Here is a 72,089-nt window from a genome sequence, read left to right on the forward strand (position 1 = left end):
GTCCTCCCGAGCTTCATTTTCCCTTCTAGTTCGCTTCTTTCTGTTAGCCTGGTATGTCGTCTAGTGTAGACAGTCTCATAGATGAGCCCGAGGTAGGTACCTTGGCTCGGGATGTCCCCTCTGCTACCCAGCCATCCAAAGTACGGGTGGCTTCGGGTCATCTGGTGTCTACCTCCCACCGAGGTCGGGAACCAGATCAGTTTGGGCCTTCCATAATGACCTCAAAGAGGCTTCAGAACCTCATACAGAGGTTCCGCCTCCCTAGCGAGTACTCATATAGTCTTCCCACCGACAACTTCCCATGGGAGCACGGTCCCAACGAGATCGTGATCTTTAGGGAGCAACTGATAGCCAGGCTCAGACTTCCACTTCACCCTTTAATTGTTGAGGTGTTGGTACACTTTAACATTACCCTGGACCAACTCCACCCGAACTCCATACGAAATGTGGTGGAGTCCATTTCTCTTTGTTTTGACCATTCCCTTTCCATAGATTTAGATGTTCTTAATACGATCTTGGCTATAAAGAAGAGCGCTTCGGGCGCTCTCCCCGGGCATAGGCGGTCTTACTACCTGTCCCCCCGCTCGGGTTTTAAACTCATGCACAAGCTCCCGAGCAAAGTCCCAGCTTGGAAGCGGGACTACTTCGTAGTATGGAGCAGCACGGGGTGGCCCTTCCCCACCGATTGGAGGATAGCCGTTCAAGACTTTGGTGTCATCCTGGACGGGAAGACCAAGAAGAAGCTCCAGTCACTGGCTAAGCTTGGGTTGCATTATAAAGACTTCACTTCTAAGGAGAAGCTCGTCAGAGCGGGCTTGAGTCCGGGTAGGTCCCATGGAGGCAGAAAAGATAGACAACCAGAAGCTCTTCCACCAGATGAAGAGGAAGAAGTGCGTGGCAAAGAAGGTGCGTGTTGGGTCCCCGCAAGCTTCAACTGAACCTTGACTTCTGCAGACTTCTGCTTCGGGGCCCAAGGTGGCAGCCATGCCCGTCATTGACTTGGAAGAGGGGGCTGTGCCTAAGGGGCCCGAGGTGATGGCGGAACCTGCCATTAAGCCCATCGAGCCCGTTGTCAAGCCCACCCGACTTGACAGAGAAAGCGTTGCCGAAGCTAACGTCGCTGCTGCCGGGGCTCATCCTGTCGACGCTGCCGCCGAGACCTCCGAGAGTTCCACTCACGATGTGGAGATGACGACTTCCAGCTCGGAGGATCAGGGGAGCCAAACCGTCCTGAACCCCCAATGCAACCTGAAGAAGAGTGAGCTGGCTGCATACTCGGGGGAGGTCCGTGAGTGGGCCGAACTCACTCCTAGTCAGCTTGGCGCCCGAACTGCCACTCATACTATGGTGGTGAGTCCCCCTTCTTTTTTTTTTTTTGGTCTCCCTCTTACCCGGTTCTCCTTTTTGCAGGTGAACTTCGCCATTCGCGCCTTGACCCTCCAATCAGAGCGACATCTGAGGCGGGCTCTGAAGGCTGAGGAATCATCTCGTGCAGCCCATACTGAGTTGAGGGCAGCTCGTTGTCAGGTTCACTTCTTGGAGAGCGACGCCTCGACTCAAAAGAGTTTCATCGAGGTGTTAATGTTAGAGAAGGGAGAGCTGGCTCGAGATAAAGATAAGTTGAGGGCCGAAGTGAACGGTCTCAAGGTCGGTCAGGAGGCCTTAGGGCTCGAGGTGAGCAGCCTCAAGGCTGAGCAGGATGCTCTGAGGCTCGAGGTACAAGGCCTCAAGGAAGCGAAGGAGAAACTGGAGCACAAAGTGGGGTACCTCCAGGAGGATATAAGGGAGAAGATTGCAATCTTCGAAGGTGCTCTTGAGGAGGCCAAGACCCAGGCCGTCATTGACTATGTCAACTCTTCGAGATTCGACGATGTGATGACGGATGCCTATCGTAAGGGCTTCAAGCTCAGCCGGTGGCTGATCAGGCACCTCTACCACGAGCTGGACACGAGTGCCATTACTACTTCGTGGATTACTGATGACATCATGCGTCAATCAAAAGACGACCACGATTCCGAGGATGAAGGTCCCGAAGATGGAGCAGAGGATGCCGGTCCAGACACTGTCTCCAAGGGGGTCCCCGATAGAAGCGGCGAGCCCCCGAAGTAATTTGCCCTTTATATTTGTAACTTAATCTTTTCCCTTTCTGAACTATGAATGTACTATCCTGAGCCTTTGAGCTCGGGTAAAAACTCTTGTACCTGAACTCTCTTTTTAATGAAATATAGTTTCTTTCAAGTATCTCTGAGTGGAAAAATACTTCTAAGTGTGAGTGGACTCCAAGCTGGTCAATTTAATGTATAGGTTACCCGAGCTGTCAAGCCACCGAGCTGGCGTTAAGGGTAACTGAGTGAAGTTGTGTTACTTCGGGTCGCGCGGGTTACCCCGGACTATCGGGTTACCGAGCTGAGTAAGAACAGCAAGGGTATAGGCACCGTAGGGTTTATACCCGAGCTGTCTCTCCCTTAAGGGTTAGAGATAACCAGGTTTTTGTTAGTTTGCCATGCCGAAGTGGCAGCTGGGGCTTTCTTGTGACCCTTAGGCTTAAGAAGGGACCCGTAGTCTGCTCTTGTGGCAACTGGGGTCTTCTTGTGGCCCTTAGGCTCTGGGAGCGACTCGTAGTCCACTCTTCTTACCCTTACTTTCGCCCGTGCCGAAGAGACGGTTGGGTCTTATGTGCCGAGGTCATGTTAGCTCGGTATTCTGGCCCTTAGGCTTAAGGAGTGGCTCGTGGCCTACTCAATTCTTACAGATAATATTGTCTTAGGTTGACAATATTCCATGCCCAAGGTATTTGTTTACCTTTGAGGGTCTCGAGTTCGTATGTTCCTTCCCCGAGCACTCGTTTCACTCGGTAAGGACCTTCCCAGTTGGACCCGAGCTTGCCAGCGCCGGGCTCAGGCACCATAACTTTACGAAGGGCCAGGTCGCCAACGTGGAGGTTTCGCCTCTTGACCCTGGCGTTATAGTACCTATCTACTCTCTGCTGGTAGGCTGCGGTCCTAATGTATGCGAGGTCCCTTACTTTGTCGAGTAGGTCGAGGTTGGTACGTAGCTCATCTTCGTTTGTTTGATCACTGTATGTTTCTAGGCACAACGTAGGTACTTCGATCTCTGTGAAGATCACTGCTTTGGTGCCATAGGTGAGATTGAAGGGTGTTTCTCCAATGGCGGTCTTCTCCGCGGTCCGGTAGGCCCATAGGACACTGGGTAGTTCATCTGCCCATAATCCTTTAGCTTGGTCCAGCCATGCCTTTAGTCCGCGGAGGATGGCTCTATTCGTGACTTCTGCCTGACCGTTTGCTTGAGGGTGCGCAACTGAAGTAAAATTCTATTAGATCCCCATGTCTCGACACCAATCTTGAAATTTGATGTCCTCGAACTGGTTGTCGTTGTCGGAGATCAACACCCGAGGTAATCCAAAGCGGCACACGATGTTCTTCCAAAAGAAGTTTTGGACATTTCATGTTGTGATCGTCACGAGGGGCTCGGCTTCTACCCACTTGGTAAAATAGTCCACTGCCACTACTAAGAACTTTCTTCCACCCATTGCTGGCGGGAATGGCCCGAGTAGATCGATGCCCCACTGCGCAAAGGGCCACGGGCTGGTGAGATACTTGAGGTCGGCAGCGGGTTGGTGGTGAATATTGGCATGTCTTTGGCATTTGTCACATTTTCTGACGAGCTCAATAGCGTCTGCCTTCATTGCTGACCAATAATACCCTTGTTGGAGTGCCTTTTGGGCGAGGGCCCTACCCCCCAAGTGCCCACCTAATAAACCCTCATGGGTGTCGCGGAGTACGAGCTTGGCTTCGGTAGGTCACAAGCAACGTAAGTAGGGGAGTGTGTAAGATCTCCGGTATAGTTGTTCGTCTATCTTGACATATTTGGTTGCCTGGCACTGCACCCTTCTAGCTGCATTGCGGTCTGTAGGGAGGGTCCCGTGTAGCAAGAAGCTCGTGAGCGGGTCAATCCAACTCAGCTCTGCTTGAACGACGGGAGCAACCTCCTCTGCCCCCCTGAGAATGCTAGGCCGAGACAGGTCCTCTATGTACACGGTTCTCATGGTGATGTCGCTGGTGCTGGCTAACATGGACAAGGCGTCGGTCTCGTTGTTCTCTGACCTAGGGATTTGTCTGACAAAGTGTGACTGGAAGTTGAGCAGGGCCTCTCTAACTTTGGCTAAGTAGGCAATCATGGTTGGCTCGCGAGCTTCGTACTCGCCGGACCTGGTTGACCACAAGCTGGGAGTCGCTGCAGATAACAACGTGCTTGGCTTTTACTTCTCTGGCTAGAGCTAGTCCAGCTATCAACACCTCGTACTCCGCTTCATTGTTAGATGCCCCGAACTCGAAGCGTAGCGCGTACTCTAGTTTCGTGCTAGTTGGGCCGTGCAGAACTATTCCGGCTCCGCTGCCCTGCTGGTTTGAGGAGCCATCTACGTGAAGGTTCCAGGGCTCCTCATCCCAGCTCGGGCTTGGCCGAACTAGGAGAGATGCCACACTAGTTACTACCTCATGGGGCTCGGACTCAATTGGCCTGCGAGCTTCGGGCTCACCTGAATGTGCATTCGGCGATGAAATCTACTAAGGCTTGGGCCTTAATGGCAGTTCGCGGCTTATATTGGAGATCGTACTCGATGAGCTCAACGGCCCACTTCATCAACCGACCAGAGACCTCAGGCTTAAGTAAGACTTGCCTCAGAGGTTTGTCAGTGAGAATGATAACAGTGTGAGCCTGGAAGTACGGGCGGAGCTTCCAATCTGCAATTACCAGTGCGTACGCTAGCTTTTCTATCTCCGGGTATCTCGTCTCTGCTCCCTGCAATACTTTACTAACATGATAGATGGGTCGTTGCACTCGATCTACTTCTTTTATTAGTACCGAACTGACGACTTCGTCGCTCGCCGAGAGGTACAGTTCTAAAGCGTCGCCCTCCTCGGGCCGGGTTAAGATTGGCACGCTAGCGAGGTATTTCTTGAGCTCGTCAAACGCGAGCTGACAGTCTTGGGTCCACTTGAACCCTTTGCTCTTGATTGCCTTAAAGAATGGCAGACAACGGTCCGCCGATTTGGACATAAAGCGGCTCAGGGCGGCTATGCGGCCATTCAACCTCTGAACCTCCTTCAACTTACAGGGTGGTCTCATGTCTAAGATGGCCTTAACCTTATCCGGGTTGGCTTCAATGACGCGCCGGTTAACGATGTATCCCAGGAATTTACCCGAAGTCACACCGAACACACACTTGTTTGGATTCAATCTCATGTTAAACTTACGCAAAATTTCAAAAATAGAATGCAAGTTTTGTATTAATTCATGTGAGAATTGAGTTTTGACGACCATGTCGTCTACATAGCATTCTACTTTTCTGTCGATTAACGATGCAAACAATTTATTTACAAGCCTTTGAAAGGTTGCCCCTGCGTTTTTCAACCCGAAGGGCATAACCTTGTAACAGTATAGGCCGAACTCCATGATGAAGGCAGTATTTTCTTTGTCCGCCGGGTCCATCTTGATCTGGTTATAGCCCGAATAGGCATCCAAGAAACTTAGCAACTCATGCCCTGAGGTCGCATCCACCAAACGATCGATTCTTGGGAGCGGGAAGTAGTCTTTCGGGCAAGCCCGATTCAGGTCGGTGTAGTCGACGCACATGCGCCACTTGCCGTTGGCCTTCTTTACCAGGACGGGGTTGGCTACCCAGCTCGGGTAGTGGACTTCTCTTATGAAGTCCGCTGCGAGGAGCTTCTCGACTTCCTCGTCAACCGCTTTCCACCGTTCTGGGGCTAGGTTGCGTTTCTTTTGTCTAACGGGCCTAACTACAATATCAATGTTCAGCTTGTGAGTTATGAGTTCAAGGTCTATACCTGACATTTCTGCCACGGACCATGCAAAAATATCTAAATTTTGAAGTAAAAAGCTTACCAATTCGGATCGTAGGGGCTCCTGGATGGAAGCGCCGATCTGAAGCGTCCGAGTTGGGTCTACTATTGAGGTCGGGACCGTGACTGTTTCTTCCATGGGCGCGGCTCGCTCTTCGCCTTGCTCCTTGGGTCATTCCAGTTTGAGGTCATCGGCCACCTTGGTTTTCCCCTTTAGGGCGGAAACGTAGCACTTGCAGGACTTGAGCTGGTCGCCCCACGCTACTCCCACACCGAAGTCTGTCGGAACTTCATAGCCAAGTGGTAAGTGGAGACCACCGCCCGTAGGACATGGGTGATCGGTCGACCTATTATGGCATTGTAGGGAGAGGGGGTCGCTACCACCAGAAAGTTGTGTTCGAATCTGACCACACAAGGCCATGTGTCGATCTCTACAGGTACCGTTATTTTCCCAAGGGGGCGGACTTCCTCTCCGTTGAAGCCCATTAAAGGGGTGTCAGTAGGCCTCAGATCGCTTCTCTGCAACTGAAGCTGGCCAAACGCAACTTTGAAGAGAATGTCGGCTGAGCTACCCGAGTCCACGAGTACGCGACTGACCTCGAAGTCGTTGATTCTTAGCTTTATTACGAGTGCGTCATCATGGTGGTAGTGGACCCCTCGCGCATCGTCTTCTGTGAAGAAAATTGGATCTCCCATCTTCGGCCGCTTTGGGGGGTTCTGCTCTTCCCGGGTGGCTTCACGAACTGACGTTCGAGCTGCTGCTAAGGTGCAACCCGCAATGATCGAACCTCCCAATATCATGTGGATGGTCCCCTGAACTGGCCTCTCCTCTGGAGGCTACCTTTGCGGTTGTTCGGTCGGCCTGCTACTAGACTCAGGAGCATCTTTACCGTGCTCCCCTTGCCGACCTATTCTATTACTATTGTTATTATTATTATTTTGTACAAAGTTTCCTAAATATCGGCGACGGATGAGCTCCTCTATCTCGTCGGAGAGGTTTTTACAACTCTCGATACTGTGGCCGTGGTCTTTGTGAAAACTGCAATACAAACTCTAATTTCTTTCATTGGGATTCCCCCTCAGACGGATTGGCCACTTCACGTATGGGGCGTCCTTGATCGCCATCAGGATTTCGGGCCGCTTCACATTTAGTGGGGTGTAATCAGCTCGGTCTGGTGCAGGAGCTCGGAACAATTGACCCGGCTTTGCACCCTGAACTGTTTCCTTTTTTCTTCGGGTGTCTCCTTGACTAGAAGGCTCTCCTTCTCTCTTTCTTTTTTCGGGTGCGCCCTCGCCCTTCTGGTTGATCTCCTCTTCAGTGGCTATGAACTTCTCTGCAAGCTTTAGAAACCCGGTTATGGTCGCGGGTTGGTTGACGACCATGTGCCACTTGAACTCTTTGTGCATCACGCCCTTCTTGGCTGTAGCAAGGCGTACAGTGGGGTCCAGGCGCAGTATCTGCATACAAGCATCGTTGAACCACTTGATATAGCTCCGGATAGACTCTCCCTCTCTTTGTGCTACGTTGAAGATGCTTTCTTCAGTTCACGGGCACCGTTTGCTGGTGACAAAGTGGGACGTGAAGGCTTGTGCGAACTGCGCCCAACTTCTTAGTGACTTGGGTGCCAAGTTCCGGTACCACGTGCGGGCCGCTCCCCTAAAAGTAGTGGAGAAGGCCACAAACATGCACTACTCACTGGCTCGCGCCAGGTGCATCTGTGACTGAAAGGCATCTACATGATCATTCGGGTCGAACGACCCGTCATGCTTATCAAGAGGGGGGAGCTTGAAATCCTTGGGCATCGGGACTGCCAAGAGTTCGGAAGACAGGGGGGACGGAACCGAGAGGAGGGGAGCTTTGGCTTCGGCCGAGCCTACCTCTTTTTTGCCCATGAGCTCAGGAAAATCGCGGGTGACAGATCGATGAGCTCGGCGACGGCGTCTCTGCTTCTTGATGGGCTCGGCGTTCGTGTTGCTCACCTCCGCGCTGTCAAGAATGGTTTGCATAGGGAGTAGCCCGGTCTGCTGGTGGTGGCTATGGACAGAGGGGTCCTGCTTGGAGTCTCTTGCTAGGATCTCGAACTGGTTTTCAAGGATCGGGGTTCCAAACTTCGACTGTCACGGTGACGTAGACCTGCTGAGCCGGGGTCCTCCCGACCTGTCCGCCCACGGCGAGATCAGGGTAGCCAGTCTCTCCCGTCTGCCGTGGGGGGAGGCCTAATTTTTTGGGAGATTTTGGGGGGCCTCTCCTCGGCCGGAGTGCTCGCTCTGGCGGCGAGATTTGGCTTGCTGCGAGGCTGGGCGCTGAGGCGGGAGCTGAGGCTGCTGAAGCTGAGGTTGGGGCAGCTGGGGGAACTACTACTGATACTGATACTGGGAGACCTGGTGCAATACGTGTTGTTGATAGAGTTGAAGCTGTTGGAATTGTTGCATTTGAGCCTGCATGGCCCTCATGCACTGCATCAGGTCCTCCAGCTGGTTCGGGCTGGCCGCTGGGGGCACGGCCGAAGGTTCGATGAACGTCGTTCCGACTGTAGCAGGGAGTGGGGCGATGACAGGTGCCATTGTGAGAGGCACATTCAAGATGGGGGATTCCGTTCGTTGAGAGGGGGACGGTGAAGTGTCCGATACAGACAGTAGGAAGCTGGGGTTGTTCCCTGGAGTTATCCATTTTCGTGCTTCATCCGACGTTGCTAGAGGAAGCCATGAGCATTGGATTGTTTCAAGGAAGAAGAAGGAACTAAAAGAGTTTAGAGAGAAAGGCTTTTTGAAGCGTTTCCCACAAACGGTGCCAAATGATGTAGAACAATCCGGTCACTCCTAGCTGGCGCTCGCGTGGCTCCTGAGATGTACCTGAAACGAGAGGAAGGAGGAAGAACACCCGGGGGTTTCCCGACGGGAACACATCGATGCTTAAGTTAGTGTTGTGTGCAAGAAGCTGAAAGAGAATGAACACTAAGAGTGCAGGTTGCGCTAGTTATTCAAGATACCTTGTTCCTTGAGGATAAGTTCCTTATATCTGAATTTCGTTGCTCCCGGCCCTCTGACTTCTGACAGGGCAGGTATAACCACCATTGTCAGTCTGCCACAGCCGTTCCAGGAAGGGCTGAGGTGGCACGCACGGGGCCGTCGTGCAGGGTACGTGTCTGTCAGGTGTGGGATGCCTTTCTAAAGGTGGCAGGCGCGGCAAGGGGACATGCCTGCAATTCGTAGGTTTGTCGGGTACGGCGGTCGAGCAGAAAGCCCTCCTATGGTATACCGAGCTGTTCTCCTGCGAATTGCCCTGAGCTGGGCCGTCCCTTGAGTGATGGGCTGCCTGCAGCCAGTTATGCCGAGCTAGCCGACCCGAGGTCTTTGTGCCTCGGGGCGTCCGAAGAAGAATCGGTGCGTTCTTGCTTGGGAGTGGCCCGAGGTCCATTGGGAGGAGCTTGGGCCTCAAAAGGGGTCAGGGTGCCCCGAACTCAGGACCCCCCGGAGTGCCTTAACCCCGGGCAGGAGGTGCGGGCGAGGTGGCTTTCGGCGAGTAGTTTACCTGCCGAGTTGCTGTGCTGAACTCGGTGGGACTTCCCCACCGAGTTGTGCTCACATTCGTTGTGCTGTCTTGCTGAGTCACTGTTTGAGCTAGGTCACGCCTATGTGTACCTAAGCTACGAGGTCGGGCCAAAGTAGAAAAAAAATGCAGTTCTTGTTTCTTTTCTAGTTCTATATATGTGTAAAATGCAAGAAACATTGCTATGCTATCGATGAATGAATAAAGTTTATTTGAGATCTTTCAGATTATATAATTTGTAGTGACTGTGATTCCACGCCCTCGAGGGATTCTGGATACCTCGAAGTTATCCTCTCAAGAAGTTATTACAGACATAGACAGTCCTAACTTGTTATCAAAAAATGTACCATAAACAATCTCTAAGGACTTGACTAGGTGATTTTTCCTTTAATTTTCATTAGAACACAGAATTTTTGCATTTTAGCCATTTTTGTCCTTTTGTGGAAAACCATCTCTGATCCTCTCATGTTTTCCCCACATTTAATTTCATCCCAAAAGTCTGCTTATTGTATTCCTTACTATATTTCCCCACATTTTAGCCTTTTTTTTCAAAAAAAAAGTCTTCTCCTTGTTCTAAAGCTTCTGTCCTTAATTTATTCCACGCATACTCCTACCCCAATTAAATAAACTTGGTTGCCCTCTAAGGTTATCCATTTTAATACTACCTATGAAATTCCATTAAAAAGTTCCAACAGCAGACCTATTTTTCCAATTTAAAACTTTTCACAATGTTGGGCCAATTCAGCAATTCTTGTGTTTAAAACCTTGAGACATTTTCCAGAGTAACCAATCTCTGTTTTTAGTCATAAAACCACCTCCAAACCCTCCTAAACTCATCCCTTGGTTGTTCAAGTCCTATATATAAGAGAAAGTTACACAACATAAAATTGTAGCAGAGTAGGTAATCCTTAATTAATTGGTATTGGAACTATCAGTCTAAAATCATCAATTCGTATCAAGTATGTCTTCTTTAAGTTTCCAAATTAGACCACCTCTCATCAAGAACCAACACCTGAACTGCATATTTAAATTTGATGCAATGTGATTAAAAGTCATTTATGCGTGCATTTTCCAAAATTTTTGAAATAAGAGACAATGCAGCTAAATGAATTCGGTTTAATAGAGAACATCCTCAGATACTAACCATGGGCATAGTAGCATTTGGAAGGATTTCTCCTTCCATTTTAACTTCCAAATTTCTACAGAAAAGAAAGTAATCATTGTTCTTTTTGTTTTCTTTTTCCTCAATGCATTTTAACAATTAAATTTATGTTGCATACAATTATTAGTTTAGAACAATAAGAAATTTATGCTTTGATTACTAAATAAAACACTATATCTGAATGTAGACAATCAGATAAGATTGGAACATTTCCAAAACTATTATGATATTAAAAAAAAACTGGATTGTTTGCTATTATAGATTTTAACTGTTGGTTTGGTTTTCAAATAACCAGCCAGCATTTCAAGGCATTCATATTTCAAATTCAAGAGTAGGGTAAAGTTCCTATTTTTTCAATCATGTGTTTTCCAAAATTGCGCAAATGAGACATGACACCTCCAAGTATTTTTTTAGAGAGAACTTACTTGGACACTGATGGCAACTTCTCCACATGAGTGAGTGAAGTTATATGACTTGACGAATTCTGAATGGGTATTTTCAGGTTTCTGTAGAAACCAGAAAAGTAATGTCAACTTAGAACAATACTTAAGATTTGCAAATTTCCAAAAGAATCACTGTATTAGAAAGGTTGGAGTGTTTCCAGTTACTGCTCCTCAACCTTGGCAATTGGCATCAATGTACAATATAATCAATATTTCAGGGAATTTCAAATTCAATAAGGGTAAAAGATTTTCATTTTACAACAAAAAATCATACCTCAAAAACAGAAATGACTTACCAATATCAAGATGGAATATTTGGTTGGTCCTCAAGTCTTAGTGAAGCTAAAGTATTTGATATATTCTGAACAGATTCAACCTTTTTGGCATCCATGACCCTAGTCGTATTTGGATCGATTTCCCAACTCATGGGTACTACCAAATTTCTGTAGCAACCAGAAAAGTAATAAATAGTCCTTTCTTCATTTTTTGAATGTATATTGTATAGATGGACTTTCAGATTTTTTTTAACTGTTATTATGTAGATCAGATAAAAAATGAAAAAACAACAACACTGTGTAAATGCAGACTAAGAGAGAAACCAACATTCTTTTTTCTTTCATTCCCTTTCAGTTCAGTTGTCATAATTTCTTCGTTTCTAGTTTATTCTTTCTTACAGGGAAAGTTGGCAGCACAATCCACCACTAGACTACATAGACCTCAACGATTAGCAATCAAAACAATCCAATATATGCCACTAGATAGAAGAGAGGTCAGATGGTTTCAGATTCACAAAATATCCTTGATCCTTGGACAAAAATCAACCTGTTCAGATATACTCAACCAGAGCTATAATCTTATGATATTAGGAACACTGCTCAATAAAAATACTCAACCAGAGAATAATCTTATAATAGTAAATTGACATATCAGATCCGCAAGTCTATAAGTGTGGAAGTAAGGTCTGAGAGTGAAATAAGCTTAAGCTACAAGGATATATTTTCTACTGTCAAGTATACGAAATATTTTAAAAACCAGACCATAAAATAGCTCTCAGGAAGCTAAACAATTATCGTTTCAATTGTGAGGTAGATAAGGTAGCCTACTACGATTCCTTCAAACGCCAAGAAGGCGAGAAAGATTTCTTGGCCAATGTGACCAGGCTCGAGTTAGCAGGGATGTGGGATGAGATTATTGAGATGCTAAAGACGTATGAACTGCCCGATGACTTTGAGATTAAGCCAGATTGGGTTGAGCTGAGGACAACGTTTCGATGCCTTGTGGAGCCTCTGGAAACCAATGAACACGATACATCTCTTCATTGCTTCTTTTCTGTGAAACCATTTACAGAATTACAGTTATAGAGAGGAGAGACACTCACTGATACGAGATCATATGATGGGAATTCTAGTGCAACCACTTGCTATTCTACTCATCTCCCTCTTCCCTGTCTTCCCTCCCAAAACTTGTGCAAAATTTGTGATTGAACCATGTAAGTCCTCTGACTCCTGTACCTCTCTACTCTCCTATCTCCTCCCTTGGGACTTCAAGCTCTCAGAGATTACATCTAGGTTCCAAGTAAATGTACTCGACATCTTAGGCTCAAACTCGCTTGACCCAGCAATGTCATTCCTTGAGAATCGAATCCTCTCCAAAAACTCTCTCATCAGAATACCCATTTCGTGCTCCTGTGTGGATGGCATCCGTCATTTCGTATTGACATCTTATACGGTTCGAGCTGCAGACACAATCGAGTCTATATCGATTGGTTATGGTGGGCTGGCCAGTGCAGAGCAGATCAGGAGCATTAATGGGATTGATGGCCTTGTAATTCCATTGTCAGAGCCTTGTAATTCCATTGTCGTGCACATGCTTCAATAACACTAGTAATGGCATTATGCAGTTTACTTGTCGTGTTTAGTGCACGCAGGGGAGAGCTTAAGCAGGATCAGAGCGATGTATGGTACGGCTGTAGTAGAGTTGGTGGCCATTAATGGCCTGTCACAAGCGACAGTTGATCCAAGACACATTGTAGCAGTTCCGATTCGAGGTTAGTTTAATTAACCACTTGAATTTTTCATCCTACTTCTCCTCTACATCTCACAATTGGTAGTATTGTTCATTGTTTGAGTTTTCGCATCATTAAGCCTTGTAAATTGTCTGAGGAATTTGTTTTTCCATCTAACCCAAAACAATGTGTTGAGTTATTGAGTTGTAGCTCTTCGGAACTTCGGATGGTCATTCCACCTAGATTTCCAACTAGAAACCTAACTGATAGTTGGCTAGATGCCTAGAAATTCTAGATTTCCAACTAGAATGTTGGTGGCTACTATTGTTGTAGGACTCGTGGATGGCAAAGGAAGGATTAGCAGCGGCGACGAGGTTTTCAGGTAGGGACGTGATTCCGGCTCCGACTCCGCAAGTGTTGCAGGGGAGGCGGCTCTGACTCTAGGTCCGCAAGTGCTGCAGGAGGAGAGTCTCCAGCTCTGCTAACTACAAGTCCTTCCGTCCTTTTTTTCTCTCTATGGAAGTAGAAGAAGTCGATGATGACTATGAGGAAAAGATCGAAGACAAAGAAGACGGAGAAGAGAAGAAAAGGGAATATGAGAAATGGATTTCCTCTATCCTTTCATTTGGGAGAGAGAAAGAATGAGAGATAACAGTGAGGGAGGGGAAAAGGTTAAATAGATTTTAAGAGAAAAAGGGCAAAAAAAAAAGAAAATAGAAAAAGTTTAGTGAGGTATTTTGGTAATTTAACGCATTCCATCATCACTTAACGGTCAAGAGGGATTTTGTCTCATGGTCATAGTACGGGGGGGTCTTTGTCACAAACCCCATAGTACGGGAGGGTCTTTGTAATTTATCCTAAAAAATAAGTATTTATTTCATATTCAGCGTTTAGTAGTTTTTTTTTTCAATAAGCACTTAAATAAGCATTCCATCATTTTTTTTTTCAAATTTTATGAAAGCACTTTTGTGAAAGCATTTTAATAAAAGCATTTTTATCGAAGTATTTTTATAAAAGCACTTTAATAAATGTACTTTTAGGGAAGCACTTTTATAAAAGTACTTTTACGAAAGCACTTTTATGAAAGTACTTTTATAAAAACACTTTTTGTAAATACTTTTATGAAAGCACTTTTATGGAAGTATAAAAATACTTTTACGAAAGTACTTTTATAAAATTCAACTAGGGATAATTTTATAAATAGTATTTTAAAATTCAACTAGGGATAACTTTGGAAAAAAAAACTGAATAAGTGCTTATACTTAGAAAACTGGAAATTTGGGCTTAAAAAATAAGCTCTTATTTTTAAAATAAGCACTTATTTCGAGCTTACTTCCCAAACACCAATAAATGCTTAATGATGTGGTCCCGGTCTAAATAAGCACTCCAAATCTTGGCCTTAGTACCCACTTGAGAGCCTAGATGGATAAGAAAATGCATGGCTTTTACCATTACGTCTAAAGAAAATACAAAGGTTTAATGCTCTTTGTCCATTGATGCGTTGTAACAATTTTGGCTCTTTAGTCCCATCTCTGTCCCTTCCCTGAAATTTAAGAGTGATTGATCTATAATGTTGGAAACTTGAAATCTTTGGAGATTCAATATGCTTGACTGGTTCCGTTTTATCCTATAATCGTCTTTTGGCCAAAAATCATTGATTTGGTCAGCAAACCCCTAATTCAAGTGATTGAACCGTTTGAACTGTTTAGCAAATTTTAACTTTTTTTTTTGTCAAAATGAACCATCTATTTGATTGAATGATAACCGGACCCTGAACTGTTCGTTGTCCGGTTCGATTTTAAAAACCTCTGTAACGATCTCTATAACTCAATTTTGTCTTACACAATTAGCAGCATGTGGACCGGTACATGGGCTCAAGAAACCATAATGTTTAGGTGCTATACAATTGCCAAATTTTCAAGTTAAATTAGTTGATTCATCTAGTTTCTTTAGCTTCAACTTTGTAATTAAAGCAGTATATAAGGTGAGAAAGAGAGATAAAAGAAGGCCGAGGCCAAAAAAAGTATGAGGCATCAGACTCTATATCTATATTAACTTATATATGAATCTGTAAAAGAAACTAAAATGACCAAAATACCCCTGATTGTACCATAAAGGCCCAAAATAGGCTGGCTCCACTAACTCCACTGGACATGGGGTGCATGTGAAATGTGCTGTGGGACACTGTGGGGCGCAGATGTGAACTCCTGCTATGTTCCCCCATACGCCACCATTCCAGAGTGATGCCGAACCACAATGCTACTGCTGCAAAATTCTGCACACAAATGTCTGATGGTGGTTTTGAGTTTTGACGACACAACTTCTGGTACCCCCTTCTCTCGATCTCTCACATAATACAACAGCGAAGAAAAGAGGAACTTTCATTGCTACCATCGTGCACTCCTGATGAACTTGTTTCATTGAACTGGGTGGAGGTTGATTGGTCTACAGACCTGCACAGGTGGTTTGTTCAAACAATACAACAGTTAAAAGAATATTCCTGGTAAGGCATGACTTGTCCTATCCTTATGTACTTACTAGGTTAAAAGTTGGTGATGTTGATACTCACTACATTGTGTTTGTGTTGGAGGACCAACTTGTCGATTGGTGTCTGTTATGTCTTTGTTTTCTGTTTGTTGTTTTTTCTTTATTTATTCTTCATGTTTTAGTTCTTCTTTCCAATCACGGATTCTACTTTTACTTTAGTTGTCTCCTACTCCCTTTACTATGAGTAAAAGAGTCGTAGGTTTGAGAAAGTTATATCATCTCTAATCAAAATATGTTGGCACCTAGTGTGATGCTTTCAATTAATCATTTCTTGGAATTCAAACAATTGATACAAGTTTCCCGTAACAAGTTGCACCTAAGGCTGCAACTTGGGTTGGGTCGGGTTGATGCTTGGATTAGGGTTAGGGTTGAAATTTATGAACCCGACTTTAGGGTTGGGTTAGAGTTGACCCCTCAGACAACCCGACCCAACCGGAATCCGACTCTATACTACATATTATATATAAATAATATATGTTATATATATCATATCATACATTGATTTGTTTATATGCATGATAGTTATATAGTCCCTACTACATACTGTTATTTATTTCTTTTAAGATAATCAATTCACTTAATCCTAATTAGAAATACCAAAACCTCAATAAAATTTTTTATGTTTTTTGAATATTTTATTCTTTATCTCCTCTTTGTTGTTTGCCACCCATAGCTTATTGCCCATAAAAGATCTTTTATAAGCTATAACTCATAATAAACTATAATCATTTCAAACACTATTTTTTGAATTTTGTACTTAAAGAACCAATAAAAACATCAACAAATAAATACTAATAAAACATAGGATTAATATATTTAGTGAAAGTTGAGTTAAGATCTAAGATTAAGAAGTTCTACGAGATTTTAAGAGATGGGAAGAAGGTTGGGTTGGGCCCAACCCGAAGTTGACTTCAGGTTAGGTTCGGTTGGCTTAGGGTTGAAGGAATTTAGTTAGGGTTAGGGTTAGGGTTGGGTAGGTCGGGTTGGGGTTTGGAACTTAGGGTTGGGCTAGGGTTGGCCTCAACCCGACCTAATCCGGCCCAACTTGCAGCCCTAGTTGCACCCATGAGACTCTCCCAAACTATAGTCTCCAAAAGATCGAACAGTTTCAATAAAGACTTTAGGTTAGAAGAGCACATAAGCATAGAACTCTCCCCTGTTTTGAACTGCTAATCTCTGACTTCAACTGATAGGCACAAATAACACTTAGTGTCTTAGATTATGTCTTTGCTAAATTGTCCCAAATCTCCTTTGTAGTTCTCATTGATAAGAAATTTTGAATAAGATGAGGTTCCTTGGAATTAACCAACCAGGACATCACTGTTAGGTTTTCCTGCATCCATCTACCATATTTGGGATCTTCAGAATTTTTCTCTACCTCAAAACCTGTAAGGTACCCATCCTTCATGCCCTCCAGTACACATTTGGACCGATGGAAAAGCATTCCAACTTTACAGTGGTCACCTGATTACTAAAGGTATTGCCAAGACCTCCAGAACTACCCAGGGATCTACACCCTGCTTGGGATCAGCTCCAAAATGAATGCACAATCCTTTTTTTAGGATTAAAGGTATAAAATTAGATAAGGCAATCCTGAGAGAATTTTTCACAAAGTAACTCCAACAGATGTAAGAGATGATCCTCCTTAGGACCAGTAAAATTGGAGAACAAGTGGGTTCTCACTCCAGAGGCCCTAGATCTTCTTCTTCCAAAGGTTGCCATCCATTCTGGAACATGAATATCAATCCAGAAACCTTGCGAGCCAAAGCTAATCCTCCTCTAGATTGCCGCAAAAATTTGTCCTAGTTTTCTTTATGTTTTTTGGGAAAATTTCAAGGATCCTACTTGATTATCAGCTAACCTTCTTGATCATCTTGTGATGCTACTCCTCCAGATTGCCACAAACAATTTTTCTACTTTTTTTAAAGGCTTTTGGCAAAATTTCAGCATCGTACTTGATTATCATCTAAGCTTCTTGATCATCAATTAGACCTCCAAAAGTCTCCTAACCAGTCAATTGACAGCCCAATGATCAGTTGTTTCATCATATTCCATGAACCATTATCATCCTAAGACTACATGGATTTTTCACCTAAGATGTTGAGTACACCTAGATCTTGTAGCTTTTTTTATTTATTTATTTTTTCATACACAGATGTTGTAGCTTTAATACCAAATAGATTGATTTTGTAATATTTTTAGTTTAAAATTATAGTAGTATAAAATAGAGAAGAGAAGAAGCAAAAGTGGAAAAAGAAGAAAAAGCAGAAGAATATGAGAAGCAAAAAAAGTATGAGGAGCAATCAACTTGGTATGAATTTCAAAAAAGTATGAGGAGTAATTAACTTGATATGATGAATGGATAAAGTTTATTTGATATCTTACAGATTAAATAATTTATAGTGAGTGTGATTCCATGCCCCAGAGTGATTCTAGGTACTTCATTGGGTGATTCCATGTTTTTTTTTTTCTCTTCTTTCTCCCTCAAATTTCTTTCTAAGTCTTTCAAGAAGGTTAGTACAGACATCAACAGTCCTAAGTTGTTATCAAAAAATGTACCTTAAACAATCTCTATAAGGACAGATCTAGGTGATTTTTCCTTTAATTTTCATTAGAACACAGAATTTTTGCATTTTAGCCATTTTTGTCTTTTTGTGAAAAACCATCTCTTGTCCTCTCATATTTCCCCATATTTAATTTCATCCCAAAAGTCTACGCATCATATTCCTTACTTTCCAAGTCTTCTCCTTGTTCTAAAATTTTTGTCCTTTTATTCCACACATACTCCAACCCCAAATAAATTAGGTTTCCCTCAACATGGTTTTTATGGGTGGTTTAACAAAATATATGCCAATTACAAAATCTGCTTTTTTATTAGGTACACTTTCTCTTTGTGGTATTCCACCTCTTGCTTGTTTTTGGTCAAAAGATGAAATTCTTAATGATAGTTGGTTGTATTCACAGATTTTCGCGATAATAGCTTGTTCCACAGCAGGATTAACTGCATTTTATATGTTTCGGATATATTTACTTACCTTTGAAGGGCATTTAAATGTTCATTTTCAAAATTACAGTGGCTCCATTTTAATACTACCTATGAAATTCCATTAAAAAGTTCCAACAGTAGACCTACTTTTTCCAATTTGAAACTTTTCACAATGTTGGGACAAATCTACAATTCTTGTGATTAAAACCTTGAAACCTTTTCCCAACATAACCAATCTCTATTTTTAGTCATAAAACCACCTCTAACACTCCTAAACTCATCCCTTGGTTGTTCAAGTCCTATATATAAGAGGAAGTTATACTACATAAATTTGTAGCAGAGTAGGCAATCCTTAATTGGTATTGGAACTATCAATCATACATCACCGATTTGTATCATAGTGGTCAATCCTATATCAAGTGTGTGTTCTTTCAGTTTCCAAATTAGATCACCTCTCATAAAGAGTCAACAGTTGAAATGCATATTTAAATTTGATGCAATATGATTAAAAGTTGTTTATGTGTGCATTTTCCAAAATTTTCAAAATAAAAAATAATACCTTCAAATTTAAGGGCTTCAAAGAGAACTTACTCAGATTCTAGTCGTGATGAATTCAGTTTATCCCCAAGAGACGATGCAGCTAAATGACTTGACAGACTCTGGACAGGTACAGTCTTCTTTACATCCACGGGCCTAGTAGAATTTGAATGAATTTCTCCATCCATGGGAACTGCCAAATTTCTATAGAAAAGAAAGTAATCAATTGTCTTTTTTCTCTTTTTCCTCGCTGCATTTTAACAATTTATGTTTCATATAATTATTAGTTTAGAACAATAAGAAATTTATGTTTTGATTACTAAATAAAACACTATTATCTGAATACAGACAATCAGATAAGATTGGAACATTTCCAAAACTATTATGATATTAAAAAAACTGGATTGTTGCTATTACTGATTTTAACTGTTGGTTTGATTTTCATATAACCAGCATTTCAAGGCATTCATATTTCAAATTCAAGAATAGGGTAAAGTTCCTATTTTTTCAATCATTTGTTTTCCAAAATTGTGCAAATGAGACATGACACCTCCAAGTATTTTTTCAGAGAGAACTTACTTGGACACTGATGGCACCACATTCAACTTCTCCAAATGAGTGAGTGAAGTTATATGACTTGACAAATTCTGAACTGGTACTTTCGGGTTTCTGTAGATACCAGAAAAGTAATCAATAATATCAACATAGAACAATACTTAAGATTTGCAAATTTCCAAAAGAATCACTGTATTAGAAAGGTTGGAGTGTTTCCGGTTACTGCTCCTCAACCTTGGCATCAATGTACAACATAATCAATATTTCCGGGAATTTCAAATTCAGCAAGGGTAAAAGATTTACCTTCATGAATTCGTTTTCCAAAATTCTACAACAAGAAATCATACCTCAAAATCTAGAAATAACTTACCTAGATGAAGGTGGAATATTTGGTTGCTCCTCAAGTCTAAGTGAAGCTAAAGTATTCGATACATTCTGAACAGGTTCAACCTTTTGGGCATCCATGAGCCTAGTAGTATTTGGATGGATTTCCCAACTCAGTGGTACTACCAAATTTCTGTAGCAATCAGAAAAGTAATAAATAATCTTTTTCTTCATTTTTTGAATGTATATTGTATAGATGGACTTTCAGATTTTTTAACTGCTATAATGTATATCAAATAAGTCATTGTTTTCTCCAAAGGATAACTCCATGTTTCATTGCAAAAAAAAAAGAAAAAAAGAAAAACACGATGTAAATGCAGACTAACAGATTAACCAACATTCTTTTTTCTTTCATTCCCTTTCAGTTCATTTGTCATAATTTCATTGTTTCTATTCTATTATTTCTTTCAGAGATAGTTAGCAGTACAATCTACCACTAGACTACATAGACCTCAATGGTTAGCAATCAAAACAATCCAATATATTCCACTAGATAGAAGAGATGTCAGACGATTTCAGATTCACAAAATATCCTTGATCCTTGGACAAAAATCAACCTGTTCAGATATACTCAACCAGAGGTATAATATTATGATATTAGGAACACTCATTTAAGAAAAATACTGAAAGTTTAACTCCACTTACTATAAGTAAATCGACATATCAGCTCTACAAGTATGGAAGTAAGGTCTGAGAGTGAAATAAGCTTAAGCTACTAGGATATATTTTCTTTTAATTTAATCTGTTTGAAGAGGATATGCTACTGAAAGGAAATAGATCATTTGCATACCTTTTAACACATTTTAATTTGCAACGATCCATAATGTCTAGTGTATAATTGCTGAAGATTTTGTCAAGATTCTCTACTAGATTAGGAATCTCTGTAAACGGTATAACATCCCAAATCTTTAAAACTTGAATGTACATTGCATTTTGCTTGAGAAGATCTACAGTCCAGACAAGGTTGAGCAATGCATCAACTTTGCATAGTTGCAACAGCTGACTAGAAGTGCTATCAATGAAATGGAGGTCTTTTGGCTTTTGACAATGATGCAAACCACCGGACAGCTTCATCAAAATAGAAATAACTTCCTTTTGAGTCTCAACTTTCTTTATTCTTCTCATGGATTTCAAAAAATCATCATTGAAGAGAACCTATTAAGAATTAAATAAATGTAACTTATTAGCTGTGATAAAAACACAGAACAGCAATTTTCCTACTAAAGATTAATGGGGGAATGGAAAGCACTAAAAATCCTTGTTTAGTAACCAAAGAAACATAGGTCAAGACCCCAATTTACGAAAATAGAAAATTCTATATCCCATTAAACTCGGGCCAGAGACTATATTTCTTAGTAATGAAATCCTCATTAGGCCTTGGAATAATGGACTTTTTATTTAGATGCATTACAGTGGAAGAGAAGTTGTAAGAACACAAGTCTAAAAGAGATACAATGTTCCATTGATTGTCTTAACCAACAGTTAAATAAAATCAATTAGACAAGATCAATGTGTGTACAGGCGAATGATACTTGTGAAGTACAAAACAAGATGCAAACTTGATAATTGACTTAGTTTCAGCTGGTCCATAAAAAAAAACAGAAAAACAAGAGCCTAATATTTTGAAACTTCTAAATCTGGTCCTATTATGAGTTTTCATCTTGCAATGAGATAAACATACAAACAGGTTTTCCACAATTTCTAGGGAAGGAGATCAGAAAAGCCTCCCATTATTCTTTTCTTTGTACCTTTGGTTAATAAGCTAGGAACACAATAATATAAACTACATCTTATTAAATTGGACCCTGTTTAGCAAATATGGCTTCACTTCCAATATAATGGAAGCCTGCTTGACACCATGGAATTTAGATAACCTCTAGGAAAATATGGCTTACAATTATAATTGATAATACAGAATTTTGTTTGTTGCGACCATAAAATTTAGATATGCTTTACTCAAAGCACAAGTCAAACAGATATGGAAGCAAAGAAAGAATCCATGGAGAAACAAATAGTTTTTTCGATTTTTAAATGAATTTCAGAATTTTTGGTTGATAAGAGTATTGGTTTTTTTATTTGTTTAAATTTGTTTTATGTCTTAAAAATAGAGTTTTAAGTCTTTTATAAATTTACTGTTATTAGAAATTCAAAATTACCATATATGGTAATTTTAGACGTACTATTTTTAGAATTTCCTGTAATTAAGATTTATATCACAATCATGGATTACTGTTTTTAGTAATTTCCAGTGTATTTTACTTTAAGTCATCTTTATAGGATTAGAAAATTGTTATCATAGTTATCTTAAGAGTTGGAGTTCTTATTTGAGCATCCTATGGTTTACCTATGGGTTTGTCTTAGTTTTAAAACTGTTTAGAAGAACTACTTTCAATCCATCATTGACCTAGTTGCTCAAATCAATAATTTGGTGACCCAACCACAATCTTGGTTGGATCAACCTCTATCCCGCTCTTTACAAAAGAAAAAAAGAATATTGATTCAATTGAAGACCTGTCAGTCCAAACAGTTGAACCTTTGATTTGTTTGACCTCTTCATTGGGTTTCTGACTTCATGGTTTTTTGTATTTTTCTTTTTTTTTGAAAATTTTGTAATATCATCACAACGGTGACTCTTTGACCTGAGTGGTTAAACCACTGACCATCTGGAGAAGATAGTGGTTCAACCTCCAGACAGAGTTTTAAAACACTGCTTAGATGTTGTTTAGGGCATGGTTCGCAATGTTGACAATATTTAGTGAAATATCCCCAATATATCCTCATTTGCTAGGTGGTGATGAAAAATCTTCCGGGGATATTTTTTTTCAAATATCCTTGATATTTTGCCAATATGTCGGCAATATTTCATATTTCATAGATAGAATATATATTTAAAGTTTAAAATTTTATAATATTATTTAAAACTTTCCAATGTTTCATTAAAATCATAATAGTTTTTTTTTTTTAAATATTTTCCTAAAAGAACCATCAAGGAATTTTTGACTGGACAATTGGCTTAGTACTTTGATATGATTCACTTACTTAAGTCACTATAATTCAAACAAAAAAGAAAAAAATGCATATAACTAAAGAAGAGTATTCTCAATCTAATTACAAACATATTATAACAATAAAGACAAAAGTTAAAATGCATAGCAATTGACATACATAAAGAAGAGAAGATGGCTAAAGACCAGAATGGAGACAGAGAAAGATACCTATTACAATCGCTTCATTTATTTTCCTATTTGATTTATATAGTTCTTTGTTATGGTTTTTTTAGCCTTAACTGTGCAATTATATTTATTCTAATTATCTCTTGAAGGTTTATGCATTAATTTAATGTTTGTAGACAACTTTCCTAATCTTTTAGATTTTCCAAATATCTTAGCAAAATTAGTGAAATATCTCTAAAATTTCTCCAAATCTACATGATGGTGAATTGTTCATGGACATCGATATTATGAACCATGGTTTAGGGTTACTATAGTTATAGTTTAAATAATTAATTTGAAGATAAATCAAGTATGGTTTAGTGAATTTTGGATGCTGCCAAGAATTTTTATTTTCTCTTTTTCCTCTCTCTCTCTCTCTATCATCTGTTTCTTCTTGTAACCTAGCAACAAGATTTCTTCTCTTTCTTTCTAATCTCTTGCTTATTCTTTGGTGAACTACTTGCTTCTCCATCCCTATTATTTATCCTTATTCCTTAATCAACCAAAGCCCACAAATCCCACTACTAGATCTGAAATTTGTAGGAACCCGTCTTGTTCTAAATCAACAAGTTTCATCCTATATAATTAAAAATAATTATGGGAAGCTAACAGGCATAAAAAACATACCTTCCACCTTGCTTTCCTGAAAAGTAGAGAATCCATATTGAATAAACTTTCAAGCTGGCCACTCTCAATCAGAACAGATATTATTGCTTCAGACAGGATCTTATCCTTGTCAGCATTAAAGAAACACCCACGATTCTTTGCATCAAGTACTACTTTTTTCCAAATGGTTCTGCTTTTGATTAATGTTTCTCCATTCCCTAAAATCCAAAGACAGTACCTGCAATGGAAATGACAACCAATAATTCCAAGACACTTGAGCATGATTGTAATCAGGTACATCCTTATATCATTATACCTTGCCCTTGTCAAAGCCACATTGGTTCGTTGAAGATTTGCAAGGAAACCTACTGATCCATTCCCATTAGACCTGACTGTAGATATTATTATCACATCCTCTTCACCACCTTGAAACCCATCAACAGACCGAACACTCACAGAAAAGTCACTCTGTGTCTCATATGTACTTCCAAGTTTCTCTTGGATTGCAAAAACTTGAGCCTTGTATGGGGATATAACACCAACACTAATCCTCTGTCTTGTGGCAACTGAAGCTACAAGTATTCAAAAAGTAAAAGTAAGCATTTATGTGCATGTTCCTTCATGTGGATCTACTAATATACTCTTATGGATGATAATTATAGTGGCTACATTAGAAAGTTTTGACTAATGAGTCAAAACTTTGCTGTTAGTCTTGGGGCTCAAGATTCAAAGTCCAATTCCACTTTGATGTCAGAAAACAATTTTCAGTTCAAACGCCAGTACTCTTCTAAAATCCTGAAAGAAACACCAAACCATACCTTTATAGAGATGTTTCACTATCTCAGACGCCACAGCTACCTCTACCATATTTTTTTGGCTGCACCCATGAAATTCTTCCTTACCATTAGAAATATTTATAAATGAATAAGGGCCATACATTTTATCATTAAGAAATTGCCTTTCATAGCATCTTTCTTTTACATTCGGAGCATCTGAGATCTGTTTTTTGTAGAATTCCAAATTTGGGAATAAGCTTATGGATGGATGCATTCTGTACTGGACATTTAAAAGGTGCGTATCATGCCCCAAAGCCACCAACCTCTCAAACAAACTCCTTCCAAATTCAGCCTTCTCAGAGATCTGATAAACATAGAAAGTTTTAAAAAATAATGAAATAACTTTACATAAGCAGAAAGGATACAAATTTGAAAAAAGTATCCAACCTTGCTTTTTACCATTGCAGGCAATTGATGTTGATCACCTATAAGAATAGCATGTCGAACACCAGGAAGTTGTAGGGGAATGGTTGATTCACATTCTTTAAGTTGGGCAACTTCATCAATAACTACAATTTCCAATGGTGTCATCCATTCTTTGTGCAGCTTGGATGAGCTTGAAGCAGTGCAGAAAATCAAAGAAGCACTCTTCAAACAGAACTTTCTAATTGAATCTTCATCAGAAAATTCAGGAACAGAGAATGTTTCACAAAGGGATGTGAGATTCTCAAGGCACATTTTTTTAGTCTTATAAACCAAATATGCTGCAGATCCACTATCATTGTTATTTACATTTTTAGAATGAGGAAAGATTTCCTCCAACTCTTTATTTGTAAGAGAAACATTTTGTAAGAGTGTCCCTAGAGATTGAAGTAAATCAAGAGCTCCAATCATTTTTTGTACAACTCCTTCAGAAATATAAGATGTAGGAAGGTGGGTACAAAAACTTTTAATAAAAGGCTTTAGTCTTTTCTCAATGGAACCAAACCTTGCTCTTATAAACTCTCCAATTGTCTGAGTTTCATAAACTTCCCCATTTCCCTCTCGTTTATTTATCTTAGTTTGCACAATATCTTTCTTCATTTTCCCATCCTTTAGGTTTTGAGCAGGTTTGTCCTCACCTTTCCTTTCTTTTGCACAAATACTTTCCTCCTTCCCCTTCCCTTTTTTGCTACCTCGTTTCTCTTTTTGAGCAGAATCCTGCTTCTCTTCTTTCTTCTTTATGCTTTTCAAGTACAAAAGATACTGCTGAGCAGGGTCTTCAAGCAACAATATCATGGAATTTAGCCAATGCTTCCATCCATTATGAGGGGAAAAACACTCTTTAAGACGATCTAAGCGATAATCAAGAAATACATCAAGAAGGTCATCATGGTCATCAATCTTCATCCTTTCCCCATTTCCAAATAATACTATATCTCCCAAGCCAAAATTGTGATGTCTAAAATGCTGCCTAACCAATCTCAAGAGACGTGAAATGACTTCCATTACTGCAATATTAGTAGGGGCACATGTAAGCGTTCTGCATTTCAACCTTAGGAATTCCAAAAGCAATACACTAACTGTCTTTGTTTTCCCAGTACCAGGGGGACCCCAGATAAGTTTAACTGAGCTCTTATGTTTGCAATTCCTTGTCATAATAGATCTTGCCACAGCCTTACTTTGAGATCCATTGAGACTGATTGAGTGTAAATCTGCAAGCAACTTTTTCTCATGCAAGTTTTCATCTTGAGCAAAGCAGTGATCACAATTCACTCCAACCTGCAAATAAAGTAAGCAAGCATAGCCAGAATTAATAAACCGTCCAAAGCAGTTTTTTTTTTTTTTCCTTTTTCAAATTTTGGTTTCCGCTTTATCAAGATCCTAAAAAATTTTAGGTAGAAAAAGAACACTGAAAAGCAGAAAAAGGAAACAAGCTGCCTATCCAAAAACAAGGTTAAGATGATTGGTTATAGAAAAGGATGTTCTCATTAGCTCCAGAACAACTTGTACTAATTTTTTATTGCTTCATCTTAAATATTTTACCACAGAAATGCTCTTCTAAGGGCCATTATGCAATCAAGGTTCCAATCATCTGCTATCTTCGGAGGGGTGAACTTTTCCTATAAGTTTATGAGTTATGATATCTCAGTTATAGGAGATGATGCAAAGGGAACTCAATCCTTGTAGTCATTACTATCCCACTCTCTCAAAATGAAGAATTTGTGACCATTGACTTGTTTTTGGGTTGGAGACACACTACTCGTGTATATTTGATAAACTAAAAGAAAATATGCAATGGATTGACTAAATTGTCTAATCTGATTGATGAGAAACATCTTAATACATTGTTGGTGAGCCGCTAGCAGATCATAAACTCTATTTTCAGATTGTTGGGAGTTTCATCAATCTTACCATGACTCGTCCAGGCATCTATTATGTTTAAGTTGTTTTGAGCCAATGCCAACACAAATTGGGCATAGTGTCCTATTACAAGCTGATTTGTATTTCTTGGTTACTTGCTTATTTCTTGGATGTGTAAGAAGAAACCTACAATTTCCTAATCTTCCTCAAAATCTCAGTACAGAGCTATGTTTTTGACCTGTAGTGAAACTTGGCTTAGGGGATTGTTTGCCAAATTAGATATCACATTTGTTCCCCCAACTCTCTTATATGATAACAACATGAATTATATCAAGAATGCTTTCAACCTATTTTTTCATCAGCACACCAAATACATTGAATCGAATTATGACTTTGTGTGTGAATGATACTTTGCCAGGATTATTTTCTCCATATAGAATCAGATTTCCAAATAGCAAATACTTTTAATAAGACAATGGTTCACTCTCATCATGATTTTCTCATTGACAAACTTATGTGGTGACAAAACCAGTTTGATGGATGTGAAGAAAACACAGCTTAAGGTTGGTATGTTGTACCATCTTAGTGTAAGATAAGTCACATACTAGCACAAGGGTACACATATGTGATTTTCTTTCTATTTTCTACTTAGTTCCTATTAGGGTATCTGATTTTCTTTCTATTTTTCCACATTTTGGCATGCTATCTTTCTGATTTGGATAAAAAATTATACTGAATATAAATAGAAGTGGATAATGCAGGAAACTTGCAAGCAAAGATCCTTACAAACAAATATATTTACATATTCAAATTTCACATCTATTTTAATTGTTTCGACCTTGTTAGTAAAACAAATTCTTTATTAATTCCATCTATCTCATTCTTCTACAAATTTAACTTCTTATTTCTTTCCACATTCAAATATTTTTCTTTTATTTTAACATACCAATGTAACTCTTACAAGCCTCACAACTTGGTAAATAACCAGGGCTTGAGAAGATTTTCAAGAGATGAATAAGGGCCAGGAATCATCCTGACATATGTATCTGTCATCAGTTATACAGCCGAAATTCCTAAGTCAAAAGGACTGATAATTTGACAGACAGAAAATGCTTTTGATATCTTGCTACTGTAATATCCTATGTACAAAAATATATCTCCTCACTGAAGAGCCAAGCGTATCGGTGTGTATATATTATATATGACTGCATGCATACATACAACACATAGCAAAAGATTCTCTCATATGGAGTCATATCCATCACTTGAAACTGGGGAAGAACCAAATAAAATCAACGGTATGGAATATACCAAGTTTGCATGTAACAATCTGAAATGTCTCCTTGCCATGAAAACAATACCTTTACTTATTTTCCTTCTAGATACCACAAGAAACCTTGCACAGGATGGAAAAATGGCATTCAGAAAATCATAGAGGGACCAATTCCCCCCTATTAGCTTGAGATGGTCAATAGTTAATGATGTATGGTTACACAACCAAAACACCCTCTTGAAGGGATTGACTTCGCCCAAATACCTCAAACTCAGGATGTCTTCATTTGCCTCATAATAATAAAATTGTTGTAGAACTCACAGGAAAAAGAATAGGTTGATACACTACATCTCTCTATAAATCAATTATTGCCTCAAAATAGGACAACATATTACTTCTTCAAAAAAAAAAAAAAATCCTTAAGCACAAACCAGACAGATGCCCACCACCATTAAAATAATCCTTAACCCATCATCTTCCCATTCCCCAGGAAAAAAAAAACTCTATTAAAAGAATAATCCTGATGAAAATTAGATTATGTAAGGAAACTTTTTCTCTTCTCAATTTGAACTTGTAGAACTTGATAATGAGCTGAAGTCTTGCTAAAGTTTTTCTTGTTATACCTTCATTTCTTTTCCATAAACAGTTGGTTGTTTCCCCCACTATGTGATCACTGAAATGCTTGCCTTTATAAAGCTCAACATGTTTTGGCACATTATTAATTTTTAATTGAAAGTACCCTTTTATTAAGCATCATTTTTCTAGCTAATCATTTAAAGAAAATTTATGTTTCGAATTTCCATGATGAATATTCAATCTTTCCTTTCTTTTGTAATCTTCTATCTATTCCTTAATTTTGGGCCCACAATATGTCATATGGTATAATTCCACATAAAGGGACTAAGGGCTATGGGACAGATCATCATGTATTTGTGAAAGAGGTAGAACCTAATGTTTTCTGATTTATACTTGTGAACGATAAAAGATTAACTAGTATTGGGGATCAAATTATCAAGGTGTTGTTTGGTATCATTGCCATTTCTACCTGCTATCATATTACATCTAGATATGGCAATGGTGCCAAACAACACCTAAATCTAATTGGCATCTTATCTGGCATTTAATGCGCCAATTGGTGTTGAAGATCCTACTGAAGCAAAAAATCATCCATGCCTTGGTGGTGGGATTGAGATCTGTGTTGGATCTTAATCTCAGCAAGGTGGTGGTGGAAGGTGACTCCAAGAAAAGCTCTAAGGAGGCTCCTTGGAGATTCAACTACATTTTTAATGAGATCTTGGAAACCAAGTCTATTATGACTTACCATTTTGGATGGATTCCTAGAGAGCTGAATTGCAGAGCTGATGGTTTGGCCAAAGCAGGGGTGGGGAGGGATTTTTGTATAGTAACTATGAATAGGATTTATTTCCAAGTAACTAAAGAGTATGAACTCAACAAAGTCTTAATTCCAACTATTTGGGATCCATTAGATGAATCTTGTTTTTTTTCTAGCCCAGTAGGAAACAAAACCCACCAAAAGTAATACTATTAGAAATAAGTAAAGAAACCAAAACCCTTTTATCACTATTTGTTAAAATTTCTAAATGGCTGATTCTTAACTAGTGATTGTTTCATAAATGATTTACCAACCAGATAAAATTGAAATAAGAGGGCAGAAATATGTAGGTAAGATTTACTCCAGAACCAAAAGAAACAGAACAGAAATCCTAATGACACCATTTAAGAACCAATGAATCAGTGAAACAGCTTATACTTGCTCATAAATGAAAATGTTACTATTGCATAACAAAGGAGGAAACCAATTGATAGAATGCAGTTCTGCAAAATATATAGCTTTACAAGTGCATAAAATAATAAAAAAAAAGTTTGTAAGGCTTACAATTGAATCAGTGCACAACACTTCCTTGATGATACTCATGTTTCCCTTGTGGATGTCAGAGTTCAATGCTTCCCATATACGAATATTTGTTGTCATGTTTATCAAATAGAAAGCAAAAAGAGTCGGCCTCTTGTTCTGCCTTTTTTGCTCAATCACAATTTCCTTTGATGCTCGGACTTTGACTCTAAGAGGATTGTCTCCATTTCCCCCACCTGTGACTAATGCAAGAATATAGGATTTTTGGGTTCCACTAAGATCAGCAGCGGATTGAGGTTTTACATCTGACAACACAATAAGATCTCCATACCCAGGTTCATACATTCTTTTGTCTTGCTTACCATCCATATTTCTTTTTTTAAGTACAATGTTATAACACAAATCATTGGGTGGCTTGTTTTCTGTAATTCTCTGAACATACAATATTTCACATACAGGTGCTTGAGCTATATCCAAAAAGCTTGAATTTAAATCAGCATGTGTCTCCTCAATAAGAGGGAACCTATATGACCTTAAGTAATGCTCTATTGACAAGAACGTCTTGGGGATCTTCTCCACCTGTATAATAAAGAGAAAGGAAGAATTGGTTCCAAAGAGAAAAAGTTTGCAAAAACTTATTTAACAAGTCATGTGGCTCTGATCATACTAATTACTACATACATACATATCTATTATATGTTGAAAACTTGCTTGGTCGACAATGAAACCAAATTCCCTTAATTACTTGATTACAACAACCAATGAATTGGATGACCATGCCATACACATGGAACAGGGACACCAAAGCAAAGAGACCCAAAAAGTATCATCAATACAGCTTCTGGAATGTGCTTTTATGAGGTATTGCCAACTTCATTGCCTACCAGTGAATATGTCTCAAGAGGGTTTTCTACACCAAAAGTCAGCATCACCCAGGGAGTTTTAGTTATCTGAATTATCATTTTTTTTATGATATTCAGGTATTTAAAATAAGATAAAGAGTTGCAACTGTGTTTCAAGTATATCAGGCCCTAATTATATATATCATGTTTGTCGCAATGGCCAAATGGCCCAACTTTCAACTCCAGTCTTTTTCTGGGTTTTCCCCTATTATAAGTACAACAGTTAAGCAGTAATCTACAATATATTAGCCAACCTCAACCCCATGTGTAGCTACGGGTGGTGATCTAATGAGCATACTCTTACTAAGCACCTATCTGTTAAACATTAATTTGATTGAAACTAGAAAGACGTTTACAGTCCAATCCAATGAGTGATGAACAGTAGTTTGCTTCATCATTTGTGGAAAGAAGGTGCTTATTGATTCACCAGTCTTTATCATCTTTCCCAATCCTGAACATGTGACACATGGAAAATTACAGGCCATTGGATCTGGTCCACTGTCCCCAAGCATCTATAGGCACACACAGCAATATTACTGTAAATCCTTATTTCTTGTCAATTTGAATTTATGACTAAAATGGCACATCTGGTAATATGAGAGCCAATGATTTCTGGCCAGAAAATAATGCACTCCTATGATATGAAATAAAACAAAAATGCTAAATGTTTGAATGATTTTATTTAGAGGTGCAGGTGGGGCCTTGCCATCAAATTTTGATGGCAAATGCTCAACCCTAGCCCTTCCAAGTTGGACCTTGTTAGAGAATAAAAACTTATTCAAGGACCTCACTTACTAAACAACTTAAACTTTTAGGTTGAACGGTTTTTTGAGATGGTATCAGTCACTTTGACTAAGTGGTTTAGTGTTTGATTCTCGTCACCCCCATTATAATTAATTAAGTTTCAGTACAAGGTATGGGTGGGCCTGTGCCGTCCACGCTTTAAGCCCAATGGGCTTTCGTGTGAAGGGGCATGCATGTTAAGAATAAAAACCTATTCAAGGACCTCACTTAACAGGTTAAGCTTTTGGATTGAATGATTCTTTATGAGACCTCTACTTTTATTTATCATATTATTTGTGCCTCTTGTTCATCATGATCTTCTTGTAAATAACTTACTATAAATTTTTGCATCGTCATACAAAAAGAAGATAATTCAAAAGGAATGGGAACCACCTGAGGATGGCTTCACCAAATTAAAGTTTGATGGTAGTAATCTAAGTCTTTCTGGAGTGAAGGGGTCTTCAGGAATAAAGCTTAATTTGTTTACGGATCTTATTCGGTTAGGAATTTCTGAAAAAAAAAAAACTTGAATTTTGATAGATTAATCACTGAAGGAGATTATAATGTGATGGTTGGCATATAATATGGTATCATAGAGATATGTTTAAGAAAATCAAATGGTTGATAAGGGATATGAACATAGGATGGCAGCAGGAATATGCACACAAGAATAATAATACTCTAACTTAGGTTGTGTTTGATATCATTGCAAACTTCTACTCGTAACGCCAATACAAATTTTATGAAAAGTCATTTTTTTCTACCACAAATTATTTGAGTTATCAATACAACATTGGATAACATTGCCGCTTCTTTAAGAATGGCATAAATGTCAATATCTAATCCATACACCCCATATGCATTGGGGATATCTCCCATACTTTTCTATCTGTATTGGCCAACACAAAACGTTGCAAGTAGAAGTGGCAATGGTACCAAACACAGCCTTAATTAATCAACTTAGTTAAATTAACCTACAATTTCTTAATTGATAACTTAATTATTTAATTAAGTTAAGCCCTCGATTAAACTTAATTAGATAATGAATTAATTATATTAATGACTTAATAGAAATTAATATTTTTTCATTTATTAACAATAATTTTTGCTAAATTAAAATCTATTTAATTTCCATTTAAAAATAATAAAAATTAATAAAACCAAATAAAATTAGTAAAAATTATAACAAATTTATCTAACAATAATTAATGAAAATAAGATTATAAATAAAAATTGAAACCCATTTAAGTTCTATTTAATACAAATTTATTGAACAAAAAAATTGAAAATCACCATAATAATTAACCAAAAATCAATAAAAATTAGAAAAGCTAATGCGAATTTATCTAAACGTACATAACCAAAACTAATATTTGGATTGGACTCGGCTCGGCAGCCCAATTAGGAATGTTATAAGGCTTCTTCTAACTTTAACAAATCCCACGGGTCCCAACTAATATATTATGCTATTACAAAAGTGTCTAATACGAGTTTCCATCCACCTCCAGAGATACCAATTAAAAAGTCTGTCAGATCAGTGGCGGAGCCAGAAATTTTCTTTTGGGGGTAAGTTAGATAAGAAAATGAAACAGGGAGGAAAAGAAGTAGTGTTTGGGGAAAAATGGTCTGAAAAGATGTGGGTTTTTTTAAAAGAAAAATAAATACTTTTTTTTTATAAATTTTTGGGAGTCCAAGGAGCCTTCAAGAATGATCCTTTACAACCACTAAAGAACCATATAAATAATGGTTTTTAACAAAAAGTTTGGGGGTCAAGTACCTCCCACCAACATACTTGGCTCCGCCCCTGCTTATTATCAACAGTGACAATCTAAAAGTGAGAACGAGTTTCAGATAATAACATGACTTCAAAAAAAAATTTCAGACAACAAGACAATAACATAACACAGCATTACCAAGAAATAATAGGGTCATTTATAGAGCAAAAAAATGAAAGTCTACCATATAATCAACCTTCAATCTTTATTAGTCACTGTCTTCTTCAAAATAAATAAATTTATATTGGTCACTGTTGATACCCTGTACAACTCACATGTACCAGCAGCACAAAAGCAACAAAACCACAGTAATAAATCTGCAGCAACACTTTGAATGTATACTTCTAGAGCAGATGGGAGAATTCCCATTTCACCAGAATGGGAATAGGATTTCAATTCTGCCCAAACAAATAATTGGTTCCTACATACTAAACGCACAAACTCCCATTCCTGACTATCAACTTCCAAATGATAGGCTAGAATGCAAGACAATGATCCTCCATGATCAAATACCAAGGATACAAGAAATGGGTCTCCCTCTCTAGATCAATAAGCATATACAGGAGTGTAAATGGACCGAATTCGAATCGAATCAGGCAATATCCAAATTCAAATTCGATTAATAAATTTTGATATCCAAATTCGATTCGATATTCGACGGATATTGATAATTAATATTTGAATTCGATTAAATATTTGAATATTTTATTTGAATTCGAATTCGACCAATTAATTATTTTAAGTAATTAATAAATATTTTATTTATATGAAGTATATAAATATATAAATTATTTATATAATTTATATATTGTTTTAATATTTTATATATTATATATAAAAATTAAATAATCGATCACATTCGGATATTTTTTGAATTGAATCAGGTCATATCCAAATTCGAATCCGGTTAACTATTTGATATGAATAGAATATTCAAATTTGACTGATTAGATATTCGAATTATCTGAATTTGATTTGATTATGCTGAATATTGAATTCAAAATTGGATTTTCGAATACGATTGACATCCTTACATACACATCATGTGTATAACGCTAATGGCCCTGAAGTGCAAGCAAAAAAAGCAATCAAAACTCTCTCCCTTTCTCTCTCTCTCTCTCTATGAATGAGTTACGGTGTGTGTCTATGTAGTGTACCTTTTCTTTGAACAGTTGGCCATTAAGTACATCTTTGAGAGACCAAGAAAACACCAAGTCCACCAAAGTTTCCTTCATCTTGTTTTTACTGCAGTATAACAACAACAGAAACAACGTTAGCAACCAAGCCTTTCACTTCTTAACTATATATGAAGTAGTAAAAACTGAAGCTCTCTCTCTCATATTTTGTTTATGCGGTTCATATTCCATGCAAATGATACCTATCAGTGTGTGGGAGAAAAAGATTGATAATTACTTTTCCCTTAATTAAAAAGCTATCAGTTCCAACAAATTTCCAAAGCTTGGGATGCCATCATTTGGAGCCCCATTTTTGTTGAATATATTTTATTTTGGATAAAATAATTAAAATAGCTAAATTTTGACTTAAATATATCCTCAGTTTTTAAAATCTATACTATATATAAAAGTGTGAATGTAATGTGAAATTTTTATTAGACTAAAAATTTTATTACAACTTTGTTTGAAAAGGGTAGAAAATTCATTTTATTACAACTTTAATGCCATATTTAATGGCTACTAAAATGCCTATAATTATGCATTTAGTCCATCTCTAATGATAAGGTTGAAAATGTAACTTTAATTATTACTCCCCACATCATTTAATCCCCTTTCATTAAGTCTTATACTTGAATTATTAACTTTCATTTTCTTTTATTAAATTAAATCTATGTCAATATTTTTAACAATTTAAACCCATATATTTTAAAACTGACTCAAAAACAAAATCATTTTTTATCCAAGTAGTGACTAAGCAATTCAACCACCCGAATCAAATTAGTCAACCTACGAAGTCATAGTTAGGTAATAAAATTTCTAAACTAGAAATAAATATAGAAACTTACAAAAAATGTAGAAAAAATTAGACACATTATGATATTTTTATTAATCAAATTAAAAAATAAGTGTAATAAACAATAATTATTTTTATTGGTAATGAAAATGAAATACATAATTTAGAATTGATCAAAAATGAAATTATTTTACTTTTGGTAAAGATCAATAGTTAAAATATTGGGTCAAACATGTTAAACCTTTAGTGTCATAAATAAATAATAAAAGTTAATAAAATATAAAAATACAAAAATTTTGAAAAAAAATTAGGTACATGTATAATATCATATATTTATTATATTAAACAAAAAGTAGGTGTGATATATTATAATTATTTTTACACACAAAAATACAAAAAAGTTATAGGAAAAATTGAAGCCATCTATCATTCTATATTTAACTACTATTAAAAATATGAATAAGATTATGGAACTTTCTTTTAACTAAAATACTCATTTTTTAATTTAGTCTCTATTTTATAGGGTTTAAATTGTAAATTGAACTGGTACTTTTCACCACATTCAATTCCCTCTATTTAAATCTTACATTTTTTTGATAAATGAACAAAAAAAAAACGATACACAAAAAATATTAAATATTACAAAAAGATGAATCTAACCAAGAAAGTAGGCTTATCAGTGATACTTGAAACTTCACAACTCGATTCAATTATCACATATTTGGATGAGGTGTTTATGTAATTAGATTTGAATTTTCAATCTGCATCCGGTAAATAATAAAAATATATAAAGTTTATAGAAAATTTTGGATACATTATTATTATCATTAACATCATATATAGAATTACCACGTGCAAAGAACATGCATAGTTACTAATAGATATAAATATGCCTTGTGGGCTGACCGAACATTTATCTTATTAACATCACATTATCTATTTAAACTTTCAAAAATCTTATTTTGACCTTTTATGTCTTGCAATATGGGTTAAAAGATAAATCATGGCAGTGCTACTCCAACAATAGATGAAATGTTTATTTTTCTAGGAAAAAGGTGAAAGATGTAGAACAGTTGAAAAAAGGTCTAGGAAGATAAGATATATTCAACATTAATTCCATGGAGAGCATTTATATATGAAAATAAATGAAACAAAACAAAATCGACAAACAGAAACCCGTAAAAATCCCATTTTCTTCAATAGGTAGTATATCCACCCTTAAATTTTCAGAGCACAAAAAATTTAAATAACTTGAAATTTTACAATGTAGGTCAGAAAAAAGTATAGATATAGAATTTACACAAATCTTTTTTTTTATTAAAGGAAAATATAGGAGGAATAAATAGAGACTGAGAATTTCAAATAACATCCTATCCCATTCCTTATACCTTATTTGGTGAGAAGAGAGTCTGAGGTATGGGACGTTCCATTCATTCCATTACCCTTTGTATGTCAACAGATGCAGTTAATTCTAAACCCTAAATGGGTGGGAGGCATGGAGAGTAAATGGATAAACCATGAAGGAAATGATAGAGAACTTTAGATAGGTCTGACTTTTGGGCACAATTTTTATTTTATTTCTTCAATTATCGATTTGGTGAAGCTTGGGTAGTGGGTTCCGTGTTTTCATTGGAAATCTTAAATATCTGATTGAGATGCATCTTCCTAAGCATTGTAGGATTGGAGAAGGGGCGATAGGGTTTGTTTACAGAACTGGGAATTCAAGGTAGAAGATGATTGTTTAACTTTCATGTCTTAATGAAGGATAAAATTGTCCTTAATATAACAGTGAAATTATGTGGAAGTGCATAAGAGTAGCTTTGTTGTGGACAATTTGGGAAGAAAGGAACACCGGGATCTTTTGTGAAAAAGAAATGAGCTTCTTGGAAGTTAAAAAATGTATTCTGACAAGGGCAATTCAAAGGCTGAAAACTCTAAAGCTCTTTGATGCATACTCTTTTGATGACTTATGAAGAAGTTGGTTAGCAGTGGCTAATACTTCTACTAGGAAGGACAGACATGGAGTTGAATGGATGCCACCAGGGGAGGAGTTTATCAAGATGAACTTTGATGGAAGTAGGCGAGGAAATCTAGGATCTTCAGGCATAGGAGTGCTGAGAAACAAAGATAGTAGCATTATATCATTGTACTCAGGTCCTGTTGGTGTGGGAGACTCTTTAAGGGCCGAATTACTTGCTACTGTACAATGAATCCAGCTTGCAAATCAGCTAGGCATAGTAAGTCTGATTATTGAAGGGGATTCCCAGGTGATAGTGGGCTAGTTGAAGGATCTGGACACTGTGATTTGGGGTTTTAGAGATCTTCTCAAAAAGGTTAAATGGTTAACAAGGAATATGACAATCAAAGTTCAGTGGATAGGCAGATCAGTAAAATCAATGGCTAATTCACTTGCGAAACAAGGGGTTCTTTGGGATACTTTATTTTGAGCTTCTGTGTAATTTTTTTTGTACTTATAATTCTATAACTAGTTTTAAAGGAAAGATCACATCTTGTGTCTTTCCATGGGTTACATGTAATTCTTATTTGCTGGTTTAATAAAATTTTGCTCATTTATCAATATATATATATATATATATATATATATATATATATATATATATATAACAATGAAAGGTATATTAAAGTTTAATTTCAAAACTTAAGGTATGCTTAAGTCAATTTATGAAAACTCAAGGTATATTATATTTAAGTCTTTTACCCTTATTTTTATTGTTGCTGGATTACAAAATGTCTTGAAAATTGAAATGGTAGATGTTCATCTTGTGCCCATTTGGAGGGTTTTTTCTCTAAGGGCCAGGCTACACAACAAGGGGGGTAGCCCATCTCCAAACCCATAAACTCCAGTAACCCAAGTCAAATACAACCAGCAAGAGACCCTACCAATCAACCAATTGGAACCTTGCCAATTTGGAGGGTTTATGCGATGATCGAGTTTTGTTGCCTCATATCTACTATAGTTTCATCAAAAAGTCTTTTATTTTGGATTCATTTAAGTCCATTTTCAGCTTTCCAGCATTTTACCAAATAAGGTTTCATGACTTTTTGAGTCTCATGGCTCATACAATGCTAGAAATTAAACCACTCTTTGAATGTCCTAAATGGGCACTAAGGCTTTCCGGATTTTTACCAAACAGGCTTTCATGGCTTTCCAGGTCTCATGGCTCATGCAATGCCAAAAGCCACATTCGAAAGCCTTTTTTTCTGTGTTGATTGTATGCCTATTTCTGACATGCATATTAAAATACAAATTTTATATCAAATAGGAGTGGAAATCATAGTTACAAACAAAGTGATTGAAAATTAAACTAGGTGCAAATTTTGTATCTAATTTGGAAATGCATTAGAAATAAAAACAACTCCATGAGCAAAGGCTGAAGTTTACTGCCAATTTGCAACTAGTCTTTGATTGCTTATGGTTGAAATAAAATATGAGAAAGATTGTATCTTTTTGATGCGTTGCTACCAGTGTTGCATTGAAGCCCCATCTTTTGTAGGGGACTTAATGCCAATTCTTGTCCAACTCTTCCAAATACATGTTGGACTCAACTTCAAAATACATATGTTGGATTTATGATCCATTGTATATTGAATCTTTTTAATTTCAATTGAAATCAGGAAAACAATGAGAAACAATTAGTATGGTCATGTGACAAAAGATAGAAGTAGGGATGAGCATTGTTTGGTTAAAACCGAAAAATCAAACTGAATTTTTCGGTTTTGGTTTGTTTGGTTCGTTTTTTTTGGTTTTCAGAATTGGAAATTCGGTTAACTGAAAAAACTGAATTAATCAAAATTTATTATATACTTAATATAATATATATTATATATAATATTAAAATATATAAAATACATTAACATATACACATATTATAATATACATAAATATATTAATATATATAATATATAATATGTATTAGTATAATATTAATAAAATTCGGTTTTAACTGAAAACCGAACCGAAAAATTCGGTTTCAGTTTTTTGGTATTTTAATAATTCGGTTTTAGTTTGGTTTTTAAAAATTCGATTTATTCAGTTTAGTTTTTAACCGAATAAACCGAATACTCACCCCAACATGAAAGTTTAATTTGTCAATGATAAAAGTAATTTAACTATATAAGTTGTTATGCTTATATAGATTTTGTATTTTGAAAGGAAAAAAAGTATGATACTAAAAAGGCTTCACCAATCAATACCTCCTATGAATTTTTATAGAAACCCACCCAATTGATTACCACTTCTATGATGCCGTTTGATTTAAGTTTTTCCGGTATAATGTCTTTTTGGCATCATGGTCGAACTAATTTAAAAAATAATATTAAAAACACAATATTTAATATAATGTTAAATGTTTAATATATTATAAATAAATAAATAAACTAATCTCTAGGGACTGGCCTTGGCTTAAGCCCACATTAAAGCCTACTAAGCCTAGGCTTACATTTTAGGCTTGAGGTGGCTTGAGGTTTGGGCTAGGTTAGGCTCGGACTTGGGCTATATAACCTCATAGGTGCTAAGCTTGACTAGGGTCAAAACTAGCTCATTGTATTGATATATATTGGGCCGTAGCGGCCAATACATATCATATCAAGGGCTTCTCGATACGCTCCTACATGAGGTGTTTCGGGGTCTCGACCGGTTCAAGGGTGAATAAACCGTAAACCGACCCCTCTGAACCGGAATTAGAAAAAAAAAAAAAGCTAAATAGTGATCAATACACTCCGATACGCCTCTACCGACCGACACATCAAATGTATCCATATTTTAAACCTTGTCTGAAAGAAGATTCCATTTATACTAATCCTACCGAAAGGACTGTTCATGGGTTTGGAGGAAGATATATTGAAGTATAAAGGCCTGTTGAATCATGTATAAAGCATTATATTGGCATAAAAAAAATGTATAAAGCATTATATTGACAATAGGCAGAGGACTAAATTATGGTTGGATAAGTGGCATCTCTTGGGCATTTTGTTGAAAATATTTGGAAAAGAGTTAGGTATGGCTTTAGCCTCCATAGATCTATTTCTGTGAGAACAGTGGGTGCAAGGTGAGAACATTTCCATCCCATTTGATGGAAACATGGCAGGGTTTGGATCAACTTTAGAGGGTTCCAGGTCATGGAGAAGATCAGGTGAGGTGGTTGGCGGACAATAATGGGGTGGTTTCTACTGTTCAGGGCTGGGAATCTTGTTGAAAGCAAGAAACACAGGTGGTGGTGTGGAGGGTTTAGGCAAAATATTCTTCGCCATGGTTTTATAGCCTCTAGGGCTACTAACTCAAGATTGGCTATTTTATTATCAGCTAATTTACGACTCTAATTAAATAGTGTGTATTCTGCAAATAAGGTAGTCTGCTAGTAAAAGTCATAATCTTTTTAATTTGTTTTTTCTTTTTACCATTATTATACTAGAAGAATATAGCAGATAGTGCTAGATCCAAGATTTATTCTAGTATATCGGCTTCTATCATGCTGCATTTTATTCTATTTTGTTACTTTTTTTTTTTTTCAAATTGGTTCAAAGGAGTCGGTTTAAGGCCCAAGATAGTTGGGCCTTGGATGGAAGAGGTTAATTGGATTCGAGACTCATCTCAATGTTAAGTGTAGCAGATATTCGTCCTTGCCATGTTTTCAATGTTATTTATTTATTTATAACACACACACACACATATATAAATATATATATATATATATATATATATATATTATTTATTTATAAATTTGTTATTTATATTCCATTTGTGTAAATTTTATTATTTATTTTTTATAAAAATATGTATATATAACAAAAATAGTTAAAGCCATACTTGTACTTTTTTTGTTTTTTTTAATATTTAAATTATTATATTTTATTTTTTAATAATTTATTAATTTTTTAAATTAAATCGAATAAAATCAGATCCAAATATCTGACTTTCTCATCAAATTCGAATTCAAATCAATATTCGTAAGATCCGATCTTTGCATCTGATTTGGATCGAATTCGGAACCACCCATCAGATAAAGGGAACTTCTATTTTGTCAAACGCTCAATTTGCGTTGCTCCAATCCATGGTTCATATCATACGTGTTGGTGCATATTGCACACATGTATCAGTTTTTGAATCACCCATACGTTAAAAACTGGGAATTAGGATACGGAAGCATCATCTAGGTTAGACCTGCCAATCGGGTTGGGTGTAACGGTCATGACACTTTCACGTTGAATTTGTGCCGGGCCGATCTTTGGGTTGGGTTGGAAAAATCTAGACCCGACCCTAAATGTTTATGTTAGGGTTGATCCATTAGTCAATTTGGGTCAATTTAAAAGTAATTGAGATTTCAAAAAAAAAATAAAGAAAAAATATATAAAAATGTCAAAAATTAAAGGAATTAACCTTAAAATTTCAAACATAAAAAACAAATAATAAAGACTAAATAATAGAGATTAAAAAGTGAAAACTTTTAATAATATATAAATAGTCCCAATTAGACTTACCAATCAAGTCACCAGGTTGATTCATAACCGAACCGGATCCAACCTTTAAAAAGGGGTCAGATCGGGTGGGGTCATTCTCAATTTTATATTATCTAGATTTGAGACCCTAACATTGTTTTTTCATATTTGATCAACATGTTGGGTTTGCAGATTGGGTCAATTTTTTGCAAGTGTATCTACCTCTCTTGTGATGACAACCATCATCATCTTGGATTGTATGTAAAAGTCTCATTTGAACCTTCACTTCTTGTGTGCTAAGTTTTACATCTCAAATCATGTAATGCTTTACTCCACTCTGAACATGCATTTTGAGGCCATTGGTTTCATCTAATATGTAATTGAATTTTTTTTTAATTGAAAGAAAATAGACAAAGAGAAGTTTTGATATGGGCTTGGGCTTTGGGTAGAATGGGCGCAAATTGTGGTTTCCAAAACTACTTAAATGTATCTTGTTAGGTGGTCCATTTGACACAAATAGGCCCTCTATTAGTAAAACATTTAGGTAGGGGTGTCAACGGTATTTGAAAATCCAATTTTGAATTCGATATTCGATATAATCAAATCGAATTCAAATATCTAATCATTTAAATTCGGATATGACCTGATTCGATTCGATAAATATCCGAATTCAACCGATTATTTAATTCTTATATATAATATATAAAATATTTTATATATAATAATTAAGTTACATAAACAATTTAGATATTTATATGTTTTATATCAATAAAATATTTATTTTATATATTTATTAATTATCTAAGATAATTAATTAATCAAATTCGAATTGAATCAAAAATTCAAATATTTAATCAGATCCGAATTTGGATATTAATTTTTAATATCCATCTGATATTGAATCAAATTTGGATATCAAAATTTCTAAGCAGATTCAAATTTGATGTGTTTACACCCCTACATTTAGGGTTGTATGTTCCTCAATGACTGAAAATACCCTTTTTAAACAGTAAAACCCAAACCCCATCTCACCTCCAATTGCCCCTCCTTCTTCTCCTTCTTCTTCATTATTGATTCACATCCTAAACAGTATTTGAGCATTATTACCACCTTAACAATCAATGGCATTTTTTATTTGCCACTTAATTTTTCACTCAATCTTAACACTTAAATATTTAACCCACAGGGTATATTCAAGTAATGTGGCCTTTCTATTAAAAGCATACAAACTTGTGAGGTTGTTTCATAAATCGACTTAGAAAAAGCTAATTCAGATTTAACCCATTATGAAGAAAGAGAGGTAAGTATAGAAAAAAAAAAAAAAAACCTTGTATTTGCCTTTGTAGAGCTCATCGTTGAGATTCCCAACTTATTAGAAGCACCAAATCAGTAAGATGTTCTTTAAATAGTCCGATTCTCCGGGGCAATGTGACTGAAATATCAAAATACACATAATAAGAGTATAAAACTATGATATTGGTATATGGTATATAGATATCAAAATTGGCAGTTCATTTCTAATTCAAAAGTAGGGAAAAAAACAAAAGACTAAATCGTAAGAAAGACATAATACCCCCTGGTGATTGTTTTTTTTTAGGGTCTTTTTTTTTTTGAATTCGATAGGATTGGTTAATGGGACTTTGGTTCTCATTGACCAAGATATTTATGTTCTTTTTTTCAGATTTACGGAAAAGTTGCTTTCCTTGGGTATGGATAAGAAACTTTCCTATCTGAGAACAAATTGTCAACACTTGGATAGAACAAAATTACCCCTTTTAATAATGACTTTTTATGACTAAAATGGTCATTGTCTTATTTATCTGAAAAATAAAAGAAAATGGATAATTAATCTCATTAAAAACGAACTGGGTCAAAATGAGATTTATGCTGAAACTTACCTCCCCTGTCTTACTTATATCCAACAGAATCATTAAAAAGGTCTCTTTTATATTTGTTATATCATTAAATTTTCAATATTAATGCTCGTGTAATCAAATCTTAACAGATTATTAATAGAGGGGAGGTTTTTATCCAATATTAATAACACCACCCAACAGGGAAGTAACTACTAGTCCATTTTATAAAGAGATGGGAGGTTTCAGTATTTATATGAAAATTGAAGGGAGATTTAAGTCATTTACCCTAATTAAAATTATTCTTCTACCCATATCCATCATAACATGTCATGTATAGGAAGCACTAAAATCATGATTTTAAAAATCGATCTGAAAATAGAACCATTTTGGTCATCAGTTTTTGGGTTGATGGTTCGACCAAATAGCCTGTTCTGACAATAAAATATAAATAATAAAAAATGACCAAAACCCATTGAATGGGTCAATGAATCAACGGTTTGATGACCTGGGTCAATGGATTATTGAGTGATTTAACGGTTTTTAGCCAGGGATTGAATTTGAGATAAAACGAAACTGGCTGCCTGGACGGTTCCCGGGCCAAATGGTCCGACCGTCCAGATCAACGGCGGTTCAAAAACCATGACTAAAACAACCAAGCCTTTCATACTACAATGGTGGAGTCATGAGCCTTTTCCGGCTCTGATTAAAGTGCCACGTGGAAATTACATTTTTTTAAATTTTTCTCTTAATTTTTGGAAACCAATTAATTTGAAAATATTTAGCGCTGGAACAATATAGTTTAAAATTCATTTTTCTGGGACAGTTTAAAATTCATGAAACAAACAAAAACAAAAAATAGACAAAACTCTATCCCATGGTATATTGATTTTGAACCGACTCAATAATTAAACTCGCTCTATTATAACTCATCAAGTCAACCAAGTCAACTTGAGAAAGTGCCAGGAAATTCCAACTACTTACCGTAGAGCTTTTAAGCTATGTTTGGTTTGAGTGAAAATATGAGAGAATTTTAACACATTCTGTGAAATTCCCTGAGAACTTTCCTTCTTCTCATTTTCCATCAAACCAGAAAACATAGCCTTAATATTCTGTGAAATTCCCTGAGAACTTTCCTTCTTCTCATTTTCCATCAAACCAGAAAACATAGCCTTAATATTCCATTTTATCTAATCAATTTTATTAACTAATATGACTTATATCTATTGTTCCTTCAAATTCACTCTGCCACTTTCGTCCCATCAAAGATCAAAGTTAATATATATAACAAAATAGTAGTTCATTAAAGAATGGACAATTAGTATTTCACAATCGATCCCAACTTGTTCAGAGCAGCATGGGCTCGACAATTCTCCTGACCATCTCATACAAATCTTCTCAAACTAAAATATTAAAGCAAATTGAAACTAATCTAAAGTCAGAAACATACAGGCTATAGAAAGAAGAAAAAGAGGTGAAAATGAAAAACCTGATGGCCTTTGTGTTCTTTCGATCGTAGAGATGATAGTTGAAAACTTGAGAGAGAAACACCCAAACGATTAAGCCACAACTAATCTTCTTTCTCTGAGCCAAATATCTAGAGCATAATTTCAATTTTATCTTCTAAACCCAGTTGAGAGAGAGGGAAAGAAAAAGAAGAAGAAATCCTCTCCACGAAGATACCTTGCATTACTCTTCTTTTCAAAAGAAAAAGTAATAACATTAACAAGTCGGTAGGTAGTACAGAACAGAATAACTTTTTTCTTTTTCTTTTTTTTTTTTCTTTTTACAATATAATAACTTAAATCAACTTTTATCAATAAGGATCCGTACGATATTTTTTGAAAATAATCTTTTATAAATGGGTTGCATATACAGTGGTGAATAAGGATCAGTTGGATTCGGTTCCAACTTGTAAGGTAAAACTTGGAACCAACCCCATCCTCAGTTCAAGTGTTTCGAATCAGAACCTATTTTGTGAAGGTTAATTTCAGAATAGGTTCTGTTTCTGACGATTCTAGAGTTGAGTCCAATGTCTATTTGTGGAATTTATTCTTTTTCATCATACAAAAATAAATGAATATGTTTTTTGGAAACTTGGTTTTCAATAATAATAATAATAATAATAATTTGTTTAAATATCTCTTGAAGCTTGGTAATTACAATCGTATCTCTTTAACTTTCTAACATACATGGTGTTTGGAAGTGTAGACGTTTTTGGGTCCGATTTTCAAGAAAAAACGCCCATACTTTCAAGACCCGTTTTTCACCAAAAAGCACATTGATTTTATTTGGGGGTGTTTCTGTCATGTAGTCAGTGAACAATACTATGTTATTTGGTAAGGTGATTTTTCATCACTGTTTTTCATGTATGTGCACACATTATCCCGTAAGATGATGCATGCGAATATCATACCAAATTATATAACGATGCTTATTAAATGGTTCAGATTAATTAGATGATTGTTTTATAATATTTGGCCTAAAAGTTTAAATCCAATGGCTGAAAATATTGTTGAAATAGATCAACAACGTCAGCATGAATAATGGCATCATATCCAATGACTCTGGATCCTGGCCCATAAACATTAAAAGTGGACCTGTGGTTACAGCAATCTGATGAACAAGGAGAACCCAATCTATGTGATGCTCTAGGCTTCAGCATGTAGGCACCAGAGTTGGATTTGCAAAGGAGAACACAATACCCCCAAGCGCCAAGGGTGGACCCATGGCCACAGCAATTCAATTGTGTTGTTAAAATGGTCAAGACCATCTAGCAATCAATCCAACCTGCTAACCACATAGAAAATTTAAAGGAACTACCTTGACTCTATGATAAGGATCGAGAATAGTTGTTTTTCTCCTTTTCAGTAATGGATCTACAACAGCTAAAAGGCTCTACAATAACTATATATAACATACAAATAAATTTAAAGGCAACATACTTGTTTAAATTATGATGTGAATTGAAACCTGAAACATATAGGAGGCCTGGAGTCAGCTGACTTTTATTTCTCTCTCTTTTGGGTGGGAGGGGGGAGGGGATAGAAGGTGTTCAATGACAGAGAGGGCGTTTCAGTTGCCCTGTGAGTGACAAGGATTCTATTTCTACAAGGACAGAGTAATTACTGTTTGCTAAGGGGTTGTGAATTATCATTTTGGTAGTTGAAGGGGATTCAATCTTTCAGCCATTGTTATTAGACAGAAAATGGAAGGGTTCATGGAGACATTTTCAATTTTTCATTATCTGTATCTCATCGATATATGATATTCTTTCATACATTCTAATTCAGATTAGCTGGATATCGGTGGAACTTAACTGCATTGCAGATGAATTTGTCTGGATTGGTGTAGTGTTTAACCAATGGAAGATGCACCTGATCATGAGAGAACGAGCAGAGGTTACAGAGGTTGTCGGCTGCAACATACCATTACAGAGGCTGTCTATGATGATGTATTAGGTATCGTGCCATTACAAAGGCTGTCTAGAGTGGAGACATCACTGCTCAGAACTCTCATACAATTACCTTTTTTATGCTGCAACATACCATTACAGAGGCTGCAACATACCAATGGAAGATGCTCGCCACCAGGCAGCTCGGAGTTCATCACCAAGGAGCTCGCCACCAGGCAGCTCGGAGCTCTTCACCAAGGAGCTCGCCACCAGATAACTCGGAGCTCATCACCAAGGAGCTCGTCCGGGGCCTCACGAGAAGCATTCCGTCTGACAGCCGTACCAGAAGACTGTACCCACACCTCTCGCCTGATGGCACCGTACCTGCCAGCTCTGGTGGTTGCTTACTGCCTGACAGGACCGTACACTGCAACAGTTACCTGCGCCCACCAGCTCAGCCCTGGAAAATAACGGCTGCGGTAGAGAATCAGAGGCAGTTACATGTCAGATCACTAGTATATAAAGACCTCACCCCCCAAGGAAAAGGGGGATGGAATGGAGGTAATCCCTACTCTCTACCTCTCTCATTTCTCTAATATCATCTTCAAACTCTCTACAATCAGAATGCTAACTTAAGCATCGGAGAGTCCCCGACGGGTAAACACCCCTGGGTCCTCTGATTCAGTTCTCGCAGGTTCCTCAGCTCCCACTATCTACGAAGAGGAGAAGATCACCTCATGCAGAGGGCAGTCGGGTTGCGCTACACTAGGGAGCTCCACCATCCTCTGAGTCACAAGCCACTTGGGAGCAGGTCAAATGACAAGGTACTTAGCCAAAAAAAGTGATACATCACAAAAAAATTGGTACTTGACTAGGAACGGTTACATCAATTGGCGTCGTCTGGGGGAAAACGCTACAAAAAGCTAAGTTCTCATCCTACAAAAGCTAACTTCTCATCCTACAAAAAGCTAAGTCCTCTTCTCCTAGAAAGCTAAGTCCTCACTCTTTAGAAACCGAAGCTCTCACTTTATAGTTTCCATTTTTTATGAACTCAAAGACTATGTAGGGAGCTAACAGACTAAGCAGCTCTACCAACTTTACTTTCAATTCAGATAAAACTTCATCAGTCCTCTTCGCAAGGTCCCCTCTACAAAGATGAGCTCTTCGTGGCTTCCGCGGGAGTTGGCAGCCAACAGGCTGCATAGGCGCCCTTGCTAGTCGAGCCTTCCAAGGCTCCCGTGTGAACTGGTGACCTAAAGTTAGTAGTGCTGCCCCCGAAGGTCGAGCTCCTAGTAGCTTCTTGTAGGAATGGTCAAATGCATGGCCGGCATTATGAGGCTGATGCAGCACAATCACAGGTAGCTCGGCACCCGGTCAGCCTGACACCTCACAGGTAGCTCGGCACCTCACAGGCAGCTCGGCACCTGTTCAGCTTGGCACCCGGTCAGCCCGACACTTCATATGTAGCTCGGCACCTGGTCAGCTCGGCACCTCACAGGTAGCTCGGCACCCAGTCAGCCTAACACCTCACAGGTAGCTCGGCACCTCACAAGCAGCTCGGCACCCGGTCAGCCTGACACCTCATAGGTAGCTCGACATCTCACAGGTAACTCGGCACCTTATAGGTAGCTCGGCACCCGGTCAGCCCGGCACTCACAGGTAGCTCGACACCTGGTCAGCTTGGCACCTCATAGGCAGAGACCTCGACACAACTACTTAAGACCCAGTTGCCTCTTCGGCATGGGCAAAGTCAAGAAAAGTGGACTACTAGTCGCTCCCAAAGCCTACGGGCCACATTACTGCTGAAAAACCCAGTCGCCTCTACGGCATGGGCAACACAACCGCTTAAGACCTAATTGCCTCTCCGGCATGGGCAAAGTTAAGAAGAGTGGACTATGAGTCGCTCCGAAAGCCTACATGCCACATTATTGCTTAAGACCCAGTTGCTTCTTCAGCATGGGCAAAATTAGCAAAAGTGGACTATAAGTTTCCCCCCAGAGTCTAAGGGCTACATAGTACTGAACTGACGGAGACCTCCTCACCTTATAGGCAGCTCACCACTTACAGGCAGCTTGCCACTTATAGGCAGCCCAGAGCCTAAGAAATTAGATCAGCACTTACTATCTCGTTAACTTACAGGCCAAAAGGAGAAATCTACTCCCTTCGCCGAGTTACTCTCAACTCGGGATTGGGGGGCAAATGATGAGGGCAGATTTGACCCTCCAATGAAATTATGACACCTGGTACCTCATAACAGCCAAGGAGTTCGCCACCAAAGAGCTAGGCAGCTCTCCAAGGAGCTCGTCAAGGAGCTCGGCAGCTCACCAAGGAACCCGCCAAGGAGCTCGGCAGCTCACCAAGGAACCCGCCAAGGAGCTAGGCAACTCTCCAAGTAGCTCGCCAAGGAGCACGGCAGCTCACCAAGGAACTCGCCAAGGAGCTCAGCAGCTCACCACCAAGGAGCTAGGTAGCTCACCAAGGAACTCGCCAAAGAGCTCGACAGCTCACCAAGGAGTTCACCACCAAGGAGCTAGGCAGCTCTCCAAGGAGCTCGGCACCAAGGAGCTAAGCAGCTCTCCAAGGAGCTCGCCACCAGGTAGCCCGGAGCTCATCACCAAGGAGCTCGCCACTAGGCAGCTCGGAGCTCATCACCAAGGAGCTCACCACCAGGTAGCTCGGAGCTCATCACCAAGGAGCTCGCCACTAGGCAGCTCGGAGCTCATCACCAAGGAGCTCACCACCAAGCAGCTTGGAGCTCATCACCAAGGAGCTCATCCGAGGCCTCACGAGAAGCATTCCGTCTGACATCCGTACCAGAAGACTGTACCCACGCCTCTCGCCTAACAGCACCCGTACCTGCCAGCTCTGGTGGTTGCTCACTGCCTGACAGGACCGTACCCTGCAACAGTTACCTGCGCCCACTAGCTCAGCCCTGGTAAATAAAGACCTCACCCCCCTAGGTAAAAGGGGGATGGAAAAATGGAGGTAATCCCTACTCTCTAGCTCTCTCATTTCTCTAATATCATCTTCAAGCTCTCTACAATCAGATTGCTAACTTAAGCATCGGAGAGTCCCCGCCGGGTAAACACCCCCGAGTCCTCTGATTCAGTTCTCACAGGTTCCTCAGCTCCCACCGTCTACGAAGAGGAGAAGATCACCTCATGCAGAGGGCAGTCAGGTTGCGCTACACTAGGGAGCTCCACCATCCTCTGAGTCACAGGCCACCTGGGAGCAGGTCAAATGACGAGCTCACCAAGGTAGCTCACCACCAAGGAGCTCGCCACCAAGTAGCTCTCCCCCAGGCAGTTCGCCACCAGGGAGCTCCACCATCCTCTGAGTCACAAGTCACTTGTGAGCAGGTCAAATGACGAGGTACTTAGCCAAAGAAAGTGATACATCACAAAAAAATTGATACGTGACCAGGAACGGTTACATCAGTTTACGTAGAGTAAACCCCTAGATCCTAGAACCCCCTTAGGTGAATAGAGTAACCCCTACTTGGTAACAAATTGGTAGGATAGATTCAAGGCTGATTTGAGGTTGGTTCCATTTAATTTTGAGTAGAACCTACACATTTGCTCACCCCAAACATATAGGGGTCTAAACAAGCCATATTCATCTATATCCAAACCAATCACATTATTGAAATTGAAAATCAAAAAAATCCAATCAAAACCCAAAATGTAAGACTTGGAGCAAACTTGGATTTAATCCAATATCACTCTATTAGCACTAAAATAAACAAAAAATAATTATTTTTTAATTTATACATATATCAGAAAACGTATATAACTATACAATATCACATATAATACATATGCATTATTCTATTATCATATTAGATATAATCCTACTCGATTTCAAATATATACAATGCAAATACATGCTTTAAAAATATAATTTACAAAGTTTTTCACTATACATATATATTAGTATTTATGCTCTTCCCAAACGGAGCCTATCAATGCAGGTTTTAACATCTAAAGCCGAATACTATGCAAGTGGTTGAGATCAAACGACTCCAGATTTAAGCTGAGTTCACATCAAACGACCCCAGATCTCCTGCCCACGAGAACCCTGCCCAAACCTATCCACAATACATCATCCCCCGTGAATTGGGAACATCTCCCCCTACATAATACTATGCAGAGGATGAGATGTTCTCCATGTGTGACTGCGATAAACGTAGACAGGATCTAGTTTGGGGTTCGCTATCAGTTCGAACAGTCTGACCGTTCAATCCGAATGTTCGGCCATTCTGACAAAAAAAATAAAAAATGGTCAAAACCGTTCGAATGATTAACTGCCCGATTCAACAATTTGCTGACCAAAATCAACGGTTTTAGAGAGAAATCCGGTTTTTAGGAAAAGCAGAACCAATCCGGTGACTAGTTCCTGATTTTTCCAATCCAACCATCCGGTCCAGTCCGGTTTTAAAAACCACGGTGGGGCGCCCGTGAATGTGAACTCCCATTTCCCATAAAATGGGCCACAATTGCATCATGTTGGAATGAATAGTGCTCGATGTGTATTGTTTGTTGATCAATGCTGCAAACTATCTTTTTCAACCCATGGTGGAATGGTCAGTCGGATCATTCAACGGATGACCTGTCCAGTTAAATCTATTCATCTACCAAAAAACTATTGACTCTCTAACAACATGGTAATCACCCAGTTTAACCCTGGATCATAGGAACTAATAATTAAAGAAGTTAAAGGTGGCGTTTGTCAATCAGAAGACCGAAAATTGGCCTTCTAGACAGCAGAAGTGTGCAGAAAGATCTTAAAAAGATAAAAAAAAAAAAAAAAAATGCCAAATTTTAGGAAGCATCCAACGAAGTTTTTTTTGGTCTTTTTTGCATGATAAATAATCTCCGAATGAGGTTTTAAAAACTTGGTAAACTAAACTATTTATCAAATGATCTTTGTCTCTAAAGACAAGACCCCCAAGGCTCCTTAACCATCTAGGATATTAGAAGATTTTTTTATGCCCCGTTTGGTTCATGGGAATAGGGATCTAGAATCGAAATCGAAAGGGTTATTTTAATTCCAACTGTTTGGTTGGACAGAATTGAAATACCATTCTCATTCCTGCTGGGATGGCATTCCCCCATTTGAGGGAATGGCCATTCCCTGCCCCTCCTTGGGAATGAAATCTCATTTTCATTTCCATTCTAATTCCAATTCCAAAAGTTTCAAATTTTGATTCCGATTATGAACCAAATGGACCTTTAAAAGAACTTGCCAAACAGTATATAATGTAATATATATTTTTTTATAAAAAAATAATTAATATAATATGTCATTCTACATCAGAAAGAAAAATCAAGGGAGAAGATTATTGCACCGACATTGTTAATGTTTTTTCCTCAAGCTTCTTAAGTTCCATTAATCATCAATATAATTCAACATATTGTTGCATCGTAGAAACTTCGCTCCATTGTTTTTAGTGAATGAGAATGTTCACCTACTACCAAGATTTTCTAGTCCCCATACCCCACCAAGTAAATCTGGAATTTATTTCTTTGTGAGAAATCATCAATGTTTTCTTATAGGGGTTTTTATAGTTCACTCCACTCCACAGAATTCTGCCCGGGGATTGATGCTAAATTTCTGTATTTGATTGCAATGTAAATAAATTTGTATTAATGTAAAATTATGACAGTGCAAATTATTTAAGTACCGTAAATTCTAATTAAATTTTATCTATATCTTATTTTATTTGATTGCAATACAAATGAAATAAATTAAGACATGAAACAAAATAAAATAAAACCCAACACAAAGTTAAACAAAAATTAACACTTTTTTTCATTGGCACTTTCATGCATTTGTATTAATGCAAATAAAATTGCAGTGCAACCAAACACAGCATTAAGAATTCAGAGTTGCAGGGGACAGGGACATGTTGAGTACTAAGCATTTTTTGCACTTAAATCCAGCTTCTGTATATATAGTTAGTCTTATACCCATTTGTTTCAGAGTGGAATAAGGACAATGATAGCCAAAATTGTCAAACAATTTGAAGGCAAAAAAGGCTATTCCATGATCCATCCTTCAAAAGTTCAATTATAATCTTCAAATTTTGAAATTGTAAATCATTTATAATAAATTTCTTCCTTTGCCATGGCTGTTGGTGTTGTGAAATAATAAACTCTCAACCTGGAATTCAGGATGATCGAGATAGAAGAATTGGTTAAACAGTAACCCTGTATACGTATTCCAGATGCATTTTTTCAGAAGAATTAATCCATCAATCTAGTTAGCACGTGTTCCACAAATACCCGTTGAACAGAGTTAGTTACCAAGTGGTATTGGATCATCTGCAACCTGACCAACTACTCTGGGTTTCACATCAACAAAAACGAGAAAAGACCAATTTCTCTGGCATCACTTGTAAAATGCAAACCACATCCCTCACTCAGTATTAGGAATCCTAGAGAGTAATTCATTCACTTAACAGCCATGATTTGCTAGCTCAAAAATGGCACTTGAGATCTCTCTGTTCCATTCCATGCTGGAGTGTGGTTAGTATATAGAATTTTTTTTCTCCTTTTTTTTGAATTTTTTATATTTTTATTCTGTCATTTTTGAAACAACCAATGAGATACTTTTTTCCCTATAAAAATTACCTAAAATCTCTCTCTCTCTCTCACATTCCCATATCCTTTCTTAAAATTTCTCCTATATTACCTCCCCCACTTTCTCTTAAATTATCTCTAATTTGTATTGATCTCTTAAATTATCTCTAATTTAGTAGAGAGTTTCTTTCCTAAATTATCTCTTATTTCTATTTATCATCTCCCTCACTTTTTATTAACATCTATTTAAAGAATGTTTGAATTAGAAATTTAAAAATTATTTAAATATTCTAACAAAATTATATAATAAATTTAAAATATTTATTAAAATCAAATTAATTATAATATATTTAGTAAAATTCATATTATTAATAATTTTATATTCTTAAAAATTTCATCATGAAATTATGTAGTAAAAATATAAATTTGATATTTCGGATTATTCAATTTAAATATAACTCAAATAATAGAAACCTAACATTAAAAAACAAAATCTTTTTTTTTTTTGAGTTGGAAAGGCCTGAAGCAAACTTTCATTCACCTATAAAATTTTGGTTTAGAGTAGTCTCACTGGGAGACAAATCAGAATTAAGCAGAAGAGAACAAGGTTCAAAATATCAATACACCCAATACGTCGGTAGGGGCGTATCAGGCGATATCAATACCTTTTTTTGTTTTTTTTTTTTATTTTTTTTCAAAACCGATTCAGGGGAGCCAGTTTAGGCTCCTCCACCCCCTGAACCGGTCAGACCCTCGATACACCCACTATAGGGGCGTACCAGAGAGGTCCCAGAACGATACGTATTGGCCGATACGTGTTGATACTTGAACCTTGGAAGAGAAATACAAGAGGGAGTGTCACCCACCCAAAAGTAATGACCATTGACACCAATTTTAGCAAGTTTATGAGCAATACGGTTGAAGTTCTTCTTGACATGATAAACCAAGACTGAATTAAAGCAGAGGAGAAGTTGTCTTCGGTCCATGATATATGTGTGTATGGACCATGGTGAGAGAGAAGATTCCTCCAACAGGGAGTCACTGGATAGGTTTCATAGCATCTCCTTCTAAGATGATTTTTCGGAGACCAAGCGACATGGCCAATTTGAGTCCATAAAGAAGAGCTTGAGATTCCCCTACAAGAGAAAAGCACTGAGGAATACAAGCCGCTAGGCTAGCCACTTGATTACCAAAGGAATCAGGGCAAACAACACTAATTCCAGAGTAAGAAGGAGTAGTTGCAGCATCCACATTCATTTTCACCACACCATGAGGAGGAGGTTCCCCGGATCTGATATCTATAGAGGAGGTAGAGGTCGAAGGGGTCGAGTTTGGGACAAACTCCCTATATATACTCATTCAACATAGACAATGGCTGCTAAAATAATGGAGGATGGGTGTGTAGAAATATGATTCCAAAGTTGCCACATGATTACAGATATTTCTTCAAATGTAGAATGGGCCTTTGCATCAGTAACATTAGCGAGGGAAAGCCAATGGAATAACCATTTAATTAAGGGTCCAGAAATGTTCTCAGATCTCAGAGAAATATTGGAGGCCCACCACATAACCTTAGATACAGAACAATAAAGAAACAAATGTTCTAACGGCTCCTCTTCTGAACAAAGTGGACAAGCAGGATCAATTCCAATGCTTCGTTTTGCCATAACTGCACCAATCGATAGAGTTAGACATGCATCTCCACATAAAAGTAATCACACGGGGTGGTAGAAATTTACAAGACCAAAGCTTCTTCCATAGAACAGAATGTGCACCGGTAAAATGAACTTGATCCGCTTTAATTAATCAATTCTATGTAAACAGACTTGAGTAACCATACAAGGAAATCTGGTTCAGTGGTCTCAAACTGTAATAGAGGAAGCTTGTAAATGTAATCAGTGCTTAAATTGTCAAAAAGCTCCATAACTTTGGTGTGGTCCCAATCTCAACCTTCATTGGCAAACAAGGAGTTCACTGTAGAAGAATCTGGGTCATCAAGATGATGTGAAGGTCGAAATCCTTGAATAGAGGGAACCCAGGGGTCATGAAACATTTGAACCTTTGACCCATCTCTTTTGATCCAACAAACCCCAGCTGCAAGAATACGTCTACCAGGAAGGAAGGCATTCTGAAAAGGAGAGATGATTTTTTGGAGCAAAGGCCTCAGCCTATTTGCAAGTATCTTGGCTATCACTGTGTAAACACTCCAGCTTTGAAGATGAGAAATCAAATGCTTACACTTATCAGCAAGGTTTTCAAAACCGGATGGGACCAGATGGTTGGACTGGAAAAACCGAAAACCGGTTAGGTTACCGGTTTTGGCTTTCCCAAAATTAGAATTTCTTCAAAAACCATTGATTTTAATCAGCAAACCGCTGGCCCGAATGATTAACCGTTCGAACGGTTTGATCATTTTTTTGTAATTTTTTATTTTTTTATCAGAATAGGCCGATAGTTCAGTTCGAACGATCACACCATCCAATCCGATAGCCCAAGTTCATAACCAAGCCCAAGTTCATATACCTTGTTCCAACTTCCAACAAAGCTTAAGTTCATACAAAGCTTGAGTTCATCATGATAGCCATGACACCTGGTCTAGAAGGCCTCAAATCTTTGGCAATTAGAAATCCTCCTACGATGATAATCCAGACTGACCAATATGGAAAGTTTATTCGACCAAGTGTAAGCTGGACCCGAGAATCCCAAATCTATGAGACCAATAGAATTAACCATTTGTTTGAATTGGGATGCCATAGAATTATTGGGTGGTCTACCTCCTTGTTTCTCCAAAGCCCCGGTGAGAGCTTTAAAGTCTCCAAAAATCATTCAAGGATCTGATGTTGAAGAGGCGAATGAACAAATTTTGGACCAGACAAATCTTATTTAAATATTTCAAATAACTAAGTATCTTAAATAAAAAAGATTAAAAATTGATAAATAATTATAAAACTCAAATAACAAAAATTTTGAAATATTTTATATACTATTTAAATATTTAAGCAACTAAATATTTAAATAATGAAATATTTAACATAACAAGATTTAAAACAATTAAAATAATGAAATTATGTAATAAATTTAAAAATTTATGAAATTAGAAAAATAATTATAACACTATATTCAAATTAATAACAAACTAATATTGTACAAAATTAATAATGAAATTATGTAATAATAGTATACATTATAATTTTATTGATTATTACATTCAATAAATAATTAATATTTTAAAATTTGAATAATGATATTATTTAAATAACTAAATAATTTTGTAAATAACTAATTCTAATTATATAAACTGTTAATTCTAAAAAAATATATAATTTTCTAAAAATTTGATATTTATTGAATTTTCAGTAATTATTTATTATTTTTTGTGATAAATATATTTTTAATAATTATGTCCAAATATATTTTATTTTGTTATTTAACAGAAAATTTTCAATAAATATTGGATATTAAATTATTGTTATTTAACTCTTTACATTTAATTTATTGTACTTATTATATTTATTGTGTTTTCATTATCAATATATTTTCAATAATTTTGTATCGAATATCAAACCAAATTCGGATATTGAAATTTCTTATTGGATTTGAATTCAGATATTGCTTGATCCACTTTGACTTTTATCCGTTTACACCCCTATTAAGAAGAGATGGGGAGAGACTAAGATGAGAATGATCTCAAATCTGAGATGACCAAGATGCAAGGTTTAAAATTTCGATACGATACGCCCAACCATATCATATCGTATCTTTGAAAAGCATATACGGGATACGCATGGAAATCAAACGTCTCATCTTTTTTTCATATGTACCGGACCCATATAGGGGCATATTAGCGGCGTATCAAGGGCATATTGGGGGTGTATCAATAGCATATCGACAAAAAAGATACGACCAAAAACTGAAAAAAAATAATAAAGGGGAAAAACAAGCTTCTTTTCCCAAAAATAAGCCTTCTTTCACCCCTAAATGACTCTAAAACTCCAAACCTCATTCCTAGAGTGTTAGATTTGCAAAAAATTGTAAGAAACGAGTGTGAATTGTTAATTTTTTCAAATTTTGAAAAAAGATGGCAAAAATAAGTTTTTTTAATTTTTTATAATATCTTGTGATTTCTTTTTTTTCTTGAATGTTTAAATTTATGTTGATCTACCTTTCTTACATTAAAAATCATAATTTTTTGTGTTATTAATAAATTTATGGAAATTTCATGAAGATATTTGGGAAAAATATAAATTAATCAAAATTTGAAAATGTAATTTTTCTCTGCCTATAAAGACTAAATATGTTTTAGATCTATGGATTTATCTATCATATTCATAGAGCAATTGAAATTTCTTCTTTAGTATTTTTTTGATTTTTTATATTTTTAGAATTAAAAAAATAAATAATAATTAATTATATTTTATCATTTTATCACAACAATTGAATATTTATAATTCTATGAATGATCTATCATATCCATAGACCAATTGAAATTTCTTAGTTAATATATTTTTATAATTAAAAAAATAATTAATTAGTTATATTTTATCCTTTGATCACAATGGTTGAATATATTATAATTCTATGGATGATCTATCATATCAATAAAGCAATTGAAATTTTTTCTTTGATAACTATTTTTTGAATATATTATATAATGTTTATTTATTTTTTATAATTTTTGGAAACAAATAATAAGTGATTATTGATTATATTTTCACTTATAATTTGTGCCAATGCATGTTTTAATGAAATTATAATTAAATACAATATATTTCTTCATAAAAGCATTAAAATGTAGGGAGAAGGAAGATTCAGCCTAGGGTCGGAATCTTTAAGCCCAAAGTACAGTTGGGGTGGGTGCTAACTTGGAATTGATGCCAATTCACAGGAGGGAATTTGTGTATAGAGTGGGGGGTTTTTGACATTTTGAATGTTTATAGATTTACAATAGAATTCAAAAATCTGCATTAGGCTTATTTGTACTTTTCTGTATAATATGTTAATTTAATGTATATACACCTCATTATGGTCTTATATTTAGTGTTATTGATGTATTTTTATGATTTATTAAAGTATTTATAGTGTTTCCAAGTGTACCTATACATATCTTAGTTTTTCTCCGATATGCATGTGTATCCAAGGCGTATCCCGATATGTTTCTTTAAATTGCCTTTCCGATACACTTAGTGTTTCCGATACTTTGAACCTTGCCAAAATCACAAAGAGAGGAGAGAGAGAGAGAGAGAGAGAGAGAGAGAGAGAGAGAGAGAGGAAAGAAATGAAAGACACAAAGAGAAACAAGATACAAGATCTCAGATCTAAAATGTCAGATCATAGAGAGATCCAAAAGGTTGCCTCTGCCATTTTTGTTGTCACCACCCTTACCGTCACCATCATGATCTCCAATGAAAGTCGCACCCTCCTCCTCCTCCTCCTCCTTCTTCTTCTTCTTCTTTTTCTTCTTCTTCTTCTTCTTCTTCTTTCCTTTCTTTCCTTTTTCTCCTTCCTTCATTTCCTTCTTTCTCAAAGGATAGCCATCTATTTCTCTCATTTCTCATAAAGTAATGATATATTTACTCTAATATTCCAATCTAAAGGATAATCTATGAAACCACTTGAACCGTTTGACCTAGATGGTCGAATCAATAACCTAGAAACTGGTGGCTATAGCGGTTCCATTTCTAGGTTGACTTTTAAAACCATGCATTAATGCACTACAACAAAAAGGTCTATAGTGGTATTTATTTTTTCCACTATAGATTAATTTATAAGCTACTATGGATATATAGCAGTGTATCCGTGGCATTGTTAGACAGTTTTGTATGCCCTTAGATTCAATCAGAATGATGTACTTTATGAGTTTATTGTAAATGAATAAAAGTGCATATTTGTTTCATGTTCCATTGGTATGTTTCTGTGTAATACCCTTAAACTAGACATTTAGTGAGACTCGTGTTAGTTTAGAATGTTCACAGCCAGTGGGTCGGTCTGTGGAGACCTATCCTGACAAGGCTGACACTGTGGTGCCACCAAGTCGGTTGAGGTGGCCGGTCTCAGCTGCCAGGGTGAGACCCTGGGCACATACAGTGTAGGATTAATTGAATATATGAAATGGACAAGATTTCTAGTATTGCCCTACACCTTGGAGATTGATGGGCAAAACTGGAAAGTTACACCCGACCCCTAGACTCTATTATGATACTACACTAGGTGTCGGATTGGGCTGTCTTTGATATACCAATCAGTGAGACCCTTAGCGGGGGTCAAAACCTGGGTATGTTGGGACAGTCTGAGAATTCATCTGAGTGGGTGATCATAGTGACAGGATCAGCCCCTTTGTCGGACAAAGGTAATGATCGGGGATGCACTCTCACTGATGGAAACCAAGACTGCCAGCAGCCGATTTCAATCGTTGAGATTTGTTTTGCAAAATATATTTTATATGAGATATAAAAGTATATATTTGATGGTTTCTAAAATGTTTGCAAGAAGGATTTAATTCCTGAGATCCATATAAACAGAGAGTGCAACACTGTTCCTTGCAACCGAGGGAGAGGTCCTCTCTTGTCGGGCAGTGTATGATCATTATGGGCTGAGAGGTTAAGTATAAGACCATTGAGGATAATACCTGATGGGCTAATCTTGCATCTGCCCACAGTCCCTGGGTGTTACAAGGTGACTTGGCCTACGGACCACTTAGGGTAAGTGTTGGGCCCATAGAGCCCATTTGATGGGTTTCAGGGGGTGCACTGTCCATAACAGTGTATTCGACCAGGCCTTGTAACAAAGGTGGGCCGAACCCATGTGGCTGATGTGTAGATCAATGCTTGGGTCCCACGCCATACAAGGAAGCCCAACTGGGCAGCAGTTAGGAAGGTTAAGTGAGCACATAAGCTTAATGCGCTTAAAGCCCATTTCAAATTGGGCTATTTAATTAGTTAATTATGGAGCGAATTCTGAGATGGATTAAATGATAGGATTGGGTCTTGACCCTATCCACTCAGAGAGTACAGATCTGAATGTGATTCAGATCTAGAAACCTCCTAATGAGATTAGGAGAAAACTGATCTATTCTTCAGATAACATAAGGGTTTATCCTTATCACCTAAAGATAAGGCTGACTCAAATATGATTTGGATAAGCAGTTCCTGATTGGATTAGGAGCTGATCTTTTAGGTTAACAAAAGAAGGAGGGCGACAGCCTTGAAAATGATTCATTCAGATCTTCTTTAGTGCTGAAAAAAAAAAAGAATGAAGAATTAAGCATCCCTGTAAAATTCTTTCTTGCCGCCTCCCTGTTCTTTCCGCCCTATTTGCCAGTTTGATCTCCAGTTGTGGGAGAAGTCAAGATTCGATCTTGACATTAGTCCTTTTCGAGCTTGTCCAAGTGGGCTAGGTTGAGGCTCATCCGGTCCCCCAGACGACGAAGTGAAGACAGGCATGCAGTGAGAACCATCAGCAAAAGCTACAACAAAGAAAAACAAAAGAACGTTGCGATGAATACAAAAAGCTTACCTCAGCCAAGTGGTGCATCCCCTTGTCAGAGATGGCTCGCAATGAGCTTTGCATCATCCGGAAGTGATCTCTTGAGAGAATCACCCCGCTCACCAGGGCCTGGCTAGCCCCTTCCTCGGTGATAAAGTCCCCCTTGCGAACTGACTATCGAGGGTGGAAGACCTTGGAATAGTGCTCGGCCCCTTCGGCGAGCTCTTGTGCCGATATGGGGGCAGATGAGGGCCCCACGTAATGCTCCTTGGCAGGAGGACCCTTCATCGTGAAGTCCCCGATAGGATGCTTGTTGTGGGTCACCTTCCTACCCACCTCAGCCCCCTTGGCATGCTCCTTTGCAACCTCGATTGGCTTCTTCGTGACCTCGGCTGGCCCCTTCCCTTTGGCTAGGACTTGTGGAGTTGTCTCTTTAGCAAGGACCTTTGGAGCTTCCCCTGTGGTGGGGACCTGTTGTGAAGCTATCCCCTTGGTGGGGGCAGGCGCCCACTCGTTCCTCGCGAGCAAGCCCTCGACGGGCCTCTATGGTGTCTGTGAGCCCGCCTTCTAGTTCACTCGCTACTTCTGCTTGGCACGAGCACACTCTATAAACATTTTTTTGGTGTCTGTATGTACAATTTACATATAAATTCTGGTGTTTATGCATGGTTTTGATGCTGATTTGTGTGAATTCTTACCCCAATTTAGCTTGATTTCAGGAAATTGTCATAGGGGACAAGTCTAGGGAAAAAGATCATAAAATCATGCTAAAGGAGGCCAAATATAAGGTGATACAGCCCAGCTGGGAATAAGGCCCAACTGAGAGGTCAAAGGAGGGCCATTCGGCCCATGCAGCCCATGCTGCACTCTTTGGGAAAGCCCAAAGAGAGAGCACAACCGAAGCTCTCCAATGGAGCCTATCCAGCCCAGCAATAATGAGGCCCATTTTCAGATCAAGAGCAGCCCAAAGTGCAGCCTAAGGAGCCTAAAGGTGGGAAAGTTTCTAGAAGAGAGAAAAGAGGCGTTAAGTGAAAAACAAGGTTAATTAGGTTATTCTGGATAATTTCAGCACCGAATAGTAATTTGGGCATGACTCTCTCATGTGGACTTCGATGGAGATGATTCAAGATGAGTTGGAAAGATAAAGAAAGGCTATAGAACTTTCATGTTTTGAGTTTTGATAAACACATACTGAATTAGGGTCAAAATCGAGCCTGAACTATCCAGAACTGCACTATAGAACTTTCTAGAGGAGAGAACTTTCTAGAGGAGGAAAGGGGCTGATGAGAAAGCTATAAAAGGAGAAGAGAGCCAAGGGAAAAGGGGTCCAACATCTGATTTCAAACTCTCCTTGAGCTCTTGTTCTAAGAGAGAAAAAGAGAGAGAGATAGGCGCAAGAGAGGAGAAGAGAGGAGGAACAAGCAACTTCAAGAGAAGAAGAAGATGAATTCAAAGAGGGAGAAAGCAATTGGAGATCAAGGTTTCATCCTCACTTGATTTCTGCACCATTTGGTAATCGAATTCAGCTAAGATTTATGTAATTTCTCCATCAAATTTTCCTTTCTTGCTGTAATCAAAGCTTGTTTTATGTAAATTCAATTCTGTAATTTGTTTTCTAAGTTCATTCGAGTAAAGTGGATTCAATCTTGAAGTTTCTTATTTGGAATTTTAATTGTGGATTGTTGGTCGAACTGCTAGTCTGAAATCTCAAATCTGAAATTTCAGATCATGAATTTACAAGGTCTGAATTGCTATTTTCCAATCTCAGATCTGTAAATTCAGATCATGAAATAGTGAGATCCGAACTGCTATTCTTTAAAATCAGATCTATGATTTCTGATCATGAACTTGTAATACCTGAATTACTTGAGAAAGAATTTTAGTAGCTTTAATTCAGTCTGGCCGAATTGTTCCTCTTTCTTGGAATTCCTAGAGTGCTTGAGAAAAACTCTAAGAATTCATATCTACCAATCAAGAGCCGAATTGAGTGCAAGGTTAGAGATAACTTGCACAATTCGGTTGGTGTTCATTTAGTTGAGTTGATGATCATCTAACTGAAATGAAGCCCTAGAATTGCTAAATCTAAGTGCATGCATGGGGATTAGATTCTTGCTAGAGATAGAAAAACCGTCACTCATGCATAGATTGAACATGTGCTCGAGAGAAGTTATTCATTGCTTTGAGATTTCACCAAACCAAGGCTGAATCCTATTCTACTCGAATTGCTTAGAAAACTAGTTGCTGAATTTATTTTTCTACACATCTTTAGCTTGTCTCCTCACTTGTATACAAGGTGTTTGGTCCAATGTGTTAAAAATAACTTTGTAGTTTTAATTTCAGTTTTTCATTAGTTTTACATTTCGGCTGATGAGATAACAATAAATTGATTTATTACTAGTAGTTGCTACATAAGTCCTCATGGGAACGATACTCTACTCACTACTCTATTACTTGAACGGCTAGTGCACTTGCTAGTGTCACAATGAGCTACACATCATAGAACAAGGACGAGGAGCAACGTGTTAAGGAACTATTGGACCTCTCCTATCGAGGGGGGCTAGGCTGAGCCCCACAAACACTAATAGAACCTCCTCCCCACCAATGGCTCGGCTTGGATTGTCCCCATCCCAAGTAGGTGGCCTACGTTAGTGGCCTCCTCGTCCCGGAGTGGAGGGGGACACTTGTCAACTACTACACTGGCCTCTCCCCACCTTGACCTGAACCTCCAACCTTCGGGGCAAGAAACATAAAAATACTTGTCCTTCCAACCATGGATGAACGAAGGGTTGTAAACTGGTCTTCCCCTCCGATGATGGAAGTAGTACATACTGGCCTCGGAAACATGCTTCCTCGGTACAAACATGGCATAAAACTTCTTTGACTCAACTGCACATCCCGAAGCCAAGCCCAAACTATCATGGCTATAATGGTCCTAAGGGCGTTGGGGATGAGCTGGCTGATAGTGATGTCATACCACTCCAACAACTCAGAGATTAAAGGAAGAAGGGGAAACCTAAGGCCAGACTCCAAAAAATGCTTGTATATGCAGATTTCCCCCTCATTAGGGCAACACGGTCGCTTGTCGATGCTAGCAACCCTAAGTCTGTATGACTAAGGTATGTGGAACCTCCTGGCTAAATACTTGACCTGGTCCACCTCTAAGGAGCTATCGAACTCCGAGCGTGGGAGGTCAGCTGTGGCCACCCTTCAGGCAGCGCTCCCAGCCACAGGTCCCAGGATGGTCTCTGGGACTAGCTCCCCCTCGACCTATGAGGACCCTTCGGGCTCCCTCGGCGATACTGATGCGGCACTCTCATGGGGAGAGTCATTGCCTCGGTGGCACCCCCAAAGGTTACTCTTTCCCTTAGCACTATCATCACCTGCCTAAAGGGAACAACAGCTAGAGGACCCAAGGAAGAGAGAGGAGAAGAGCTCCCCTCTGAACCATTTGGAAGTTCATAGCACTTAGGACCAAAGTCGAAAAAAGACATGTTTTCAAGGAATTACCTAGAAGATGGAGGAAAAAAGTGAAAAGATGAAGTTTGTTGTCAAAGGTCTAGGAGCAATTCACTCGATAACAAGAGCGCCTAGAGACAAATGATGGAACAACCACAACTGTGTCCTCTATTTATAAGAGAATAGACAACTCAGATCATGCCTAATCCAATGGCTGCTAGTCTCCTGCCTCCGCTGCCCATCCAGGATGTGACACCCGTCGCTTGACCTCGGGAGACGAAATGATGCTTGACTGATGCTTAGCTTCGGGGAGATGAAACGGCATCTGCCAACTGATGCCCAGCCTCAAGGAAATGAAATGACGTCGGGTGATCCAATGGGTCCATTCGCCGCAACCCACCGGCCTGCACGAACGGACCAGGACGACACATGAACTGGTTCACTCGAAGGCAACTTGATGGTGAGATAAGGAGACATATTGGGAATAGAGTTCATGGCCACCTTAGTGGTCATGTTCTGAAGGTCAAACAAATTAGAGCTCACAACTTCAAACAAATCAGCACTGTTTGCAGCCATAGTGGACCTTCAAGTCTTGGCTCTAATACCAAGTTAAAGAAGGAACGAGAGCAATTCTAAACAATGTAAGAATTTGTATTCCTTGTATATATCAACCAAGGTGTTTAGGGTACAATATATATATATATATACACAAAAGAATAAAATAATAATGAAAAGCAAGAAGAGAATAGGCAATTACCTATGTATAATATTTCTTAAATGGTTTTTCCCTATTTAGTTGTTTCTAAACATGGGTGAGAGCTTCCATTGGTAACTTCTAAACTTGAGCGAGAACCACCATTGGTAAATTCTAAACTTGGGTGAGAACCTCCATTGGTAACTTGCATTTCCTTAATACTCTGGAACCATTATATTTATGCTTCTCTTTGCACGCATGGCTCGGTTTTCATGCATGTCTAATCAATCCACAAAAAGTATAGAAACGGGGTAGCCTCTCATTGGAACTTGGAAGTGCAAAACCAGGTGCAGAATGGTAAACGGGTAAGTGCTTTGGGGACATGAATATTTTATCCCATACAAGGAGGATAAGGGGTGTGGAAGTGGCCAAGTAAGTTGGATTTTATTAGAAATAAAGATATGATCAATGTTTGTAGTTTGGAAGAAGTGACTTGCTATGGTCCTTGTTAGAATAGTAATAGAAGGAATGGTTTGGGCAATGTCAAGGAAAGGCTTGATTTGGATCTATGTAACAGTTGGTGGAGATTTTATTTTAAGGATGATAACATGATTCATCAAAGGTAGTTTTGATTATTTAGCCAATGGTGTTTGAGCTAGTTAGAGGAATAATTAAAAGGCATTTTAGATTGAGAATATTTGGTCTACCCATTAAAGATTGTGGAAAAATCATGAAGGGTATTTGGAAGGAGGTTGTGAGAGGTAACCATCAAATAGGTGAACTTACTAGGGTGAGTATTACCTAGGAAACACTTACTTTTGCTCTTTTGATTCCAAAATAAATTAGACAATGACTTTTTTATCCACAAAAAGTCATTATATGGCCAAAATTGTCCCAACACATTTTTTATCAATTTTCCCCTAGGTGGGAAGATGAGTACCATTTACCCAACAAAGCAACAGGTCCCACATGAATCCAAAAAATGAGCATGAAAAAGCGGTCAATGGAAACCACAATCCCGTTGATAGACTTTCCTCCCCCGGGTTCAGAATTCTAGAAATAAATGGGTCCTAAGGAAAAAATGTATAAATCTTAGAAATACTATAAAAATTAGAATTGAGAAGCATTTGATAAAGTCCAAGAAAAAATTCAAACCAAATAAGAGAAAACATGCCTTTCAAAGAAGAACTTGGAACCTACCGTATAAGGGTCAATTAGAGGTTTTTGGAACCTACCTTATAGGAGGGTTAGTTCTAGCCTTGATGGTTCTAGGGTCAATTCCAGGGTCTATCCATTGAATCTTTTTTTGAATAATTATTCCATAACATTAAGAATCAAATTAAATAAGGGAAAATCTCTTAAACTGCCCCTAAGTTTTAGTAAATTGACTTACTCACTTAAAGTACCCCAAAATTTTCTGACAATTGACTAAATATTCCCTGTTGTTAGCATCTATTAATGAAAAGACTATTTTACCCTTCATTCTTCTTTAAATTTTCAAAAAGAAACATTTAAATAAACTTGCAACATTTGAAAAACACCTTGATGGTCTTGATTTAACAATAACACCTTGTCAGTCTTCTCCTCATCGTAAACTTTCTCCATTGGCAAAGCTGTCCAATGGATAGAGATGTTCAACAAACCATCTACAACCCAAAAACTAGATGGGATCATCTCCATTTATTGCTACGAGTACCTCTGAACAGTTGAACAAGGGGGGATCATCTCCCACCCAAAAAAATAGATTTTGAGGATGTCATCCTAGCTCTTACTAGCTCCATGTCCATCTGCTTCAATATCACAAGAAACGATGGAGAAATTCCATTTTATTTTCTTAACCTTCAAGTGAGTAAAGGTTTAAGGTTGTATTCTTGTCTACAAGGTGGATGTTAGTTTTATTTTGAAATTTGAAGAATAATGGGGGACAAAATCAACTACAAGAGGGTAATATTGGGTTTTAAAAAGATTCCATATGTCGCATGGCATCACATGTGAACGGCAAGGGAAGATTTAGTCAATTGTCAATAAAGTTAGGAGTACTTTAAGGCAATTCTTAAACCATAGCAATAGAGTTAATCAATTTCCTAAGACTTAGGAGTTATTTTAATAGATGTGCCCATTAAATAAGTATATATGTTGTTGAGTTTAATATAGTCCTAGTTCTGTTTTAAACTTTAAGAATTATAAATTATGAATGTGATATAATTACATAATCACAAATTACATCATTGAATATTTGTTTTCTAGATTTCAAGCTCATTGAATATTTGGTCGAACCGAGCTCAAACTAGGAAGTAGAGTTTGACTCAAACTTAAGCTTAATAGTATTTTAGTTGAACCGAGTCAAGACATACAAAAATTCAAATTCAGCTTGGCTCGGTTTGACTGCAAAAATGCTTATATGCAGAATATACAAAATTCCTAGTTAAAGGTTTACATCAATGATACTAAGGGTTTGTTTGGCATCAATGTCGTTGCTCCAGAAAACGGTGACACATCAGTGCCACATCGGAAAAAATGGTGCTCCAAGAAACACCTTCTTGTTTGGAACCGTTTTTCCATAAAAAGCGGTGCTCCAAGCCACACCTTGGAAATTGGGAAGGCGTGGCTTGGAGCAACACCAAATTTGGCATTTCTTGGAGCTGCAGCTCGTTGCTGCCTACAAGGACATCAGGTGGCAGTGACAGGGACATGACGTGGCATTGGGTAATAAGTACCAGTGTTGAAAACATTTCCTAGAGCATTCGTACCAAACAAAAAACGTTGCAATTGCTCCAGAAAATGTCCTACCTGGCAGCAGCATTTCCAAACAAAAAAAAAAAAAAGACATCGTTTTCTCAGAAAACAGTGCTTCCAACCCACATATCAGCATCACCATCAAAACACGGTGCTATATCTGCAACTTCGATGCCAAACAACTAAATAACTTTATCAGCTTTTTAATACATTGGGCTTAATAGGCCACTTGAGCCCTTTGCCCTTTGTGGTTGTTTTGAAATAGAAAACCAAATGACCAACCCAAGCCTAAGCCTGACCAGAGTATGCCAATTTTCAGTTCAAGTGGGCCTGGACTGGAAAGATCGGGCTAGACCTCAGGTCTGATTTAGGCACAAGCCTTAGACCCAATATTTAGGTTTGGGCCTGGGTTCACTTAAACCAGCCCGATTTACACCCCTATTCACTCATTAGTCATGATTAGTTACCTAGCCAGGTTTGCATACTTGTATCACACCAAATCTCGACTCAAGTTTTATATGCAAGGTAGGTGTCAAGCTTTATTCCAGAGTAATCATAAGAGCTCTTAATGTTTGGAATGCTTATGTTAAAATAAGTGTTTATTCTTCAGCATCCAACTTTTTTAAATGCTTATTTTAAAAGATAGGGTAAATTACAAAGACCCCCTGTACTATGGGGTCTGTGACAAAGACCCCCCTATACTTTACTTTATTTTGCGACGAAGACCCCCTATACTATGACCGTGAGACAAAAACCCCTTTCCATTAACCTTTCATCCAAAAATTCCATTATGATATTTTTAATCCCCATACTACCCTTATAATAACTAGATGAGAAAAACACTATTCATCTTCCCCGACCTTAGGATACTACCTTCCGTCCCGTCCCGTCCAAAAATGCAAAAGATTGAGGCTAACTGTGGCAAAATCAAAATAGCTCTCAGGAAGCTTACAATTATCGATTCAAATGTGAGGTAGATAGAGTAGGCTACTACGATTCCTTCAAACGCCAAGAAGGCGAGAAAGATTTCTTGGCCAATGTGACCAGGCTCGAGTTAGTAGGGATGTGGGATGAGATTATTGAGATGCTAAAGACGTATTAACTGCCCGATGACTTTGAGATTAAGCCGGATTGGGTTGAGCTGAGGACAACGTTCCGATGCCTTGTGGAGCCTTTGGAAACCAATGAACACAATACATCTATTCATTGCTTCTCTTAGATCTGTGAAACCATTTACAGAATTACAGTTATAGAGAGGAGAGACACTCACTGATACGAGATCATACGATGGGAATTCTAGTGCAACCACTTGCTATTCTACTCATCTCCCTCTTCCTTGTCTTCCCTCCCAAAACTTGTGCAAAATTTGTGATTGAACCATGTAAGTCCTCTGACTCCTGTACCTCTCTACTCTCCTATCTCCTCCCTTGGGACTCCAAGCTCTCAGATTGCATCTTGGTTCCAAGTAAATGTACTCGACATCTTAGGCTCAAACTCGCTTGACCCAACAATGTCATTCCCTAAGAATCGAATCCTCCCCAAAATTTCTGTCATCAGAATACCCATTTCGTGCTCCTGTGTGGATGACATCCGTCATTTCGTATTGACATCTTATACGGTTCGAGCTGCAGACACAATCGAGTCAATATTGATTGGTTATGGTGGGCTGGCCAATGCAGAGCAGATCAGGAGCATTAATGGGTTGATGGCCAGGGACGACGACTGGTGGTCAAAGCCTTGTAATTCCATTGTCGTGCACATGCTTCAATAACACTAGTAATGGCATTACACAGTTTACTTGTCATATTTAGTGCATGCAGGGGAGAGCTTAAGCAGCATCGGAGCGATGTATGGTACGACTGTAGCAAAGTTGGTGGGCCATTAATGGCCTGCCACAAGTGACAGTTGATCCAAGAGACATTGTAGCAGTTCCTATTCAAGGTTAGTTTAATTAACCACTTAAATTCTTCATCCTACTTCTCTACAACTCACAATTGGTAGTATTGTTCATTGTTTAGGCTTTCGCATCATTAAGCCTTGTAAATTGTCTGAGGACTCTGTTTTTCCATCTAACCCAAAACAATGAGTTGAGTTATTGGGTTGTAGCTCTTCGGAACTTCAGATGGTCATTCCACCTAGATTTCTAACTAGAAACCTAACTGGTAGTTGGCTAGATGCCTAGAAATTCTAGATTTCCAACTAGAACGTCGGTAGCTACCATTGTTGCAGGACTTGTTGATGGCAAAGGAAGGATTAGCAGCGGCGACGGGGTCTTTAGGTAGGGACGTGATGCCGACTCCAACTCCGCAAGTGTTGCAGGGGAGGCGGCTCCGGCTCTGGCTCTGCAAGCGCTGTAGGAGGAGAGTCTTCGGCTCGGTCAACTACAAGTCCTTCCGTCCTTTTTTTCTTCCTCTCCTGGTTGCCATGGAAGCAGAAGAAGTCGATGATGAGGATGAGGAAAAGATCGAAGACAGAGAAGACCGAGAAGAGAAGAAAGGGAAGATGAGAAATGGATTTCCTCCATCCTTTCATTTTGAAGAGTTGGGAGAGAGAAAGAAGTGAGGGGAGGGAAAAGAAGAGAAGAAAGGGAAAACAATAGGTTAAATAGATTTTAAGAGAAAAAGGGCAAAAAAAGAAAATAGAAAAAGTTTAGTAAGGTATTTTAGTAATTTAATGCATTCTATCATTTGAGTTAAGGTGAAGTCTTTGTCTCATAGTCACAGCACAGGGGGGTCTTTGTAGCAAAACAAAGTATAGGGGGTCATTGTCACAGACCCCATAGTACAGTGGGGTCTTTGTAATTTACCCTAAAAAATAAGTACTTATTTCATATTGGGTGTTTAGTAGTTTTTTTTTCAATAAGCACTTAAATAAGCATTTTGTCATTTTTTTTTCAAATTTTATGAAAGCACTTTTACAAAAATATTTTTATGAAAGCACTTTATAAAAGTACTTTTACAAAGCACTTTTTTGAAAGTACTTTTGTGAGTATTTTAATAAAATCACATTATGAAAGTACTTTTATAAAAACACTTTTATAAATGTACTTTTAGGGAAGTACTTTTATAAAAATACTTTTACGAAAGCACTTTTCTGAAAGTACTTTTATGGCTTTTTTATGGAAATACTTTTATGAAAACACTTTTGCAAACTGAATCAATACCATCAGTTTTTCCATTTCTCCAAACCAAAACTGAATCGATACCATCGGTTAACCGGTCTGTCGGTTTCATTTTTTGACCAATTCAGCTCTTTGGTTTTTTATATTTATAATATATGTTATATAAATATATGTACAATATTATATTATAAATAATAAATGATATATAATATATTATAAATATTATAAAAATATATAATATATTTATAAATAGATTATTGTAAATATAATATATGTACATATTTATATATAATATATAGAAAATATGTGACATATATTAAATATATATAAAATATACATATTAGTTTTCTTGTAGGTTAACCAAAAACTTAACCAGTCCTTCGATTTTTCAAAAACACCAAACCGAAACTGAACTGATCGATTCTGTTAATCACATTTTCTGGTTTGGTTTTCTCGATTCGGTTCAATTTTTCGATTTTTCATGGACAGCCCTATTTGCAACTGTATATTGAAAATATGGAGACGTTTCCAATGAGGCTGTGAAGGACCAAATCCAATCTTATGATGAAGGGTGATCATAGCCGGGCTTAGCACCTATCATAGGGGTTATAGTCCAGGCCTGGTCCTGCTTGAACCCCAGGCCTAGAATTTAAGCTTCGGTTCAAGTATGTACAAGTCTGGGGCAGGTTTGAAGTATTAGGCTTAGGTCTGGCCCTAAAATTTAGGGCTTGACAGGAAATTATTTAGCTTAAGC

General features: G+C 37.8%; 1 protein-coding gene and 2 pseudogenes across 1 annotated transcript; 2 read left to right on the plus strand and 1 right to left on the minus strand.

The window, feature by feature from the left end:
- The first annotated feature begins 12,432 nt into the window (after positions 1-12,432).
- Positions 12,433-13,089, plus strand: LOC148855608 (lysM domain-containing GPI-anchored protein 1 pseudogene; annotated as a pseudogene).
- A 1,859-nt stretch (positions 13,090-14,948) lies between these two features.
- LOC148855609 (P-loop containing nucleoside triphosphate hydrolases superfamily protein) lies at positions 14,949-45,544 on the minus strand. The gene is made up of 13 exons (XM_088982830.1): positions 45,361-45,544; positions 43,346-43,450; positions 34,752-34,839; positions 30,159-30,713; positions 25,093-26,406; positions 24,688-25,009; positions 24,186-24,441; positions 23,891-24,107; positions 20,842-21,206; positions 20,038-20,184; positions 19,692-19,781; positions 19,167-19,316; positions 14,949-15,495 (listed from the first exon to the last, which is right to left on the minus strand). The coding sequence occupies exons 2-13, from the start codon at positions 43,369-43,371 to the stop codon at positions 15,390-15,392; spliced, it is 3,636 nt and encodes a 1,211-aa protein (XP_088838956.1). The 5' UTR covers positions 43,372-43,450; positions 45,361-45,544; the 3' UTR covers positions 14,949-15,389.
- A 23,957-nt stretch (positions 45,545-69,501) lies between these two features.
- Positions 69,502-70,776, plus strand: LOC148855610 (lysM domain-containing GPI-anchored protein 1-like; annotated as a pseudogene).
- Positions 70,777-72,089: the final 1,313 nt, after the last annotated feature.

The sequence above is a fragment of the Nelumbo lutea genome, chromosome 4 (genome assembly GCF_056320005.1).
Source record: "Nelumbo lutea isolate HS-2025 chromosome 4, American lotus-T2T, whole genome shotgun sequence".
In the NCBI taxonomy this organism is placed as follows: domain Eukaryota; kingdom Viridiplantae; phylum Streptophyta; class Magnoliopsida; order Proteales; family Nelumbonaceae; genus Nelumbo; species Nelumbo lutea.

What these genes read in the sequence shown, in the direction of transcription:
- LOC148855609 (XM_088982830.1), bottom strand. Translation starts at nt 43,371, where the DNA reads ATGAGCTCTACAAAGGCAAATACAAG. An exon ending in TCAGGAAAGCAAGGTGGAAG is followed by an intron (nt 21,207 to 23,890) that starts GTATGTTTTTTA and finishes AATTCTTAATAG; the next exon opens with GTTCTCTTCAATGATGATTT. An exon ending in GTGGTGCCATCAGTGTCCAA is followed by an intron (nt 19,317 to 19,691) that starts GTAAGTTCTCTC and finishes TCTTTTCTATAG; the next exon opens with AAATTTGGCAGTTCCCATGG.